The sequence below is a fragment of the Lissotriton vulgaris genome, chromosome 8 (genome assembly GCF_964263255.1).
Source record: "Lissotriton vulgaris chromosome 8, aLisVul1.2, whole genome shotgun sequence".
NCBI lineage: Eukaryota > Metazoa > Chordata > Amphibia > Caudata > Salamandridae > Lissotriton > Lissotriton vulgaris.
Genome location: NC_141696.1, coordinates 182,514,005 through 182,586,093, shown reverse-complemented (window position 1 = coordinate 182,586,093; position 72,089 = coordinate 182,514,005).

Genomic DNA, 72,089 nt, shown 5'->3' with positions numbered 1-72,089 from the left:
TCTTGTAAAGTATTTTCAACCACGCTCTCAGTAACCCAGTGGTACCACTACAAATGGACCCCATATGAGTTTCATGAAAAAAAACAATTATATGCTTATAAAAAAAGTCTTACGATGAGACCACACGATACAAATACAACATATGTGTATTTGTAATATTTCACCTTGCCGGTTATTAGGCCAGCAAGCCCTTGATCCAATGCAGTCCTGATGCAATGCTATGCAGTTCGTAATGCAAGAATCAGGCACTTTGTGATGTAAAAATAATGCAGTTCATAATGCAACAATCAGGCAGTTCTTAATGCCAAAATAATGCAATTCGTAATGCAACAATCTGACAGTTTATACTGCAAAAATAATGCAATACATAATGCAACAATCGGGCAGTTTGTAATGCAAAAATAATGCAATTCATAATGCAACAATCAGGCAGTTCGTAATGCAAAAATAATGCAATTTGTAATGCAACAATCAGGCCGTTTGTAATGCCAAAAGAATGTACTCCTGCACCGATCGCTGTGCTCTGGACGGCCTCTATGCCACTCTTACTGAATCCCGGTCAGCTACTGCCAAAATATGCCCCCAACACTGTTATGATGGAAAACAAATTGCAGCTCCACATTCTGGCCCCGGTACTGCCACTCCTCGGTAAGAGAGCGTTTCTCTCATAGCCCGCACTCCGTCCTAGGTGGCGACATACGCATGCTCGCTGAGCGTTACCTGAGGGGTACAATCTCACTCTCCTCTCCTTGGGGCTAGGGCCTCTGATGCGACTTTGTTGATCTTGGGCAGTGGAACTCGGACCCCTGAGGGTGATGGTTTGAGGTCTCTCTTTGGCAAAGGCAGGCTTGGGCCGGCGGCAGTGAATTCCCACAGCTCCTCTGGGGATGCGGGACCCGGGCCAATGGCAATGACAATCGTAGTACTTCTGGACACGCTGTTGATCGAAGCAGAGAACAAGACTGCTCCGGGACACACAGTCATGCGGTAAATTCTCACAAAGTTCTCAGGCTGCACGAAGCGCACGCATATAGCATCTTTGAGACTCACTTGGACTCTGCATGCACACAATCACGGGGCAGTTCTTACAAAGGACTGAGACACACTTGTAAACTTTTATGTTCCTGTGTTTCCACAACAGGGAGCAAGCTCTCCTCAGGCCCTTGAAGACACGTTACTTTGGGACACAGCACACAGAAAAGTCCTTTCAAGCAGGGGGACACAACACGCAGCAAAGTCCCTTAGCCTCTCCTTAGTTAAATCAGAAAACTGCAGGCCAGCCCCAGAATACACAGCAAGGGTCAGTTCTTCTCTACAGTCTCTTCAGCTGTTCTTCCTTTGGCAGAGGTTCCTCTTGACTGCAAAGTAGTTTCAATCCTTTTCAGTCTTGATCAGTCTAAAGTCCAGGGGTTTCAGCTCTCTTAGTTATACCCCTAAATGTCTTTGAAGTCTGTGTGTTCAGGAGGGGCACTGAGCCCTGTGCAAACCAGTTCTGGGTGTCTCCCTGCCAGTGACACTTTCTTCCTTTGATAGTGGGGGTCAGGATCCTCCATCACTCAGCAGGAGTTAGAGCCATTGTTTTCTGGCAGCAGCCCAGGCCTCTTTACCTCCAGGGGCTACTCTTCCCACTACACTCCAGCACACCAGATGCAGGTCAGCCCGTTGCTGTCTCACCTCCTCCCCTGGGTCAAGACATTTCTCAGATCCTATCACATATAAATCAAGACAGTTAATCCACAACCAGGCAGAGACACACAGAATTGTTAGAACAAAGAAACCATCCACTTCTAAAAGCGTGGTTTCTAAACACACAATTCAAAAACCACCTTTTCAAAAAGATGTGTTATTAAATTGTGAGTTCAGGCACACTAACCTTCACCTCTCCATCTTAAGCCTATGGGAAGATAGGCTGGAAGAATATTACACAGTCACCCCCATTCTGTCTTATGGGGGAGATGGCCTTGCAACAGTGAAAAACAAATTTGGCAGTTTTTCACTGTCAGGACATTGTACACACCTTAGTACATGTCCTACCTTTCACATACACTGCACCCTGCCCAGGGGGCTACCTTGGGCCTACCATAGGGTTGCCTGATGTGCATAGAAAGGGAAGGGTAAGGACTAGCATTGGCAGGCCTGAGTTCTCTCATTAGGGCTACTTGTGTGGGTGGCACAATTAGTGCTGCAGGACCACTAGTAGCATTTGCATTACGAGCCCTGGCACACATTGTGCACTTTACTGGGGACTTTACTAGTAAGGCAAACACACCAATCATGGACAACCAATTACCATTACACATTACACAGGGAGCCCTTGCACTTTGACACTGATCAGCAGTGGCAAAGTGTCCAAAGCATCTAAGTTGGCAACACCATGTGAGAAAAAATGTCTAGGGGGAAGGCAAAAAAGTTTAGGGAACTGTAGTCAAAAAGGGCCATGTCCAACACTCTTCAATTGAACCTATCGTGATTTCTGATCATGCCACAGTTGTTGCTGATTTTAATCTGCTCCGATCACAACCCAGGTCTCCTTGATGGAGGTTTAATAATTCTCTCTTGCAGGATCCGTTTTGTTCTTCCTCTTTCATCTCCTTTGCAGAGGAATTTTTTCCTAAAATGCTGATCCGAGTGCTTTCCTTACATTGATAAGGGATGCGTTTAAGGCTATTGCCCGCAGTTTTATTATAGATTTTGTTTCTAATAAAAGAAGCAGTCTCTTAATCAACATAAAATTCTATTGGCCAACATTAAACGTCTAGACCATCAATTTTATGCTTCATCATCTGACTCTACTTTACAGGAGCTTGTTCGAACAAAGCTAGATTTTAACAAGTGAGCATGTGTTGATAGATTTTATGCAGTCAAAGAAAGGAAATCTTTTTAAAGATCAAGACATCTTAGATAAGTTTGTGAAATTTTATAAAAACTTTCTATACTCCCTAATCCCTTGCATCTGTCTCTCTTATTGATACCTATCTTTTTCACATTTCACCTCAGTTTCTATTGATGCGGAGAAAGCATTTGACAGATGGGATTCGTCCCTCATATTTAAAGTACCTTCATTGACTTGGTTTTGGTCCTAGATTTATTTCCATTATCTCATTGCTTTATACTGCCCTTAGAGCTTCTGTCTTTAATAACAGACTTAGCTCTCAATTGTTTCCATGACAGCGTGATTTCTGTCAAGGTTATCTCTATCTCCTCTTTTATTTATTTTATCTCTTGAACCCTTTTTGTCTCATATCTGCTATAAAACCTCTATCTCTGGATTTCTTTATGGTGATCAACATTTGAAGTTGTCCTCATATGCGGATGTTATTTTACTTTTCATATCAAACCCTAAAACTTCCTTTATTGGAAGAAATCTTAGATTTTTCTTTATTTTCTGGTTATAAAATCAATTCTGATAAGACAGAAATTCTTCCAATCACCAAATTTAGTTTCAAGCAACATTTTGATTCGACTAGACTCTGATGGAATAGTTTGAAAATTAAATATTTAGGCATTTGCTTTAATAACTTTATATTGGGTTTGTTTCAAAATTTTTATGAAGGAAGGGCTTTATCATATTTCTAAACTCCCCTCCTCCTGGAACCCTCTTTTTCTCTCATGGGGCATCTTGATTCTATTAAAATGATGATCACTCCTATTTTGTTGTATATTCTTTCAATGATTCCCATTCACATTCCGTCCATTTACTTTAAAAAATGTGACCCACTTCTTTCCAAATTTTTAAGGAATAATAAGAAGCTAGATTTTCCCTGTCACATCTTAGGAACCAAAATCGAATGGAGCAGTAAATGTTCATGACTTTTGACTTTATCATAAGGCCTTTTGTCTTAGATGAGCATCTAAAATGGTTCTTACAGACCTCTCCCCTTTCACCAACTTTATGGGTTACCATTGAATGGTCTTTACTTGCTCCTTTTCTGTAAAAGAAATTCTTGTCTTTGCTGCAAAAGCAAATATCACTTCTCTACTGCTGTTTATTCATACATGCTCATTATTAAAGCATCCTTGTCGGTCAAAGATCATCTCTAGGGATTCTTTACTACTATCTCCTCTTTGGAACAACCGTCTCATTACCATTAACAATTGACCTCTTTTTTGGAAATCCTGGAGATTTTGGGGAATAGTTTGGGTCCAAGATATATTTGATGGTATGACTCCTTGTTCATTTCCTCAGTTTCAGGCTACCTATAGGTGTCCTAGCTCATTTTGGCACACATTCTCAACCCTTATGGAAATAATTCTAGACTTTTTATATTCCTTTCCTTCAGATGAATCTACATCCACAGAAGATTTGCTTCTCAAAATAGTGACATTACTTCCAAAAGCATCCCTGATTTATAAACATATTTTAACCCCAGGTTCTGACCATTCTAAAACTAAATTGGAGTTAACCTGGGAAGGGGAGTTGGGTCATGTTTGGAGCATCGATGTCTGGAACAAGATCTGGCATACATCGTTACAAATTTCTAGGTACGCATCCACCACTCAAACTATGTTTTATCTATTTCACAGATTATATTTTACTCCTCTGTTCATAGCTATATTCTCGCACACTAATAATAAAACTTGTTGGTCATGTGATTTTTCTTTAGCTGATTTGATGCACCTCTTGTTTTCCTGCCCTGTTGTAGTTTCATTCTGGGTGAAGATATGGTCTTGTATATCTATTTTTTTAAATTAGAATATTCCTTTATCTAATGTTTTTCTTTTCACGGGAAGTTTATCATTGTCATTGAGGTTATCTTCACATGGAAAGGGATTATTGGATCTTTTTTTGGCTTTAGCCTTTCAGCAAATACACTAAATTGGAAATGTTTTCAGTTACGTTTTGGTGTAATAATGTTCGCCATTACCACAGATTGGATGTTGCTTTTGCCTCCTCTTACAAACCATTTGTAAATAGAGATTTATATTGGTCACCATTAACTTATTATTTAAATAAGGTTGCAACAATGCATGTATCCCATAAATGTTCTGAAACTTTTCAAACTCCGTAAATTGTTACCTCCTCTGCTTATTTCTCTTCATTATTTTTTTCATCATTGAATTGTTTTTCAGGTATTGTAATTGTTTTTTTATTCTCTATTAGTTTGTAATAATATTCGATCTTCAGTTATAGATTTATATTCTGTTCTTTTTTCCCCCCTCCCTCCCTATGATATTGTCAAAATGTAAATAGCTTTCTACTCTGTTTTATTGCTTGTCCTCTTTCTTTTTGCTATATTATAGCCTCTGACAGCAAAGGAACATCAGTGTACTGTGTTGTGGTTCAGTTCAGGTGGGCAACGAGGGTTGGGGGTCCTGTGGGCACTCCATGGCTTGTAGAGGGGAGCCACGCCCCCCTACCCAACGAAAAATGAGTCAGTCCACAGGGAATGGGATCCCCAGAGCTGAAATCAGCTTGGGGAGGGCTGCCCATGCTCCCCTCCCCAACTGAAAATGCATTAGCTGCTGGGGCATGAGGTCCCTGAGGCTGAAATCAGCTTGAGGAGGGGGCCCACGCATGCCCCCTCCATTCCTTTTTTAATCCAGGGAATCCCAGGTCCTGGCTCACCCTGCCTTTTTAAATGTTTTCCCACAAATCTGTGGATCCTCTGCGAATTCGTGGTAGTTATATAAAGAGAATTCAACTCAGCGGGTTTCATGGTCGACTCATTGGCAGATTCAATACACAACCTGTTGGAGTTGAAAACAAATTCCCTCACTTGTTCTTGTAAATTGCAGTTTATTACCATTGTAACAAGTCCGTGACATAGAAAAATGCTATTTGCTTCCTCTCACATTGCATTTTACAAATATTTTACATCTGTAAAATACTCTGCTAAAGATCACAAGGCATTTTCAATACAGTTGTATCTTGCTGCACAAATGTAACCTCTTGAATCTGGGTTCTATTTTTAAAACAAACATCAAATAATGCTATGGCGTAGGCCGCATATGCAGAGACACAGAATGTGTATATTTATTACCATTGCTGAGGGAGGGGAGAAGCACCATGGCACTCTCAAAGTACTGTGGCCCCTCCCCAAATGTATATTCACTGAAATATAAGCGTTAAAGTGACATCATGGGAGCTTTAGTAATAAGAGTTTAGCTGAAAAAACAACAGAAATTCACTGAAAAAAGTTAATCTAACTTTATAGTTAGATGTTGAAATCAGACAAAAATGTATGTTTAAGAAACACATAACATCTGAAACTCACTGGCTATAGTTTAGAGAGCTAACTTTAACGTGTACCTCACCAGGCACTGTCTATAACCTCACATATTACCTCACTGATGAAAGGTAAAGGACATTACTATTTTTTTAAAGGGATGTGTTCCGCAGCACTTTACAAAGCTCGCCCACCACACGCATCCAGTGCTCCCGAATGGCAGTGCAGCTCCAAAGTGTATGCATAAATATACTCTGAGTAGTCCCACATCTAATACAGTCCGGGGACACAGTCATCCCTGTACGGTGTAGTCAGTCCCTATCATAATAGATTCAAAGTAGAATCATGAATTGAATCAAGCACAGTTGGGACTTTATGGCCACCACCGTAGGGTGCATCAGGGCTGCCTCCCAATCAATGTCCCCAAGGTCCCTCTATAGGTCTTCTCCTCCGTGGGACTACAGCCTGACCAGCATGTCAGGTATGCTGCTATTGGTGGTTTTATAAGTAAAAGAGTTTGCCTTCAAGTGAAGCTCCTGTGTGAGCAGTCTCCTCTCGAGAGGGACATATTCAGGAAGGTCTAAGTCTCCCAGTCCCTCTGCTTACCAAGCAGGGGTAGTTAGGCCTATTTAAAGTACTGACTAATCCTCATATAGTAATCTCTTTAAAGGGAGGAGCAGGGCATCATACCACTGTCCTCCAGGAGGTCACACACCTGGGAAGGTGTACAACGCTTCCTCTATCAAATTGCCTGATTGTGACTACTGCCAATAGCCCCGTGTGAGACTACGATACCCACGGAAGCCTGCCCACACCACTTCTCCTGTCCTGAGGAAGACCTTCCTGTAAGGGCCCACTTGTACCTACCCTGTCGTGGGGTCGAAACGTCAACAACTGATCCATTTGCCAGCCTCTATCCCAAGCTTGAATTTTAATGCTATTTTTAGAAGCATGGTTACCCGGAATTTATGGTCATGTACTGTATATGCTTCTTGCTCCTGGCTGAAGCCAGGTTTTTAGAAAGTTTTTGACTAAGCACGCTTGACCTGTATTGTACCACATACCTTACCCTGCACTACTTCCTACCACTATCACCTCCCTTCCCCCAACCCTTTGGGCACTACCATTTGCTACTATGTGAACTTGTGCTGTGTGCACAATATTTTGTGCGTTAGTACTTTGCGATTAAATAACAATGTACATTCAAGTTGATCATATGTGTTCTTAATCTTCATACTAAGCTAATTCTATTGCGCACTCACACTGTTCTGGGACCCTTTCCCTTTGTACCATCCCAGAGTTGAGTCGCTTGCGTAACCCTCCCTGCCCACTCAATAAACCTACTGGCCTTTTTCCAGGCCTCTACTGCCACTGAGTTGAATACAGCAAACCTGGGGTGCCTTTACCACTGTAGGGGTAATGGGTGTAGTGCCAAACAGTGAACTGAGCTTGTTCCAGCCTTTAAGTCGAATGGTCTTGGGGTTCAAAAGACTAATTGTTGACAGTCACCAGATCAGATGCCCAGTAGTAGGCTTGTGCATATGGGAGAGCAATGCCTCGTGTTAGACTTGTCATCCTTAGGGTGGTCTTACCCCAAACGTTTTGTGTGCTTACTTTTTGCTGTATCTTGTTGTTGGCCTTAGGACTCTGAGCACTTTACCACTGCTCACATATGCTAAAGTGTATGTGCTTCTCCCCTAAACATGGTGACACTGATGTATACATAATTGGCATATTTAATTTACTCATAAGTCCCTTGTAAAGTGGTATACCATATAACCAAGGCCTATAACCCAAATAGTACTAGTGGGCTTCTAGCACTGACTGTGCTACCCACACAAGTATCCTTTCAATCCTGTCAGCCTGCCATTGCAGGGCCTGTGTTTGAAGTTTGCTGCCACTGCCACTAAACTTCCATTTTATTACACATGTCACAAGGTAGGCCCTAAGTAGTGTTAAGGGCAGGGTGCTGTGTAAATAAAAGTTAGGACGTGTCCTTTTAAGTTTTACATATTCTGGTAGTGACAAACAGCTAAATAAAATTGTCACTACTTGACCCGTGAATAACTCTGCCTGGATCAAAGATACAAGGATTGCCCCTCTGCTTGACTGCTGCTCTGGAAGAACTGTTTTTCTTCTTTGCTGTGCTGCCCTGCTGCCCTCTGATCCCTGCTCTGCTGAGGACAAGGTCTGGACCCATCTCATTTGAACCCGGAGTGACTCCAAGGGCTTTCTGGCTTGCCCCCTGTTCTGAAATCTCAGGGCCATCAAAACAGCCCTTCAACGCTGCAACAGCACCTGGGCTCCGCCTTCTGTGAGCCCTTACTTTCCAAGTGGTGTCATTTAAGTCTTGGGTCCTTGAAAGGGGACTTCTCCTGTCCAAAACTATCAAAAGTAATGCAGTGATGACTTTGCGCCAATTGGTGCCGACGCATTGCCCTTCGACGCTGACTCCAGTGATGCCATAAATGAAAAAAATAAAGCTCTGTTAACAATCTTCGTCCCTGCATGGCAGGGGTTGTGCACCCACATGGTGCACAGGGTCAGACTGATTTGCATATAGCCATGTCTGAACTGTGGTGGCAGAGTGGGCTAAAGAACGGTGATGGATTAAACCCAGATCTTTTGACTGGGTGTGAGTGTTTGATTGATTCAGATGCTCCGTCAATCACCACCCCCTTTTGTACCGCTTTTGGCCGCCATAAGTGTGGCAGGGTATGCTCAGACGTGAGTCCCTTGCTCACTTTGCCACTGGATTCAAGCAAGCGGGGCTGAAGACGGCTGGAATGCCAGAAACCGGTCCTCGGAAGCTTGTTGCCGGTCCAGGGCAGACATGGGCCTAGATGTATCAAGCATTTTGCGATTCGTTAAGGCCAAAATTCGCAGAATTTCGGCCTTAACGAATCGCAAACAGACATTTTGCATCTTTTGGGATGTATGTGAAATTAGCAAAATAAAGAATCGCAAAAAATTGCGATTCCTTATTTTGCTTAAGCATTTAAGGAATCGCAATTTTGCGATTCCTTAAATGCCATGTATGAAGCTTTTTTAATTTGCGAATTCAGGTTAAGGAATCGCAAATTAACACCAACTTGAGGTTCGTGTTAATTTGCGAAATCCTTTCAAAAACCAAAATTTGGCAATTTTGAGGGTGGCATGTGACACACATACATGCCAATAGGGCATGTATGTGCACCATATGCACACACATGTAAGTTTCAGGGGTGCAGCAGGGTGTCCATGAGACACCCCTGCACCCTTGCAATAATTCTCAAATTGCGAATAGCAAATTGCGAATTCGCAATTTGAGAATTAATTCGCAATCATTCCTATGGGCCTCCTGGCCCATAGGAATGAATGGGAAATTATTCCTTATTTGCAAATTCGCAACTTGCGAATTCGCAAATTAGGAATAATAAGGAATCGCAAAAAAATTGCGATTTAAAACATACATCCCATTTTGCGATTTCTTAATAGCTCTTCGGTAAAAATCGCTATTAAGAAATCGCAAATAGGAACGATGATACATCTAGGCCATGGCTTGGCAGTTTGGGCTGGACTGTTCCCATGAGGCACAGGGTCAGAATGATTTGCATATAGCGATGTCTGAACTGGGGTGGCAGAGTGGGCTAAAGAACGGTGATGGATTAAACGAAGATCTTTTGACTGGGTGTGAGTGTTTGATTGATTCAGATGCTCCGTCCATCACCACCCCCTTTTGTACCGCTTTTGGCCGCCATAAGTGTGGCAGGGTATGCTCAGACGTGAGTCCCTTGCTCACTTTGCCACTGGATTCAAGCAAGCCGGGCTGAAGACGGCTGGAATGCCAGAAACCGGTCCTCAGAAGCTTGTTTCCGGTCCAGGGAAGACATGGCTTGGCAGTTCGGGCTGGACTGTTCCCATAAAGCACAGGGTCAGACTGATTTGCATATAGCCATGTCTGAACTGGGGTGGCAGAGTGGGCTAAAGAATGGTGATGGATTAAACCTAGATCTTTTGGCTGGGTGTGAGTGTTTGATTGATTCAGATGCTCCGTCCATCACCACCCCCTTTTGTACTGCTTTTGGCCGCCATAAGTGTGGCAGGGTATGCTCAGACGTGAGTCCCTTGCTCACTCTGCCACTGGATTCAAGCAAGCCGGGCTGAAGACGGCTGGAATGCCTGAAACCGGTCCTCAGAAGCTTATTTCCGGTCCAGGGAAGACATGGCTTGGCAGTTCGGGCTGGACTGTTCCCATGAGGCACAGGGTCAGAATGATTTGCATATAGCCATGTCTGAACTGGGGTGGCAGAGTGGGCTAAAGAACGGTGATGGATTAAACCCAGATCTTTTGACTAGGTGTGAGTGTTTGATGGATTCAGGTGCTCCGTCCATCACCACCCCCTTTTGTACCTCTTTTGGCCGCCATAAGTGTGGCAGGGTATGCTCAGACGTGAGTCCCTTGCTCACTTTGCCACTGGATTCAAGCAAGCCGGGCTGAAGACGGCTGGAATGCCAGAAACCGGTCCTCGGAAGCTTGTTTCCGGTCCAGGGAAGACATGGCTTGGCAGTTCGGGCTGGACTGTTCCCATGAGGCACAGGGTCAGACTGATTTGCATATAGCCATGTCTGAACTCGGGTGGCAGAGTGGGCTAAAGAACGGTGATAGATTAAACCCAGATCTTTTGACTGGGTGTGAGTGTTTGATTGATTCAGATTATCCGTCCATCACTACCCCCTTTTGTACTGCTTTTGGCCGCCATAAGTGTGGCAGGGTATGCTCAGACGTGAGTCCCTTGCTCACTTTGCCACTGGATTCAAGCAAGCCGGGCTGACGACAGCTGGAATTCCCGAAACCGGTTCTTGGAAGCTTGTTTCCGGTCCAGGGAAGACATGGCGGCTTGGCAGTTCAGGCTGGACTGTTCCCATGAGGCACAGGGTCAGACTGATTTGCATATAGCCATGTCTGAACTGGGGTGGCAGAGTGGGCTAAAGAACGGTGATGGATTAAACCCAGATCTTTTGACTGGGTGTGAGTGTTTGATTGATTCAGATGCTCCGTCCATCACCACCCCTTTTTGTACCGCTTTTGGCCGCTATAAGTGTGGCAAGGTATGCTCAGACGTAAGTCCCTTGCTCACTTTGCCACTGGATTCAAGCAAGCCGGGCGGAAGAGGGCTGGAATGCCTGAAACCGGTCCTCAGAAGCTTGTTTCCGGTCCAGGGAAGACATGGCTTGGCAGTTCGGGCTGGACTGTTCCCATGAGGCACAGGGTCAGACTGATTTGCATATAGCCATGTCTGAACTGGGGTTGCAGAGTGGGCTAAAGAACGGTGATGGATTAAACCCAGATCTTTTGACTAGGTGTGAGTGTTTGATGGATTCAGATGCTCCGTCCATCACCACCCCCTTTTGTACCTCTTTTGGCCACCATAAGTGTGGCAGGGTATGCTCAGACGTGAGTCCCTTGCTCACTTTGCCACTGGATTCAAGCAAGCGGGGCTGAAGACGGCTGGAATGCCTAAAACCAGTCCTCGGAAGCTTGTTTCCGGTCCAGGGAAGACATGGCTTGGCAGTTCGGGCTGGACTGTTCCCATGAGGCACAGGGTCAGACTGATTTGCATATAGCCATGTCTGAACTGGGGTGGCAGAGTGGGCTAAAGAACGGTGATGGATTAAACCCAAATCTTTGACTGGGTGTGAGTGTTTGTTTGATTCAGATGCTCCGTCCATCACCACCCCCTTCTGTACCGCTTTTGGCCGCCATAAGTGTGGCAGGGTATGCTCAGACGTGAGTCCCTTGCTCACTTTGCCACTGGATTCAAGCAAGCCGGGCTGAAGACGGCTGGAATGCCAGAAACCGGTCCTCGGAAGCTTGTTTCCTGTCCAGGGAAGACATGGCTTAGCAGTTCGGGCTGGACTGTTCCCATGAGGCACAGGGTGAGACTGATTTGCATATAGCCATGTCTGAACTGGGATGGCAGAGTGGGCTAAAGAACGGTGATGGATTAAACCCAGATCTTTTGACTGGGTGTGAGTGTTTGATTGATTCAGTTGCTCTGTCCATCACCACCCCCTTTTGTACCGCCCACATGCTGTTGGGCACAAAGCCGGATAACTTGCTCCTCCACCATGCACTGCTTGTGACCTCACATATTACATCAGTTAATTTACATCATTGACGACATTACTTTTGTGATCTGTAGAATAGGGATCAATGGTCATATCATGGACAAGGTGCACAGTTGTAGAACAGAGTTGTTAATCTCTTGAAAACTAAATAGGTTGTCCATAGGCACATGCACTTTCTTGGTAACTCTTTGGCCCAGCTTTGCACCAGTGCAAAGCAACACAAAGAAACAAAAAAATGTAAAGTCCTGCACATGCATTTACTATCAAGTGTCTTTTACAGAGCAGCACCCCCTTTGAGCTGTATGCATAATTTTGTGTTGAGGAGACATTACTGGAGCACAACAGGGGCAGATCAGAGCAAATACCAATAGGGTTTGATGAAAACTCCATTCTACTACGATAGCCATGCTGGGCTTTGACTCAAAAACAAATTCTTCCCTGAAGCAGGCATTAACAAGGGAAAAAAAGTAGTTATTTTCTCAAAACAACTCACACAATGCATGCATATGTGCTACAGTGCACAGCAAACTTCCAATGTAAATTATGTTGTTAAGTTTGTCTAGGCATATGAATGTATACTGGATGGGTTGCTTCCCCTACAAAATCCTATGCTATGAAGTGCACATTCGCCTCTCCACCTTGGTGTGAGGTTGTGCCTTGCACAATGTGCCTTGCTTGAGAGCCAGCATAGGGATTGACACCAGAGTTGCACAAGGTTGGACTGAGGCATGCTGTATGATTATTTTGCAATGAGATTGCATATATTTTTGTTAACTGCAGGCAATATTTGTTGTAAAATTAGGGAATTCAACAGACAAACAGTGGTTTGTTAATTCTATTTAAATTATACTGACTAATGTCTGCCTCACAAGCCACTCTTGTAGCTTTGAGGGCCTGCAACAGTCTGAATTGTCACACTTGTAGGAGTGTGATGGTTAGTAGTTGGGCTGTTGCTGTCATTGCCAGCACATGGCAGGGGCAGTGGATGGTGCAAGCTGGAATGGCCTCCTGACGAGGGCCCTGGCACTTCATGTTTTACAAATTAAGCACTGGTGCATATACCTTTATTATATGGCCTCTAATTATAAATATTCCTGGACACAGGTCCCAATTTATTATCCTAACCTGAATTTAGAAGGATAGTCTGACATTCAACACGTCCTGCATGGCCTCGTGCCAGCCTGGCGCCTGGGAATGTTAATGGATCAGACACGTACTTGGCTGTATACTATTCATATTCCACCATGACCCATCTCCGGGGATTGCCCTTCACCCTTGTGGGTCAAGAAGAAACTTTTCTTCTATGGACTTTAGAAGGCTCATTCAGAGAATTATGAATGTAACCCGTGGACCAAACCTGGGATTTAAGGATGTGAATGCACAACCTGCAAGTCACAGGAGGGGTCAGCCGCGAGCGCTTAACTAACTATCCGCATTGCCACTGAAAGTTTGTGCGGTGTCAGTTATTCTGCTTAAACGCACCAAATATTAAATGGGTTTCGTTTTTGGATCCGTCCTAAACATTAGGGTCATTTCACTGAAAATGACTGTGTGTGCTACGTTAGCCATGTATAAAATCAATGAATAAATCATGTCCTATGATTAGGTCTAACCTGTTCCCTGTTAGAGGGTACACTGTGAGAACATCGTTCTGCAGTAGGAATAATACGATATTTTTGGCGACGAGAATTTACATTTCAATTAGTGCAATTTCCTGTAGGAAAGTAATATGAATTGCCTACATTACTTTCTTACATGCTCTGCAGTTTTTGCAGACTCCAAGCATTTGCAATCGTCTCAGCTCTTGATCATGAAATTCCACTCCCAACGCTGCCTACGGTATAATTGTATTTTTATTAAAGGCTATAAAAGAAACACCAACAGCAGACAAATTGCTGTTGAACTGGGTGGTGCTGCTTTACAGAGATATTCTTACTGCTTTCAATTAGTAATTACTCTCAGATTGCTTATCTTTATCACATATTAACAGGTAATGATATCCAGTTTGTTAATGCTGATACAGGCACCATGGAGACAAAGAGATATTTCAACAGCAGCCTGCTACAAAAATTCAGACATGCTTTGCAATTTCTCGTCATTTCAAATCACATAATAATCTATGCGCGCCACAAATTCCCTTAGTTAAATACAGCCTTCAACCACATCTACCTGGACTGATAGATCAGTACATGGAGACTGACATACAAGGAAGGGGGGCTTGGGGGAGGGCAGCCGACCCCTGGGAGGTCTCCTCCCCCGGGCTGTTTGGGAGATTTGGTGGGGGTGCTTTTTCTAGCAGTTTCCATTTGGGCTTCTTTTGGGCTTCTTTTTGGTTGTTTTTGGAGCCCAGCTTATAAATGGGCGGGGCTCCTCCTCCCGGGCACCATTTTGGGCTTAGGTGACCTGGTGGCCGGTTGTTTATTCAGCTAGTTTTTGTCAGTGTTATTCGTAGGTCTTTTTCAGTCTCGATTTTTGTAGTGATTATCTATTCAGGTTCGTGATGGCTGGTGAAGATTATCGAGTGCTTGAGGCGATTCGTCTGCTTAGTGAGGCGGGCCGTTTGGATCTGGTTATAGGAGAGCGAGAGCAGGCCGAGCCCCCACGTCCCCAGCGTGTGGCATCGGCAAGGGTTTCGGCTGCCGTGGCGGCATGTTTTTCCACTAAACGTCGGCGGCAGGAGGCGGTAAGTGAAAGGGGCCGCTCCAGAACTAGGAGAGCGGGCGCGAGTGCGCGCCGTGGGAGTGGTTCAGGGTCTTCTGAACCGGCGGGTGGTTTGGGTCTTTCTGTTGGTGGATCTGGGTTGGTGGGTGAGTTTCAGACGGTGCCGGTTGAGGTATCAGCGGTAGCTGTACGCGACAGGGCTGCCTCAGCTCCTGTTTTGCGAGGTCGTCGTGCCTCTAGACAGCATGGTTGCACGCGCCGCTCTGCCTCAGCCTCTGCAGTGGCGGTTACTGACGTCATTAGCGGGGGAGGGGCGGAGGCCATTTTGGTGCGCGAGGCAGTGGCGTCGCGACCGTTACAGGGCGGTCAGGTTCATACTGTGTCTCAAGTGTTCGCTCTTCAGAGTGGTCTCAGGCAGGCTGATTTTTCGGCGCCTTCGCTCACGCAACACATATCTTTACCTGCTGGTCCTGCAATTTCTGATTTGTCTGGTTATGTTGGGAGTGGTGCTGCGGACATGGGTCAAGTTAGCCCCTTATTGTTTTCTCCTGCTGTTTCTATTAGGGGTGAAGTAGTTTCTGTTTGCAGTGGTTCGTTGGGTGAGGGTGAGTGGGCGCAGATGGGGGGTTTTGAGGGTGTTGGGCGTGGGGAAGGGTCTTTTCCTGTGGGCGATTCCTTTAGTGAGGGTCACTCTGTAGCTAGGTTTAGGTCTTTGGGAGGTTCAGATGTATTACCTTCTTGGGGGGAGGGGCGTGGGGACGCCGCTTTTCGGCAGAGGAGTGGGAGCATTGGAGTTATGCCTGCTGTGTCTGGTGAGTTACAGTTTCCAGGTTTGCATGTGGGTAGGAGGGATAGGGTCTTGGGTGCCTTGGGGGAGCCAGGGGTTCAGGGTCCCCTAGTTCAGGGCCCTGCTTCGGAGTTTATTCAGGCTCTGTTAGATGTTAGTTCTGATGAGGAGGTATGTGCTCCTTCCCCTTCTCCCCCTAGGCTGATCGCTGCTTTAAAAAGGAAAGGCACGGTTGGTTCTGTTGTTTTTCGGGAGAGTGGTCAGGGTTTCGGTAGAGCGGTAGGTGATTTGTCTTCGGTTCCTGGTGTTTTATGTAGAAAGGGACCCGGCACATCAGTCCGGCCTTTTTCTTCGCAGGTTAGAGATCGGCCAGGAGCAGCTGACTTGGCAGGGCGGCAGGCAGCCCAGTCACGCCAAGGTGAAGTGCGGGTGGAGCCTTGCGCGGCACGTCCCATACCATCGAGGGATCCCGTCGTGGCCAACGCAAGCAGGTTCAGCGCGACCTCGATGGCCACAACGAGGGAAGTCAACACAGGCGGTTTAAGCAGGTCAAGCGCGACTTTACTAGCCTCATCGAGGGATTCCAGCGCTGTTCATGAGAGCAGGTCATGCACGACTTCTCTTGTGCCACAAGTTCTTCGAGATTCTACTTTGTTTTTACCGGTTGGTCAAGCGGTTGTAAGTGGTAATAGTGGAGGAGGGTACCGGCGCGTACAGTCGGCCTCCCCGCCAAGGTCACAGTTGAGGGCTGGTAAGGCCCCTGGTCGTTCTCAAACGGTTGCAAATGTTCAAAGTAATGTGGTTTTGCCTTCTCCTCCCCAGTTAGAGGAGTCGTTAATTTTGGACTATGATGAAGAAAGCCCTGAGGAGGGCGAAGTGCGGGAAGTTGTGTCTGGGGGGGGGGGATTCTCATGTCTCTCATAGTGTGTTACAGGCACCGGTGGTGCGGAGTCATGCGGAGTCGTCCAGGCCACGAGTGCTCGGCCCCTCGGTGAGGGCTCCTCGGAGGGCGGATGACGGTTCACGTACGGCATGGAGGATGGAGCCAAGTCAGCCTCCTTTATTGCGCCCAGGTGAGAATGTGGAACATTCTGTGCAACCTAAAATGGTGTCTGTTGGGATTGGGGTGGACTTGGTTTCTGGTGAAGCTGACGGTAAATTGTATAAAGGTCGCATGGTAAAGGACCAAAGTGTGGGTACAGCTGATGAGGATAAAGGAGTAAGTACAAAAGTGGATAGTGGTACTTCCACAGTTGGTTTGGACACGCTTAAAAACGTTTTGCATAGTAAAGAGTTGAAAATTAAAAAATTGCCCTATATGGGTGTTACTAAGCCCTTGGGGGCTCATCTAATGCTCAGCACTAAGGAACGGATATGGAATGGTGAGTATGTGGAACTGTTGAAATTATTGCACAGGGAGGTCCGGGCCAAAGAAGGCTCTAAGGAAGAGGAATACGAGTTGGCCAAGCGCCCTAAAGTTCCGTTGAATATTGAAAATTGGACGGCGGCCTTTTTAATCTATGCCAGCGTCTATTGTGAAAAGTTCCCTGAGCACTGTGTTTCCTTGTTTAAATATATGGATGTTATTCGGAAAGCGCAGAAAACCAGAAATGATTTTGCATGGGCGCAGTATGATGAAGAGTTTAGGGCGCGCATGGCTTGGGACCCAGAGGCAAAATGGGGGGAGTTGGACACGGATCTTTGGCAGCATACCATGGGTTCATCTGCTAGTAGTAGGACTATTTTTACTGCTAGTGGTTTGCCTTTAGTTTATCGCCCCTTTCAGGCGCGGCCCACCCGGGGAGGGGTGGGAGCCAGTTCGCCAGCACAGTCCAGTTCAGGCACATGTTGGGATTTCAATAAAGGGGCGTGTAATAGAGAATATTGCAAGTTCCGGCATGAATGTTCCCAATGTGGCAGAAAAAATCACCCTTTGTCGAGATGTTGGGGTCCTAGGCCTTCCGGTGGTCCCCAGGGTACACAGCAGGGGTCAGACTCTTATGTTGCACCACAGCCATCTCCAGCTCCCAGGGGAGGGAAATCGTCAACTGGCTCTGGGCCCAAAGGCTCGTACGCCGGTTAATGTTCTTCATCTGGCCGCCGCTTTACAGGACTAAGAGCCTGCGGAGCTGCGGTCGTTTTTGTTATCAGGTTTTCAGAATGGTTTTCATTTGGGTTACGAGGGTCCTCGTTTGAGACGTTGGTCTAAAAACTTGAAGTCAGCAAGTGAACATTCTGCTGTGGTGCAAGAGAAGTTGAATAAGGAAGTGTGTGAGGGCAGGATGGCAGGTCCTTTTGATGATTGGCCTTTGGAGAATCTGATTGTTTCCCCTATTGGAGTGGTCCCCAAGAAGGAGCCTGGGCAGTTTTGGCTCATCCAACATTTGTCCTGGCCAGAGGGTGGGTCGGTGAATGATTTTATTGACAATGAAGCTGCCTCTGTGTCTTACTCTTCTGTTGACGTGGCTATGACATTGGTGGTAACTGCAGGCCCTTCTGCTTTAATGGCAAAATGCGATATTAAATCAGCATTTAGACTGCTTCCAGTCCATCCTGAGGACTGGAGTCTTCTGGGTATCCATTTCCCTGGTAAATGGTACGTGGACAAGGCATTGCCAATGGGTTGCTCTATGTCATGTGCATTGTTTGAATCCTTCAGTACGTTTCTACAATGGTTCTTTACTCAACAAAGTGGACATACGTTGGTCACGCATTATTTGGATGACTTCTTTTTTGTGGGTGCGGCAGATTCGTTGGACTGCCAAAATGCTCTGACAACGTTTCAGACGCTGATGACTCATTTGGGTGTACCACTGGCTCCTGAAAAGACCATGGGTCCTTGCGCGACCATGTCTTTTTTGGGAATTGAACTTTATTCACAGTTAATGCAGGCACGTCTACCACTGGACAAGAAACAGAAAATGCTGGAATTGGTGGGTGCGATGTTGTGTAAGGAGAAGGTTTTGGTGCGGGAGGTTCAAGTTTTGCTGGGTCACGTTAATTTTGCATGTAGGGTGGTCAGGGTGGGCAGGACTTTCTGTAGGAGGTTGGGAAGAGCTCTCTCTGGTCATTACTTGCCACATCACCGAGTGCGTCTGTCGGCAGGGGTCAAGGAAGATTTGCGTATGTGGGTCACTTTCTTACATACTTTCAATGGTGTACCTTTATGTCGGGAGGTGGACTGGTTGTGGGATGTGCACATTTTTTCTGACGCAGCTGGCAGTGAGGGTTTTGGCTTGTACTGGCAGGGGAAATGGTGCGCACAACAATGGCCGGAGAGTTGGAAGAATGTAGGCAGGAGCATTGCATTTTTGGAATTGTTCCCAGTTGTGGTGGCTGTTACTTTGTGGGGCCGGCATTTGGCCCACAAAAAGGTGCTTTTTAGAATTGATAATATGGCTGTGGTGCAAGTGATCAATAAACAGTCTGCTAAGGACACACAGATCCTTAAACTCCTCAGAGTCTTTGTGCTAGGCTGTCTTAAATTTGACATTTGCTTTCGGGCCCTGCATGTTCCTGGAGTGGACAATGACATTGCGGATGCTTTGTCTCGTTCACAGTGGGAGAGATTCCGTGGGCTTGCTTTGGAGGCAGACGAGGAGCCGACTCCCATGCCGGAGCATCTGTGGACGGTAGGCAACACAGGGTTGTTCAATTGGTTTTAAGTTCTCTGGCCCCTTCTACTAAGTTGGCTTATGGGTTGGCCTGGAATGAGTTTTTGGCATCGGGAGCTTGTAGGAGGGAGATCCTTTGGCAGAGGTCTGAAGATGTGGTTCAGTTCATTTTGCGGTTAATGGATAAGGGTTTATCCAGAGTTACAATTGCTGGTAAATTAGCAGGTGTTTCTTTCATGGGAAAGTTGTTATGGGGCTATGCTCCGTCGGCTGGGGAGTTGGGTAGGAGAATGTTGGAGGGGTGGTCCCGGGAGCGGGGCTGTGTTCGTTCTCTTAGGTCCCCTTTGTCCTGGCAGAAGTTGTTCAATATTATTGCTGTGTTGCCTGTGGTGTGTACAGATCGGGTGGAAGCTTGTCTTTTTGCCACATTGATGGTGTGGATGTTTTTTGGTGCGTTTCGGGTGTCTGAGCTGTTGGGCAACAAAGTTTCGAGAGGTCTTTTGTGGGGGGAAGTTCAGTTGTCGGTTAGGGGAGTCCATATTTGGCTCTCCCATTCTAAGACGGATCAGAGGAGTTCAGGCAAGGGTATTTGGCTGGAGGCGGTTTCCCCTCCGGAGACGTGCCCTTTACGGTGGGCTCATTGCTGGAGGGAGCTGTCGGGTGGGGTTTTGGAGCATCAGGTTTTTCGACATTTGGATGGTTCCTTGGTGACCAATTATCAATTGCGCATGGTACTGCGAAAAGCGCTGCGTCATCTTGGCCTCGATGAGACTTTATATGGTACACACTCTTTTAGGATTGGAGCGGCAACCGAGGCCTTTAACAGGGGTTGGTCGAGGGAAGACATTATGGGCTTGGGGCGCTGGACTTCAAACTGCTTTCAGCGCTATGTCAGAAGGGAATCTAGTGGAGCGCTTGCGTCTGCTTCTGTTTTGCCTCTCTGATACTTTTTTCTTTTTCAGGTTCCGTGGCTGGTCCTCGCGCTGAGTTCTTAACTGTGTGGATCGTGGGCCATTCGTTCATAAAACGGGCGCAACTTCAAGCTCGCCTGAGTTATTTTGGCGCAATGTTGGGATTTAATGATCGTTTATTTAATATTGTTTGGAAGGGAAAGGGGGGTATGTTGTGGAAAGACTTGATGCCAGCCCTTAATTCTTGGTTGATAGGGGGGGTTTGTCCAGATGTTTTAGTTATCCATCTAGGAGAGAACGATTTGGGTTTGGTGAAGGGTGTGGTTCTCCTTCGTACGATGAAGAAGGATCTTTCTTTGTTACACCAGCATTGGTCAGGATGCCATGTTCTGTGGACCGAGTTGATTCCTAGGAGGGTTTGGAGGAATGCTGTGAAGCCATAGGCCATTGATAAATCCCGTAGGAAATTTAACCTTGAAGTTTCAAGGTTTTGTAGGGATCTAGGTTTCGGGCATATTGTGCATAGTGATATTCGGTACGATACAGTGGAATTTTTTAAAGGCGATGGTGTCCATTTGTCCAGGATGGGGATGGATTTATACCTCCTTGTGTTGCGAGAAGTCTTGTCTCGTTGTTTGACGATTCAGAATTTTTTGGGTGAATAGAATACTCTGTTGGTGTTTCTGCTTCTTGGCTATTCTTTCTTCCCCCTCCCCCCCCCCGTGTTTTTCCCCAGTGCTATGGTTTCTTGTTGGGGGGCAGAAAGGTGGGGGTCTTTCCCCTTCGGTCTTTTCCCCCACTGCTTTCTGGGTGGCGGATTATTTTGGATTGTCAGTTTTTGGGCCATGATTGGACCCGTTAGTTTTGAAGTTGGATTTTGTTGGGGGAATTTGGTACAGGGTGAGTTGGTGTTCGGAGATATGGGTTGGGGGATCTGGATCGGTTTGGTTCGTAATTGGGGTTTGGAGTTATGTTTTGGGTAATGTTGATGTTATAATGTTGTTGTGGGATTTTGGTATGGTTTATTATGTGATTGGGTATGTATGGGTGGGGGCGGGTTTGGTGGAGGGTGAGGGGCGGGGGTGGGGTTTGAGGATTTGAAAATATACAAACAAATTTGGTATGGTTTTAGATTGTTAGACTGTTGCCGAGGTTATGTTTTTGTAAATGTGCACCTGTTCCATTAAAGCGGCCTTTTTCACACTCTTTTTGGTTTCATGGTCTGCTCACTCTCCCCCACCCCTCCCTCCCAAGGGGGGCTTGGGGGAGGGCAGCCGACCCCTGGGAGGTCTCCTCCCCCGGGCTGTTTGGGAGGTTTGGTGGGGGTGCTTTTTCTAGCAGTTTCCATTTGGGCTTCTTTTGGGCTTCTTTTTGGTTGTTTTTGGAGCCCAGCTTATAAATGGGCGGGGCTCCTCCTCCCGGGCACCATTTTGGGCTTAGGTGACCTGGTGGCCGGTTGTTTATTCAGCTAGTTTTTGTCCCTCCCTCCCTCCCTGTTTTTTCTGTGGGTTTTTCTTTCTTCTTCCTTTCTCTTGCATTTATTATTTATTTGGCGGCTGGTTGCAACAGGTGGACATGGGTTTTTTTTGCTGTGTTGTTCTTTTTGTCGCTTGGGACAGGTGCGTGGCGGATTATTTTGGATTGTCAGTTTTTGGGCCATGATTGGACCCGTTAGTTTTGAAGTTGGATTTTGTTGGGGGAATTTGGTACAGGGTGAGTTGGTGTTCGGAGATATGGGTTGGGGGATCTGGATCGGTTTGGTTTGTAATTGGGGTTTGGAGTTATGTTTTGGGTAATGTTGATGTTATAATGTTGTTGTGGGATTTTGGTATGGTTTATTATGTGATTGGGTATGTACGAGTGGGGGCGGGTTTGATGGAGGGTGAGGGGCGGGGGCGGGGTTTGAGGATTTGAAAATATACAAACAAATTTGGTATGGTTTTAGATTGTTAGGCTGTTGCCGAGGTTATGTTTTTGTAAATGTGCACCTGTTCCATTAAAGCGGCCTTTTTCACACTCTTTTTGGTTTCATGGTCTGCTCACTCTCCCCCACCCCTCCCTCCCAATCAACCTATGTTTGAATGGCTTCGGATTTCCTCAGCTTTGCAATGTGTAACGAGGATGTAAACAGGACACTCACACCAGTGGGAATATTGTGGTAAAATATCCAGTGTTTGATACTGTAAGTCAAAAAGAAGAAGCCTGGGCCCAGACGTACCAAGCATTTTAATGGTCCCTAACGCTCTCATTTGGCACTTCCAATATTTAAAATGCTTTTCTATGTGTAGTAATTGCGACCAGTTTTTTTCTCACCAGTAATTAGTACATCTGAGGCTAGAAGTAGAAAGGGTTTTGTAGTTCGCAAAGCCTTTGATTTGGTAATTCAAAGGGTTTGCAACGCTAAATACTTTTTTAAATGTGCTGAGCCCCTAAATGGGTTTAGGAAACTATACTCAATCTGTATTTGGATGGGGGGTGTTTAGGCATCCATTCCATATATTGATTCCTTATGCTATAAATTAATGGTTTGCGCACAAGATCTGGTTGCAAACCATTATTATGTTACCAACACCTCAAATGAAGTGGCAACCAATTCACAAATAGCAATTAGTCATTCAGAATGGGTCCCTTTGTCAATAGTGAAAACATATTTTTGGGGAGTAGGCAGTTGTCCCCAGGATAAGCTCACCAGTATTAAGAGTCAAGACAGGGAGCCTGCACTGTTGAACTGCTGCAATGAGAGTCACTAAGAAGCTGTTGATTCTTTGGAAGGTGGATTCACACCATGAGGTGAAAATGTGGGTTCTCTTGGGCCCTCATGTTCTTTTTTAAGTTCAAATTACTTTATTCAGAAGAATGTGAAGTGACTTACAGATAACATGCAGTATAAATTATACATCTTTACATTCCAAGCTCATTACATACAGAATAAAGGAATCAGACGAATAAAGTGAGAGTAAGATAGAATAATGCGTAATAGATGAAATATACATAGCAAATAGGTAAAAAATTAAAACTTATGGAACCATTAGGGAATCTAGGGAGGTTTAGGAACCTTCTGTTGAGAGGGTTGTGGCAATGAACAATGTTTAGCACTTGTATAAATAAAGATTGTGACAGGTGACCATAAGTCAGCACGTTTGACTGCCATACGAGTAGGATATACAAAAGCTGTGTCTAACCTGTGATTATAGCAAACAGTGTACCACCAAGCCCTAAAAGAAATCTTTGATGAATCTTTCCAATTGACAGTGATCTGTTGAAAGGCAACCGTAATAACAGATCGATAATCTTGACATTGAGAAGAGTGTCCTTCCAAATGGGTGAAAGTTAATTTGGGACCATGCTTGTGTCCAGAAGTGGAGTACCTGTGAGCAGTTGAATAACATGTGATATAGATCAGCATTAGGGGTCGAGCATGTCCAACATGTATCTGGGGTAGTTGAGAAGTGCTTAGATAGAGTGACTGGTGTGAATAATAGCCTATTGTAGACAAAGAATAATGTTTGGGTAATATTTGCTGCTCTTGAGGCCTTGCGTAATTTGGATCATATGCCTTTCCACATTGATAATGGGCAACATGTAGTGAGATCATGTTCCCAAGCTTCTTTCGTTTTTGTCTTCAGTCTATTGGTATCATTACCTTGTAGCTATTTGTAAATAATAGAGGCCTTGGGTGTGGTCAGTAACAAGGCCTTAAGAGTAATAGAGGGTTCTGATTAAGTATGGGCGAAATGCGTGAATTTGCGTTTCGCATAATCTGTGAAGTTGTGCGAATTTGCAGATTTTTTTTGCGTGTTCGCGGGGCTTTTTGCGTGTTCGCGGGCCGCTAGCAGTGCACCGACCGCGAAGTTACCCATGCGGTCATACATGGGTGTGGCCATCTTGTCCGCGTTGCGTATTTCCGTTTCCGGGCGCTATTTGCAAGCTCCCATTGTGCGCGGGGCGCGATTTCGGGTTCGCATGCGTTTTTGCGTTCTCGCGGGGGAAATATCGCTTACCCACGCGGTCCTCAATGGGCGCGGCTATCTTGTTTTTCATTCATTGCTATGGTTCTGGGCATGCTTTTGCAATCCTCCCCTAATCTTTGCAATTCTTTGTTTCTTTGAACTTTTTTTGGATCTTTTTTACTCATTATCTATCCTTCTCTTTTTATACATCTATATTTTGTGTTTTTTTTCTACTTTTGGTTACTTTAAAGCTACTTTTTTTAACTCTTTTCTTTTCTTTACTTTTTCCCTATTCTTTCCTATTTTTTTTTCCAGCTGTTCAGGACCATGGCAAAGGGAGCCGGGAAGAGCAAGGGGAAGGGTCCCGCACCCCGTACCCGGCTCCCTTGCGGGCGATTGAGGGGGGAGGATGTGGTGGCCAGGGAGGTTTTCAACGCGGTGGAGGTGGCTGCACTTATATTTTATGTTCTGCGCCACCTCCCGAAGACCGTGGCAGCAGGGGGCAGGCCCGGTCAAGGGTATGGCCTCCGGGAGCGTCCCCAGCTGTGGGATAAGGTGTGCCGGGCCATGCGTAGGGAGTCGGGGGTCCGGAGTACCTATGACCAAGCGACACACCGGTGGGCTGACATCCTCGACCGGGAGCAGGACCTGCTCGACCTGCTAGGCGTGGAGATCCCTGGCCTTGGTGAGTAGCTATTTAATAACTACTTTGTTTTCTTCTGCTTTGTGTTATATTGCTAATATAAGTTTTTCCCGAAGAGCAAGAATGCTGCAGATTCGATTACATTGCAGGTAAAATAATGTTTAAATAGCTTCTGCGATTGCAGGTGCTCGCCTCCTCAGTGGCGTTGCTACTATGCTTACTTGTTTGCAACTTTGTGCTCATTTGGCCTGAATATGTATGAGTGTAGTACTTTACAGAACTGCGTAATGCTAGAGAGACTAGAGACTCAAGTCTAGTCCTTCCTTTGTACTCCTGCTGCCACCAAGAAGAAGAGATAGTGGTGGATTGATAGGTTGAGTATATTATGACTTGTTATTAGTAGTAGGACATTTTTTAGTGGTCTGCAATCATGATGACGGACTGTGTCTGTCACGTCGTGTGCTGCTGAGTGCTGGCAGTTGTAGTAGAACCTTTTTGTTGTTGGTTTAGTTAGTGATTTACATAACTTTCCAAGTAGACGGTCTGCGAACCCAGCAATACTGTACTAGAATCCTCCTAGTTGACCAGATCAGGTAGGTCAATACATGTAGTGCAATTGTTGATAATTTGTTTCCCCGAGATCTTCTTGTAGACTGTTTCAACATTCTTATCCTGCCTCTCTACCATCACTCTCTGTGCTACTACTATTTACTATTATTATGAGTCGGTCTGTGTAGGTAGCTAAGCTTGCCCAGTCGGCAAATGGTGTTAAGCAAAACTCTGATCCAGCAATAGCTCTAGAGGCAATGAGTGCAGTCCTCTGGGTTGCCCTTGCTGTGTATTCCAGTCTTCTTAATGTTAGTGCTTTGACAATTTCCAACAACAAAATGTCAATGTCAACCAAGAATAAGCTAGTAGTTGGCTTTTTGAATTGATAGTAGCACATACCATACCGCTAGTGTTTCAGGGACTATTCTGCACATACAGAAGTATGGACAAGAGAAATAGGACATTGTTGATGATAGGTGCAGTTTGACTTTCCACATACCTCAGTAAGAAGTAGCTGTGCGGGACTCCCGAGCCCTCACCTTGTTGGAACTTCAAGTCCTCCTGGTGGTGATGAGTATTTGGTTCTGTCTGTAATTAGAACAATATTGCACGTTAAAAAGCAAGCATTCATCAGTTGTGCCAAGAAGTGTTGCATGTTATGGCTAAGCATATAAGTTAACACCCTCCCCAAAACCGTGACTTTTCTTCAGTCCCAATAATTAAAAATTGTATATGTATTAACATTTTCTCTTCCATTAGAGTAGGGGGTGGTGTATGGCATCTAAAAATATGACATGTTTTTTCTAGTCGTCACAACATAGGACGCGGCACTACCCACCACCAGTGCCGGGGCCAGCAGCGTGGAGGGGTCCACTCCAGGGGCGGATGCGATAGCACCACAAGTGCCAACAGGAGGAGCTGAGGGGGATGGCTCAGCAGTGGCGGACGGTGGTAAGTTATTATACTCCTTACTTATTGACATTTTAGAGTAGGCTCGCAAAGGAGTGTGTGGTGTACTGTACAGTAGACAGTACATTAGTACAAGTACACTGTACTGTTAAGAACAGTTACCAATTTAGAACTACATTTTTGCCAATCACGGAGAAGACAGTCAACCTTGACTTAGTAATAGCATTAGCGGCGGTAGTTCTCGGGTAAGCAATGGGCCCCTCTATTTGACTTCAACTCAGCTGGGAAACTTTTATCGTGAAGGCAAGTCATATCAGATGATCTTGAGGGATGTGAAGAACGAAAAGGGAAAGAAGGGTCAAAAGGAAGGACGAGCGAGTCGTAACATTTATGACTGTAAAGAATGATACGTGTTTTTGAATGCAGGCAGAGGTGGCTGATAGGAAGGAATCAGATGCATGGCTGCTTGAAGGAAGGATGGTTGGAGGAGAAAGAAAAGATGACTGCCTGTGTGGGTGAATCAGAAAATGCATGTGTGGTGTGCATTGCAATCTATCATTTGGGTCAACCTCAAATGCAAGTCAAGACGGTGGTTTACCAAATAAAATGAAAAGGGTGTTAGTTGGTTGTTGGAAAAAAGTAAACTTGGTATACGTTGAGACATTAAGAAGAATGATAGACGTTTACTTTGGAAGCCTGGATGGTATCTTCTTCTTCCGCATAGGTAGCAGAGGTGTATGTAGTAGAGCAGACGCTCAGCGGATAAACAGTGTTACTTTGAACAGCATGTCCGTGCCAGAGTAGCAAAGCTGAGGAAATCCAAATACTAGAAGTTGTGATTGTTCATAAAATTTAAATACTGCCTTGACTAACAGTACAGTTGTTTACTTTGCAAGCACAGCATATATTGTGTATGTATTGTATAGTTGACATTATATCAAGTCAAGTCCCTTCCTCCAGAAATTATGGGTACCACACTCATTCCCTATGTTAATAATTTTCTTTCAGCTGTGTCATGGGTGGACTATTACTGTTGTTCACTCAATCTATCAAAACAAAGCACCTAAAGTCATCCATCATATAAGCAAAGATCATGTGATCGTCAGGATATATGATCAGAAATGATTAATCTTCATTTTCCTTTTGTAGTAGTCAAGGCCTGGGGGGGCAGTGCGAAATATAAATTACATTGAGCAGTAGCCCTTGATGTAACCGAGTATGGCCAGTGCCACCCCTATAGAAAAGTAAGAGCTTCCTATCCCCACCTGCATATACTGCTTAAAGTAATGCGAGTCTGCGTCATCATGGCTTGTGTCTGTTTTTCTTGGTTGTAAGGACTACGCATAGTCCTTACAACCAAGTCGCATAGACTACGGAATTGTGGCTCTCAGCCGGCTCCCCCTGACAACAACGGCTCCCCTGAGAGCCTCCCTGAACGCGGCCGCGAGACTCATCACTGGCTCAAGAAAACACTCGCATATATCCCCTGACTTAAAAGCCCTGAACTGGCTGCCTATTGAAGCCAGAATTCAGTTGAAAATTGCCTGTATGACACACTCGGCCGTACACCACAAGGCACCCAACTACCTCTCTCATAAGCTGACCATATCAGGAGGCTCAAGATCCAACAGAAGCACAAACACTCTCCTCCTGAAACCACGGAGATTCCGGAAGGAAAAAACATACAAACGCTCCTTCTCTGGAATGGCACCTAGGATCTGGAATGCACTCCCGCCAGAAACCAGGCTTATCCCGTCCACTATACTCTTCAAGAAAGAGGTGAAGGCCATCCTTATGGCTAAATACACCTGAACACTATTGATACTGGAACAATGACAGTATTTGGCTCCCACATTATCGGCTGTCTGAATACTTATCTATGTCAGTCCATTTTTTTGTCTGCTTCTGGATCTAATTCATTGCACGGATGCTATACTATTGATTTCCAACTTGTTTATTGGGTTGTACACTAGGACTTGAGTGCCTCAATAACCTGCAACACACCCACTACTGACTACTACTTTGCGTTCAACATTGTGTTTACTCACCCTCTGGGGTGCTATAATCTTATCCGTTTAGACATTGTACTGCTTCCATATTATTGTTTCTTGATTGTTATTACTCTGTATACTCTTGTATGATTGATACTCTATTTTTGCAACTCACTGTCTACGGAATCTCATATTGATTTAAGAGTCTTGTTTATCCTACCTACTGTCTCTGTAAAGCGCTCTGATATCTGCAAAGATCTTGTCCGCGCTATATAAAACTTTAAAATAAGCTGACTGAGCTGGCATTATGCTGGCTACCACAAGTCCACGTATAAGTAATTTCTTTTGCAAAACAAGAGAAAAAAAAAAGAAGAAGACTGATGTAGTCTCTGACTCTCTGACTATGTAGTAGTGAGTCCATAGTGCTGCTAGTAGAATTCCTGAAACTCCCACTAATGTCACAGGCCTACGAAGACTGCGGAAAGATACATGCCAAAATGGTATACTGTGCTTGCAAGTTGCTAGTGCTACTGTGAGACAACTTTCTGTTGAATTATTTTGACTTAATGATAAAGACTATTGGCTACAGTATTTTTCTTTCTTTCTTCATATAGATGCTCCAAAAAAGCTCACCCGCAAGGAGATGGCTGTCCGGGCCAGGGCACGTAAGCTGGAGGCCATTTGCGTTGAATATCGGCGGCTGTGGGCTCGGAAGCAGGAGGAGACGGCAACTACTGCATCCTCCTCCAGTGCCCCCGGGTCCACCAGCCAGCAGCCTCCAGCAAAACGGCGCCATGGCCCGACAGCCTCCCGCCGCACAGCAGCAAGAACAACAGCTGCCCCCCCCAGAGCCTGGATGGCACGTCTGCACCACCTCCGAAAGCGAGTGGAATACCTGGAGCGATTGGCAGAAAAGCAACAGCGCCAGCTCCGGGACATCCGCAAAGAGGTGCTGGACCTGTCCAAAGGAGGACACCGCCGGAGGAAGTGGCTTTCTCTTGCCCCTTTTTTAAAGACTGTCGGGGGTGGGAATTGGGCGTTAGGGAAAGGGAGTTGAAGGACATTTGCACATTGGTTGTGGTTAGGGAGGGGGGTGAGTTGGGTTAGTTTATTTTTGTTAGGGGAAATATATTCATTTATTTTACATACTTAAACATAGTATACGCGTTCATATTATTTTGTGTGGTTGTGTGGTGGTGGGCGGGGGTTACTGTACGTTTGCTTTCTTAAAACTTACCAGAATGAATTATCTAAACATCCAAACATGTAAAAAAGTGCCCCTAACAGAGTTAGTGAATTCAATTGTCCTACTAGTACTTTACTAGTACTACTGTGACACTGTCAGTCTCTCCTCTCCTCCGAGTCCTAGCCCATTATTCTACCTCCCCAAAATGCTTATCTTACCTGTGATTCGTGTTTGAGAATAGGGCTAGGCACAGGGCTAGCTGCATGGCAAATGGCGAGCTGACTTGAATCATGGATTGTTGAAATATCATAGTTGTGCTGGTAGTAGTAGTGGTACACACTTGCAGTAGCAGCATATGGAAAAAAAGGAAATGAAACATTGAGTGGCCTGAGCGTAGCATTAGAAACAGTACGATCGATAGTACGGTAGAGAACAGTGCCATAAATTGTAGCCTAAGCCGTGCTAAAGTATTCAAAAGATAACTAAGTACTAGTTGCGTGGAGTATGGCTACTATAAGAAATAGTATTAAGGCAAAGGACAAAGCAACGTAAGCATTAAGCATTCGATTTGTCACGTGGAGGAGGAGGATGTTGTTGATGATCAATCCACGATGGCGCACATGAAATTCTGATTAGAATGATTTTTCTGTTGCTTTGACCTTATCCTGCCCAGCAAGTGTGTGGAATTTATTGTTATGTTATGTTATGTTACTATAGTTTTATATAGCGCAAATCACACTGGTCTCTAAGCGCTTTTAAAGAAAAAGGAACACAACAAATAGCCCCCAGTAGACCGCACGCGACCACACAGACTATTTAAAGTATAGATGTTATCTTTTTAAACAGGTGGGTCTTTAACTCCTTTCTGAAGGACAATAGCACTGGCTCCCCTTGCAAGGTTGCCGGTAACTCGTTCCAGATTTGCGGAAGGAGGACCGACAGAGCTCTACCACCCTTTGATTCAAGGTTAAATCTCAGTGGAGTTAGTTTACAGGCTTTGGAGGAGCCCAAGGCTCTGCCCGGGATGTACTTTCTAAGACGGTCTTTAAATATTTAGGGGCTTCTCCATAAATGGCTTTATGAGCTATACAGAGACACTTGAACTGCACTCGATGTTCGATGGGCAACCAGTGAAGCTTCTGTGGAAGGGGCGTCGCTCGTGTTCTCCTCGGTAGGGAAAATATCAGCCTGGCCGCATCATTCTGAACCACCTGCAGTTTCCTAAGGAGCTTCCGCGGAAGACCCAAATAGAGAGCGTTACCATAGTCCAGCCGCGAGATGACTGTGGCGGACACAATGGATTGCAGTGTCGAAACAGAAAGAATATGTACAAGTTTCCGGAGTTGCCTAAGTAGGCCTATACAAGAGCCCACCACCACGGAAACCTGAGTGGCCATGGACAGATCTGCATCAATTTTTAGTCACACTTCAATGAAAAACCACACCGCCCGGGGGAAGAGGGTTAGGGTTTGAAAATTGGATGGGTATGGGGGTATTTGGGAAAGTTTTGTGAAGAGAGGAAAAAAAAACACAGCATGTACAAACAACAAATGAAGAAAAACAAATCTTTGGATTCGAAGATATCCATAAATCTTTTAAGGGACATAAAGGAAGTGCACTATTGCATGCATGAAGTTGTTTGCTAAATGGATGGTTAGGTTACTGAAAAGTAGTACTTACTACAACTTACTAGTAACTATGAAGAAATAATTTGACAGGACAGGGCTGCAGTAATAATTATAATTACGCAATTTCACTTGCCTCTCTGCCCTCAGAGAGAATAAACACTTATAGTACATTAAATTAGTTTTAAAAATAGCAAAGAAACTCGTCAAATAGCTGGAGGGATGAATTTGAAGCAGAGAGCAAACAAACGCACAGAGTCACACTCGTAGTAGTTCAAGTTCACAACAATAGCATTTAAAAGATAAGGAGAAGTTAAGAGGATACTGTAACTGTATGTTGTAGTTGTCCTGTTGAATTTGTGAAGTTGCATGCATCCAGCCATTCCTCCTATTCGCGGTATTGTTCCATTCCATCTGACGCTCCGTCGATCAATCATGGTGACCAGACACACTGTCCACTGCCTGCCTGATGTGGAATTGCGGATTGTTTGTTCCATGGCACAGGGTAAAAGCCGACCTGTAATTGTTGATGGAAAAACAGGAAGTGATATTAAAATACCACGGCGAAAAAAATATAAGGTACGCTGTGTACTGCAAAAATAACACTTTCAGTTTCAGAGGTGACAGTATTACATATAATCATCATTTCGAAAGTGCGTACAAGGATAGTAATTAGTAACTATGGGCGATTTTTGCGGATCGTGCCAAAACGCTGTCTGCAACTAGGCCCAAACCCCCCTTTCACACCATGGATTTTCTTCAAACCACTTGCAATAAAAATTAGACCTTCCCAGCAGTGCTCCCAGACCCCTCAACCCACCCCCAAAATCTAGAACACCCCCAAACAGCCCCCAAAAACATGCAATACTGTGTCCCCACAACATGGGAAATCGCGCCTTGACAAAAAAGTGCTGTTTTCAGCACTTCCGCTACTTCGATCCTCTTGAAACTTACCAGGACACTTGTTCCAGTGATTCCCAATAATCTCAGCACGGCAGAACAAAATCAATCCACTGGAAGGTGTACGACTAGTTCACCCCAACACACGCACCTGCAAAACACCAAAAAAGGCCAAAATTCGGCCAATTCTGAAAAAACGCCAAACCCTCCTAAAACCTTGCCAACATCATTATGAACAAGCCTGCATCGGGCCCTGAGCCCTAGACTCCGGGAACCCAACCAAATTAAACCCAAAAACCCTAGTAAACCAAACTGAACCCTAAACCCTAGATATGCTTTGTCTGTCTGTGTCAAAGAGCCTAGGTATGCTACACCAGGTTGCTTCACTCAGTGGTGCCTGCCTTGACCGTCTGCATGGCCCTGCCGCAAGCATGGGCCAACAATCCGTTCCTCTCGTGAAATTTGCTGTTTTTCGGTGACAAATTCACAATCCGCGAATCTCGTGAAATTGCCGAAAATTCGGAAACTCTTGAGCGTAACAGATTTTTGGCCCATGCTTGCGGCAGGGCCATGCAGACGGTCAAGGCAGGCACCACTGAGTGAAGCAACCTGATGTAGCATACCTAGGCTCTTTGACACAGACAGACAAAGCATATCTAATTTTATGCAGCAAGCCACATAGCCCCAATTTTACATGAACTGCTGTACTCTGTAATCTGCCTGGCATAACAACACTACACTGCCTCGACCACTCCATACCACGACTAGACAGACACTTCTGCTGTAGTAGTTGTTGTAGACTGGTTTACCTGTTTGCCACTCACAAATTGGCCATAGTTCTTCCGTAAACCGACGCTGATGATCCATCCATCCCAGTGAGTGGCTGTAAAGAAAAAAGATATATTATTTAATCAATCAGCATGGTATATTGGCAAACAGTAAGTCCAAGGACATTTTGCATATTGGAAAATGCAACCTAGTGGCCCCTGCAGTTGAAGTACAATTTGAATTAAACAAGGTAAAAAAAAAGCAGAGTAGACTTGAGTTACATTTAGTGTGTAAAAGATTAAATAATAACAGAAGACATATGATTCCTTTCATGCACAACAAACAAACAGCAATTGCTTTCATCAGAGCCAGACAGCCATTGCTGTCCACTGCATGCAATCTTCTTCTCATTATTCATTACCTGTTCCACTTATTGTCCGCATCTTCTTCTGAAAGTGCGGGACCACAGGGCAGCCTCTCCTGACAATTTCAGAAGTAACTGTTAGCAATCAGCAAGCATGTAGTCAGTAATTTCAGTCCCACTTGAGGGGACTCGTCTACGAAGACAAAGTTTCTTTATTCTGCGTAATTCAGCCATCTGCCTTGAGGGAAATGGATAGGGGGAGTCTGGATGAGGAGGATAGAGGAGCATGATTGAGTTGTGAACTTGTGAACCTGAGGAATGCAGACTGCGGCACCTTCAAATCAATAAGGAAATAAGATGAAGACAGTGCTGCGGATGGACTTGTTGTGATTAGGTGATTAGAGTTTTGTTGTGGTAAAAGTTGCAAAACAAAGAAAGACACACAGGAATAAAAGTGAATAAGGACGAAAAAAAAGGAAGTCATTTTCAGGCCTCGGTGTCATGAAAGTATAGCTCGTCCTCAAACTTTATGAATTGAGACGGGAGTAGGTCAGGTAACAGAGAAGACCTTCCTTCACCTAAGTCGGTGTCCTCTTCTTCCTGTGTGCATTCATGTATTTTGTAATCTGGTGGTATTAAGTGCTGATTCATCTTGATCAATGTTAACCTCTCCATATGTATGGGCGAGAGGCGGGTCCTTTTTGAAGTTACAATGGCACCAGCAGCACTGAAAACACATTCAGAAGACACGCTTGCGAGTGGGCAAGACAAATAATTTAGAGCCTGGTGGGTGACCAGTGGCCATAGAGCCCTTTTCCTATACCAACACAGCAATGGGTTCTAATTAACGAAGACCTCTGTTGTGTCATCCAGATAGGCCTGCACCATCGACTGAAGGTTCTCCAGGGTTGCTCCACTTTGTGTACCATCTGTGGCCTTTGCATCACTGGAATGAGCAAACCCTTGATGAGGTAGCCAATCCGCTTCTGACAATATTATGGCTGGGCCTGGTGCAGGTGAAGATGATGATACAGTTGCTGGTGTTGTTAACGGCTGTGAGGGAAAGTGACTCCCTTCGGCCACAGATTCAGAAGTGGAACTTGACACCGGATGGCCTGCTGATTCAGTTGTACTTCTGCCGGCTCCTTCAATTTTCTGCCGCTCTTTTTCGAACCGAGTGGCTGACACAGCTAGCCAATGTTTGTACTTTGAAACATCTGCTTCATCAAAAGGAATGAATGCTTTGCTGGCCAGTGCCTTTTTGTACCGTGGATCCAGAATAGTGGCACAAATGTAATGTTGTTCTGTATGTATTTTTTTAAGCCTTTCCTTGTTAACTAGGCGGCTTAATAACCTCTCCGCTAACTGATATGCGTCTTGTTTTTCAGCATCATCTCGGAAAGTTGAAGACACTGCCTTCAGTTGGTGCTCTAGCATGCGCAACAATGGGATAGCTTTGCCCAAAGAACAGTCCTCCCTGCTGACTTCACGCGTGAAGACCTCAAAAGGACGAAGCATGTCTGTCAGGCTTGCAACTAGCTTCCATTCCTCCAACTCTAGCCTCATATCTTTCATAGTTGAACCCAGTGCATAGACATACTCATTGATTACCCCCCACTGCTCAGACAGACGCTCAAGCATGTAAAAGGTTGAGTTCCAACGTGTTGTCACCTCCTGGATGAGTCCTTTGACTGGCAGTCTACGTTCATGTTGAATGCTCCTCAGCTTCTTCCGGGCCTTAAAAGAATTGCTGAAATGTGTGCAGATTCTTCGGCAGGTGCTCAGTAACTTGTTGACTGGGGTTTATTTTTCCAAGAAATCTTGCACAACAATGTTAATACTGTGCGCCAAACATGGCACTCTGAAATAGTCACCTAGATGCATGGCCTTAACTATATTACTGCCCTTATCCGTGGAAACATAACCAATCATGCGATTTCTTGGATGCAGTCATTCATATAGACCTTCCTATCAAACACCTCCAAAAGGTTAGGTGCAGTATGAGTTTTCTCCATGGCAAACATGGCTACTGTTGCATGTTTCTGAGTAGCTTGAAAAACTGTGTCCGTGTCAAAACCTGCTTTTAACTTGTCTATAACCCCTGCAAAAGAGACCCAGTGTGCAGTGATGCACATGTAATCAAGGGCTTGGCAACTGGTCCACCTGTCTGTTGTCTGTTGGACAGTGTGAACAGCACTCTTCTGAATAGCTGCGCCAATCACCTCCAGCACATCTTGATGTAGTGCTGGAACAGCAACTCTGGCAAAATAGGACCGGCTAGGGACCTTCCATTTAGGGCAGACTGTTGCCACAAATTCTAGAAAACCCACCGGTTCCACGAAAGAAAAAGGGAGAAGTTCCAGTGCTAGCATTTTAGCCAGCTTTGTGTTATACAGACGTGCCGTTGGGTGGTTGCGTTCAAATGGCGCATCCGACCAAAACATTCTGCTAATGGTGGTCTGGACCGTTTTACGTGATGATGATGATGCAGACTTCTTCAAACCAGTTAGGCTCATTGATGTACTTTTTCGCATTGGTGTCTCTCCCAGACTCTTAGTGTGCCTCATTCATGTTGCAGGAATAGAGGGTGTGGGCGCTACCACTGCAGTGCTGCTGCCAGGGGTACTGGGTGTACCAGAAAAAATGTTTGTTGCTTCTTCATTTCCCCCCTGCACAATCAGTCCCTCGTCATCATCAGATGCAATATCAATGGATACATTTGGATTTGTTTTTCTTTTGGCTTCCTGGATCTTACTTAGGTGCGCCTCCCACTGGATAGTGTGGTGTTTTTTGAGATGACCTCTCTGGCCTCCGGTACCATAGTTGGTACCAAGCTTACCTCGACTAACTGATATTTTACAAATTGAACAAACAACCATGTTTTCCGCCTTTTGGCTAACAGTAAAGAAGTCCCAAATTGAGGACTGGAGTTGTCTGCTGGTGGTGGAGGTGCTACTTTCAGTTTCAATGCCAGATGAAGTGGAGGATGGGTGTGGCTGAATTCAACTCTGTTGTTCACTTACGGCACCACTACTTGAGGTAATGGAGGTCGAGCTTGATGGAGGTCCCTGCTGGCCCTTCTGACGAGAAAATATAGAGGCTGTAGGTCGTGTTGGTGTTGTAGTTACCTGCGTTGGTGGTGATACCAGTGCCACGCCACCCACATCCCGCTCAGCAGACATTCGGAATAGGGTCAAAATGTCTGTCTGCTGCATGCCCGCTGGGGCTGGAGGGACGACTGTGATGACTGGGTCGTCGTCTGACTGTTCATCAGCAGCAGAAGACACCACTTCTTGTTCGTCGTCATCACCCATAAGTGGAAGCCTTGCGGGAACCTTCCTTTTTGGCTTAGCTACCTATGTCGGCTCATGGCATCCCCCCCCTCAGACTGCATTTGTGGGTTCCAATCAAGATCAAGATCATCAGAAGGAGGGGTGCTTGAAGAAGAACTTGTAGTAGCCCTCCTTGACCTTTTTCTTGCAATGGATCATCCTCAGGAGGAGTGGCTTCCTCGGATGATACCTCTGCTTGAATCTCGATTTCCTGGTGTGCCCCTACTTCTGGAGGAACAAGCATTGTGGGCAGTTGTGCCGCTCCATGCGCCTCTAGTTGCGCCTCTCCATGCGCCCCTCCATTCGCCTCTCCTTGCGCCTCTCCTTGCGCCTATACTTGCGCCTGTCCTTGCGCATGTACTTGCACCTCTCCTTGTGCATGTACTTGCGCCTTTCCTTGCTCATGTACTTGCAATTGTACTAGTTGCACCTGTGGTTGTCGTTGCGGCTGTGGTTGTTGAACACTCGTCAGCTGAGTTACACACTGCGTTGATTGTATGCTTCTTTCTTGCAATGAGCCAACATCACTGGTCGATGGTGATTGAACAATTAAAGTGGCTGCCTCTGCAGCACTCATGGCCTTGGACCTAACTTGGTGTGGTGGCACTGAACCCAATGAAGCGGAGGTGCTGCTCCCAGCTTGGTCCCCGGCGGACCCTGCTGCTGTAGGCGTTGTTTTTTTTTCTCGAAAAAATTGTCTGTGGGCACACCAGTCTCCTTGGTAAGTGGCACCACTTGCTTCTTCTGCTCCTTCTTACTGGCAGTGGCAACATTCTTTGTAAAGGAGCTACGGCCACCTTTCTTTGGGCCCATCTTCTTCAGATGTCAGAACAGCAGGCCGCAGTTGCACGAGTTGCAGAGTTGTCTGTGGCCACACATTACGTCACGTGACGTTGTGCTGCACACACCTCTGCAGGACTTCTTCCTGGCACTGGTGGTTCTCTTGTGCACCTAAAATCAAAGGAAGCCAGAGGAACATCAGTTAAACACCCCAAAAAGTCGAAAACCACACAAAATCACCACAATCCAATGCCATACATGCCCTCAATGATGTTTAAATTCAAGAGGCCGCACACAAAGACTTGGTCCATGCACCACTCACTACCCCTGGGCATAATGGGTGAAAGCAAGGCAGGCTGGGTGCAGGCCTATGGCTCAAACACACTGCCTGGCTTCAAAATGTCCCCTTGTCCCCCAGCCACATGGCCAGGCCCTGCCTGGACCAGGCCTTAAAATGGCCCCCACCCACATGGCCAGGCCCCAACAACACCCCAAAAAGTCGAAAAACACAAAAAAATCACCACAATCCAATGCAATCCATGCCCTCAATGATGTTTAAATTCAAGAGGCCCCACACAAAGCCTTGGTCCATGCACCACTCACTACCCCTGGGCATAATGGGTGAAAGCAGAGTAGGCTGGGTGCAGGCCTATGGCTCAAAGCACACTGCCTGGCTTCAAAATGGCCCCTTGTCCCCCAGCCACATGGCCAGGCCCTGCCTGGACCAGGCCTCAAAATGGCCCACACCCACATGGCCAGGCCCCAACAACACCCCAAAAAGTTGAAAAACACACAAAAATCACCACCATCCAAGGCCATCCATGCCATCAATGATGTTTAAATTCAAGAGGCCATGCACCACTCACTACCCCTGGGCCTACTGGCTAGTGAGGCTTTACAGGCACCCCAAAATTAAAAAAAATCCACATATAACAGTGAGCTAAAATTCCATGACATAAATGAGATTTAAGTTAAAAAAAACTCACAGAAACAAGTTGTATCATGCACCCATGACTAACCCTGGGTATACTGGATACTGTGGTTACCCACAATATATTGTTTTTAAAGTTGTGAAAAAGTTTTAAAATTTTAGTTGCAGCAACTGCAATGCCCCAAACAAACAACACCAACTTACTTGTAAAATCTCAAATCCAAAAGTGATCCAAACTCCAAAGTCCAAAAAGTCCTCAAATACAAAAAACCAGCAGCAGCCACAAAAAGTAATCCTACCAGCTCCAGGTCCAAATCAAAAGTGACCAGGACATGGACAAAGCACTGGGAGGAGCCTGTTGGACATGAAAAGGAAGTTGGAGACTCTGGGCACTTCCTTCCCCCCCTTCCCAAAAATGGACTCCTTGCACAAAAAAGTGCAGCCAAATGTCAATCTGAGGATTTATTCTGACCAAAATCATGATTTTCAGAAGGTTTATGCTGCCTGCAGTGGATTTCTTGTGCAGAATTGCAATTTTTGCAAGTTCGGGATCGCGGGCTGTTCAAATCTCCCGCCGGAAGTCAACTGCACGCCGCATCTATGACGATGCGTGATCGCGGGCCCTTATGACGTACTCGCGTTCACAAACTCTTGCTGTGCAAGATGGCGGGCCGCGGTGACATAATCACGGTCGAAAAACTCTTGCGCGATCACGCAGCAAGATCCAAAATAGCGCAGCACACGCAAACCGGGAGAAAAACAACTCGGCGAACACAGAATCACGGTAAGTCAATGCTGCGCGCGCGATATTGTATTTTTCAAGCGCAACCAAGCAGAAAAATTCCCCAGCTTGCGAATTTGCAGATTTTTGGGCAAATTCGCGCGATTCGCGGACCGCGAATTTACCAAAAATCCCCAAATTCCGCAAACGGAACGGATTTTGCGCCCACGCTTAGTTCCGATTTGTCAAAAGTGTGTAGTGTAATGGGAAGGTGGGAGAGAAAGTCCAGCACAGTTGTTTGAAGTAAAATATATTTATGGAGAAAGGAGTTAGGTAGATTAAATAACTGTTTAAGTGTATCAAAAGGTATAAATTGGGAATCTGAAAATAGTTGATAAATCCATATTAAGCCTCTATGCCTCCAAGTCTTCCAGTAAAAGGGTTTATTATGCCAAATCGTTGATTTTTAGAAGGATTGCCTAGAATACTGAGTTGTGTGTGAAGGTATCTTGAATATTTTGGAAGTGTGCTTTATTATGGGAGTTGGGATGGATTGTGGTTTACGAGAAAAGGAAAGATATTCACAAAATGAATAAGGAGTTAGAAAGAGGCGTTCTACTGACATCCATAGAGGGCAGTCATCCGTAGATTCAAGCAACCATAGAGAGGCCTGATGCAATAGGAAAGCTTTCTGGTATGCATGAAAGTCTGGAAAATGAACTCCTCCTTCTGATTTAGGGCGGATTATTTGAGCAAGGATATTCTAGGTTTTTTTGTGACCCCAAAGAAAAGAGGATAAAATGGAATTGAATTTTTAAAATAATTTATTGGTAATTGGAACTGGGATGTTGGAGATGGTGTATAGAACTATAGGTGATAGCATCATCTTTATGGTGTCCAAGCGACCCCACCAAGACAGATAGAGAGGATGCCACTTAGCAGTCAGATCTGAAATCTTTTGAATATACTTATTCATACATAAGGTTACTGTTTCTGGGATGGAAGATGTAAAGTGTAGAGCTAGATATTTAATATTATTATTCAGACTCCATTTAAAGTGGGAGGTTTGGAAATCTGAGCTAAAAGTGTATTTTGTTAGAGGCAGTATTTTGCATTTGTCATTATTCAATTTGTATCCAAAAATAGAAGAGTAAGCTTCTACCTCTGCCAAAAAAGTCGGAATTGAAACTTCTGATTTGGATATGAAAAGCAAAATGTCATCAGCATAAGCTGCAAGTTTGATGTGAACATTCGGTTTTTGAAACCCAAAAATATTGGGATTTTGGCGTAGTTTGGATAAAAACAGCTCAAGGTCTAAATTAAAAAGGAAAGGCGATAGAGGACATCCTTGACGCACTCCTCTACCTCAATCGAAAAAAGGGGATATTAAACCGTTTGCACATACTGCCGCGCGAGGATTAGAATGAGGAGAGATACTACGTTTATAAAGTTTGGGCCAAATCCAAACCATTTTAGAGCATAAAATGAATATTTACATTCAACCCTATCAAACGCCTTTTCAGCATCTAGCGCTATTGCCGCTAAAGAGTGATCAAGAGAGGGCAATTTGGATAGAATGTCGAAAAAGAGTCACGTATTATCAGTAATGACTCAGCCCTTAACAAAGCCAGATTGTTCTTTCCCTAGTAAATTCGGTAGAAAGGAATCTAGACATATGGCTAAGGCTTTAGAAAAAATCTTATAATCGATATTAACAAGTGAGATCGGTCTATAATTTTTGCAATACTTGGAGTCCTTACCTTCTTTAGAAATAAGACAGATGTGGGCCTCCGAGAAAGTACCGGAGGAATTATTAGATGAGGAAAAAACTTAGAAGTGAGTGTAGTTTGGGGAGTAAAAGTTTAGAGAAATGAGAATAAAACTCAACAGTGAAACCATCCGGACCGGGTGCTTTGTCCTTTTTAAGGTTATGGAGAGCATTGGATAACTCCTGTTGAGAGAGACCACATTCTAATTTAGATAAGTCCTGAGGTGTCTGCAAAGGCTTCTGGATATCAGAAAAAAATTGCGCTAATGAATGATCCGCAGGTTGAGTTTCTGAGGAATATAAGGATTTATAGAAAAGAAAAAAATCCTGTAATATGTCAGTGTCTTTAAATTTTAAGACTGAGTGTTCATCAAAGATAGAATCAATATTTAATTTGTTTTGGCGGATCTTCAAGTAGTTAGCTAAATTTTTCCCGCTTTATTTTTACCCCCATAGAATTTTGCACTGGATTTTAACAAGTAAAGCGAAGCGTCTTCAGTTGACTTTTTATTATATTCCAATTTAGCTTTAATAAGGGACTTTAAGCAATCCTCCGAATGAGTGTTCGAGTGCTTTAATATCCTGGAGGAGATCTGATGTAATCTTGGGTGCAGTTTTCTGTTTCCTTGCTACGGAATTTATAATGAAGTTTCTTGCTGATGCCTTTTCCCAAATAGTGGCAGGTGATAGAGATTCTGTATGATTTCTCTCAAAGTAAATAATAAAAAAAGAAGTGAATGACGCTGAAAATGTGGAGTCTAAAAGGAGAGGATTGTTAAAACGCCATCTTCTAGGGGCAGTGTTCCTAGGCAATATATCAAAACCAATGGAAATGGGAGCATGATCTGATAATAGAATGGGACCAATGTCTGCAAATGTGAGGGATTGTGAGATGTTATGGGAAACAAATATATAGGCAATTCTTGACTGGGTATGATGTGGTTGGATTACAAAGGCGCCAGGCACAAAGTAATTTGTGTTGAGAAATAGTATGTGTGAACGATTTGTGTATCTTATTGGGGACAAAAGGCACTTTTGAATTCCTGTCTACAAAGGGATCTAACACTTGATTACAGTCTCCAGCCATAATAAATTATTCCTCAATGGAATTGGATATGCCTGCAGCTAAAGTAGGCCAAAAGAAGGTGTCCCCATCTGTAGGTGCATGGATATTAAGGAGGGATATTGGAACACCTTTTAGCGATAATTTAATGATAAGCCATCTTCCTTCAACATCTTTTTCTTGCTACAAAAATGTAACTGGGAGAGATTAACGACATAAAATTACATCTCCATTTTGTATACCATCCCCAGGACAGAAAGAAGCCTCCCCCACCCAACCCCTTTTCAATTTCATGGATTCAATTTCTGTAAGATGTGTTTCTAGTAAGAAGACAATATCAGCATTCAACTTAGCTCAATGCGTTAAAACTATCTGCCTCTTAATAGGAGAATTGAATCCCCAAATTTTCCACAAAACCAACTTAAGTGACATAACAAATAAAGTAAAAATGCAGCTAATGATTTGAAACCACAGTCCAATTCAGTACAATAGAGTAAATATAAAAAAAGAGACCGAGCTTGTAAAGCTGAAATTCAAATCCGTGAAAAAAAACATTGTAAAATATGAAAAGGAAAAAGAGAAAATAGGAAGAATAAAGTGAGCTTAGAATAATACATGGTATAGATGATGTATAGACATAACCAAGAAAATAGAGAAAGAGAAGTCACAAAAGAAAATGATTGTGTACAAGTTAGGCAGTTAAGAAAAGAGATAGAGGAGAGTATTACAAAATATGAAACAAAGAACAGGTAGAAAACATAACAACAGAGAACATACTTACAAAAAGGGAGACTCAGGGAAATACGTGAGGGGGGATGGAGTCACATGGAGTAGGCATCATGTCTAAGGTCGACTGACCGGGGGAACCAGAGGAAACTACGCTAAAAGGAGAAGAAATCTGCAGGGGCGTCGAATAATAACGGTTAGAGTAAATACTGAAAACACAATCAGAATAGTTGTTGAGATAATCAAAAACAGAAAAGTCAACAGTATTCTCATAAACCGGGCTGAATGAACCATCAACATATAATCTGTGAAAACAAAGGACAACAATTAAAGGAGAGGACAGTAAAGTGTAAAATGAACAGGATGGCAAGAGTGCAAAGAGAACAAAGCCAACCAAAAAAAGCGACTAAAGTTCTAGTCACGGAGAAAAAAAGGGAAACAAAGCCTAGGTAGACTGAGAAAGGAAGATAGGTGTACAACTTCATATAGAAAAGATTGAAACCTGAGTAATATGAAGGTGAAATATATAAAACAAAACAATGAATAAATCCAAACAATGAATAAATATTGAAACGCAAGCTAAATGTAACACTTAAACCATGGGGGTTTAGGGTCTATATAACTCCAAGAAGTAAACAAATTCAGGGATTATCCAATGAAGAGGATTTTTGAGTATCCATAGCAGTCGGGTTGCATGAATTAATAAAACTTTGTAGCCGTTCTGGATCTTCATAAGTTATTGTTCTATTGTTATACGTAACCTTAAACAGGCAAGGGTGGAAAAGGCCATAGTGGGCACCCAATGATCGAAGGGATGGTCTCAGATGGAGGAAAGCTTTTCATCTGTTAGCAGTAGCCTTAGCATAGTCCTGTGCGAAAAACAAAGTGGAACCAGACCAGGTAATGCGTTGAGCTGACTTGACCGCAGATAGCACCAGCAGCAGATCTGTGTATTCTTGGTCTTTGTGAGGACGCCATTTTAGAGGAGGGACAACCTAGGCTATGTGCTCTTGGATACTGAGTAATGTGCCTTCTGCCAGATGCAGCACCTTGGGAAGAAAATAAGTAAAGAAGGTAAGGGGGTCTGACCCCTCAACTCCCTCCGCCAGACCATAAATATGAAGATTATTTCTCCTACTTCTATTTTTAAGGTCCTCGATCTGCTTGTGGAGCATCGATACTTGAGATTGAAACTGGGAGACATTATCACATGTACCACTGAAGGTGGACATACTTTGTTCAATAACAGAGACTCTTGTGTCAAGTTGAGACCAGTTATCCATACGGATTTGTAGCTTAGAATTGATTTCCTCCATAAAGGGCCTGAGGGCTCTTATCTCGTCCAACAGCATCTTCATAGAGACCGGAGAGGCTGATTTAGGAGGAGAGGGAGGGTTATGTTTTAGACGCTTGGTGAGTGTCTTTCCTGAAGGTGTAGGTAAGGGATCCAAGACAGTCTCCAGGGAACTTGGTGTGAACCGCTGAGAATCCTCCAACCTTGAGTATGCAGTGAAAATCTTAGAGTTTTTAATAAAAACTTGCTTTTGTTGCGTTTTTGTGGATAAAGCACCTTTCGTTCTTCCCATAGAGACACCAGCTCAGCCGTCAGACAGAAAAAGGCGCAAACAGTTACTGCTGCAATGTTAATTTTAAGCTGGGGAAAAACGCTGCGTGTAGAGTTTCCAATTATGCATAGTTGTCCTTCAACTTAAGTTTAAAACGTCCCATGAGCCACAGGTTAAGTAGCCAAAAATCTCTAAGGGAAGGTCATATGCATAAAGAATCAAATTAATGTAGCTCAAACACTGGGTAAAGGTGCACCACATGAATCATATGTAAGTCAAAAAGTGTCATTTCTCTGAGGTGAATGCACCAAGTAGAAACAAGGAGAAAATGGCCGCCATAAACATCTTCCAGTCAGAAATACTAAGTAAACAGCCCAGTTATGCCAAAGATGCTTCAATTCTGCTGCCAACGGGTAATTGCAGAATAAATATGCTCAAAGAAAAAAGAAAAAAGGAAAAAAATAAACATTTGGAAAGTTGTAGGCAGTATGGAGAGAACAACGCGGTCATTTTAATAACATTTGCCGGTACGACCATCTTAAAATGGCGGCCGTTACTTCATGCAGACGCTCTGGGGAACTCACTCGTAGAGAAAAAGCATTTCCGCCGTGTATGTAGGAGCGCTGAGAAGCTCACGGCATTCAGCGTGTGTTCTGGTTCATTATACCGCTCCTGTCGTCGCCTGCAAATGCTTTTGTACGCGGTAACCTGCAGGTCCGCCGGTGCGCCTCACTCAGACGCTGCCATTCACCATGGACACCAAGCCACGCCCCCGGGCGCTCATGTTCTGACAGATCTCTAAAGCTGTTATGTTCAAGTAAGGGTCCCTGCAGTAGCATACGCAAGCAGAGCCTTTGACATGGGTCACCTCTAATTTGCTTTCTTGGGAATCAGTCTTGCCTACTATTTCAGACTAATTAGCCACTGTTTTCATAAATTTTGGGAATGCTCTATGAGAAGTTGGCCTGATATGTGATGTCCACTATTCTAGTGGGTACCCTGTATCAGTCCAAACAACCCTTATGGTGATGGTTGTAGTCAACCTTATAGACCAGCTATCCTATTTGTAGCATGGACAAAGCAGTCTTAGGCTAATACTTCAGAGAGCATGTGAAGCCAATTGTTTTACCAATTATAATCCATTGAATACCAAATGAAAGGACACCACACAAGGTATATATCAAATATATATGTATTTATTACTAACACAACCCCTCTGCACTCTTTTTGAGGTCAGAGTTCGAGATACAGCACAAGTTACTCAATAAGCATACTATAGGTTGCACAAATACAATTCTGCCCTAGGGGCCTCACAAACCATATACTAAGTAAGTGGTACAAGAACCAATTCAGGAAAGGTGAATAGGCCTAGGGCCTAGAGAATCGCTGGGGCTACACTGAACAACCAAAGGCTAGGAAGTAGGAGTCCCACAGGATGCGTGTGCAGTGTCTAAACACACACGCGAGTTGCCATAGACTTTCAATGGAAACGTAAAAGTTACAAAGTAGTAGATTTCGGACACTTCCAGGTGGACTACGGGAAAACCCAGTTAAACTAGGACACTTGGATAGTTATTACCCACGGGAGCACTGGAGTACTCGAGTTACCTCACCCAGGGAAGCCGGGTGCATAGGTGTTCTTTTGTGTCTGGTTTCGTCGATCAATCCTATGGAGAGCTGCAAGAAAATGCTGCAAGCGACCAGAAGGAAAGTGTCCGGATGGATCCAAGAGTGGATCGGAGCAGTGAAGAACCTGAAAGCAGAGGGGACAGAGTCTGGATCACTAGCCAGTGACCAGGAAGGAACCAGGAAGGAACCAGGCGATGTTGAGATGCAATCAGGTGAGGAGATTAAGCTTTTCTCTGCAGCCACGTAGACCAGGAGGCGTTGACAACAACCAGGAGCTGGATACGGACTGTCCCATGAAGGATCTAGCTGTTGGCGATGTTGGTATCCAGGTTGGACCCAATAAGCCTTGGCAAAAGCAATCCACACAGGAAGGGAAGATTGCCTCCTGTTCAGACCAGCAAGGTCTGGGGAGCTTCCCCTTTACAGGAAAGCAGGAGCAAGCCCGGAGCAACCAGGCAAGCGGTGTTGTTTTAAAAGGATGTCTTCAGGTGGGCCACTAGCCAATGGGCTAGCAACCGTGAAGACGCGTCAAGGAGAAATGCAGGCGCAGGCCCCACGCGGCACTCGTGGAGTGGGAGGGCTGAGCTTCGGTGCACTTACTGCTCGGGGTTGGGGCTTCTTAATCCCAAATGCACAACTTCGAGGACGCCTCAGAAGCTGCACAGTTAGCAAAAAGCAAGTACTGCAGGAGGTCCAGTCCCACATCTCTTGTGTCCGCCACGGGTCTCAGCTTTGCTGTGGATGCCGGTCAAAGGCAGAGAAGTCTGGAAGTCCAGAGGCTGCATCACTAAGTTGTCGAGTTCCGGCAGGAGCATCGTCAAAGCAAACTTGCAAGTTACTGTTGGTGCCTGTTTGCACAGGGTGGTCACTCCTTGACCACAAGGGAGATGTGTTCAGTCTTCGGGTCGAAATGGAACGTCGAAGGTCCAAGAGTTCATTTCAGAGTTTCTTCCAGGAAAATCTAATGTCTCTAGACACAGCTCCTAACTTTATACTAATCTAAGGGGCTGGATTACCTGCTAGGTCCCTCCTATGGGTGGAACCTGAGAAGGGGGTGGTTACACCCCTTTCTCTTTGTCCTGTTTCGCACCAGAGCTGGGGCTGGAGTGCCCCAGCAACTGGTTTGAACCGGGCTATACATGGAGCACCTTGTATGCCCCAGGCAGTGTCTGGAAACAGCAGTTTCCATTTAACCCACCCTGCCCCAATCCACTACAGGCTGTCTGGGGAGGTCTCAGCGCCTCCCTTGATAGGAAACCTATTGTCCAGGCCTCCCCTGCCAGAGTTTCGTCCAGCAGCAGGAGGTCAGACTCGTGTCTGTGGCAGCAGCATCCATTTTGTGATGCTGAGGCTCTGTTTAACTTTAACCGGGTAAAGCAGTAACTACATGTCTTCTCGCTCTAGAAGGGTGGAATGCTACCTCCGCTGCCAGGACTGGCAGGGGGTAGTATTCCAAAGTGTTTGACACCTTACACGACATGTTTTAATAAAGCCAAACCAAAGTTAGCATTAACCGCGAGGATTATAATGCACTTAAGAGTATATGGTATGGCTATAACAGCTATAAGGACATGGTTCTGAAAGCTGCAGACAGGATCAACTCATGCTAGAGCACCATCTCACATAAAACCAAGCGCTCTGCCTTCAGGATTGTCAAGGCCTGCCATAGGAGTGACATATAGGTATATATGTGTCTATATATAAGGGTAGATATAGGAATACTATATCTAAGCAAGGGGTGATTACACCACCTTGCCCAAGCTGAGTGATCAGCCTGTGGTGTCAGATTGGATGGCCAGCCAGGGGTGGCATAATACATGCTGCAGCCCCAGGTAGGCCTTAGATGCACCTATGCCCTGGGTACCTATGGTACACTATACAGGGGCTCACAAAGGTGACCCAATACCCAATTAGGTATGTACCTAAAGTACATGGTATGAATTTAGAGAGAGAACAGCTGGGCTGTGGGTCTGATTCACAGGCCCACAGCCACACTAAAGTTGAAAAACCAGAGTATCACAGTAAAAAGTGGGGTGACCATAGGAAGCAGACCCTACTCTCCTACATGCTCCACCAATGACCTGCAAGCAGGAGGACAGGGCTGATTTATTGGCAAGAGGACAGAGTGAGCTTATCACTAATGTAAGATAAGGTCATTAGGAAAAGTTCTAACTCATTTGAATCAATCATTGTGGCAGTGATGAGGCAACTTTAATCAACAAAAACTTTATAGGAATGATGGAGGGCAGGAGCTCTGCTTACACACTTTCATGTCCGTGTAATTAGATGATTTGCAAGAGATCAACAGCTTGTAAAATTCGAAGTGATTTGTTTTTGCTCTCAATACATGCATACCAATAAAACCTGACCTATTGACAAACATGACATGTTCAGCGGAGTTACTAGCAAACATGCCATTCTTCTTTTGTCTAGGAAAGCACATTTTCAACTCTACCAAATGGGAAAAAGTATAGAGTTATATCTCATGTCTGTATAAGAGAGTATCTGCCATTTAGGTTTGCCTTACTTGTCACATTTACCAACCTTTTTCAAACTTGTTTTATTATGTTCCAAAAAACACTGGCCCAAATCACAAAAGTAATCTGAGACAAAATCCTAAATTTACCATTTTCGGTATTCACAAAGGGCATTTGGGAATGGTAAAGTTAGATTTTTGTCTCAGTAAAACTTAAGTTTTACTTAAGTTAAACTTAAGAGCAAAACTTAAGTTTAACTCAGACAAAATCCTAACTTTACTACTCCTAAATGCCCTTTGTGAAAACCGAAAGTTGCAAAGTTAGGATTTTGGCTCAGATTACTTTTGTGAATCAGGCCCACTGTGTTTAATTTGAGTGAGGTCGTCTAGCTCTTTAGGTGATAGAGGATGGTTCTCCCCCGCCCTTTCCTCAAATGTTCTTTTTCTTTAAACCTTTAGAACAACAGATATTCAATGGTCTATCTCCAAACCTCTTATGATATAAGCTGATTGCCCCATTAAAACTTGAACTTTACTATCTTCACTCCAATGAACAGCCTTTACATACATATTTGACCATGTGAGAAAGTGTCCTTTTTGCTGTGATTATCACCATTTTATTGGACATATGCAGCTGTTTTTTTTACTCATGGTGCGGAAGGCACTGCTATCCAGGCTCCTGTGCTCTATCCCCTAAAACATGTGGAAAATAGCTAATTTTTGATTGGCATATTTAACAATCTTATGATACCATAGTATATAGTGTACAGACTACAGCTATGGCACTGCAAGTTAAATGTCACCTATGGACTGCAGCACCTATGGTGTCATCCACTAGAGTAACACAGCATAACAACTTCAGGTAAACCTTTGTAGCCTGATTGCTGCAGTTTTTATCTGAAGCCTGACCTGTCAAAATAACTCTTCTGAGAGGCAAAAAGAATCTTCCTTTTAAATACTAAAACATCTACCCTATGAAGGTCTTGTAGCCTTCAATTTAGGGTGCAAGGTGTTTAAATGTGGAATATGTACAAATGTAATGATACCATGACCCTCAGTTGACAAAGCCCAATTCCTCTTTTCGCTTTTGAGTGCTGCTCTGCCCTATGAGAAAAAAACTAGAGTACAGTTTAACATATTAACTCTGCTATTATAAGTGTGACTAGTGCTAAAGAAACAAGTTTCATTCTCATTGAGCTTCTTCACCACAGCAAATGCATGCTAGTGGGCACTCAGCTAGAAGGCATCCAGCCTTGTTAAACTCATTGGCGAATACAGTCTGCAGCCTTGTCTTGCTGAGCACAGAAAAAAGACTAGATCTAAAGATAGAAATCATCACCGGCAAAGAAATGAGAAGTATCCAGCCAATGAGAGGACGTTCCTGGGCATGAAAAGTGAACCTTTGCTGCTCTGATTTTCCCATCAAAACAAAAAGCTTCATTGGCCTTCGTCTAATGACTATCCAACTTAGAGAGGACTAATACAGCCTACAACTTTGCATCGCTGGATGACTTTGACTTCCATAAACTAACTCCTAAGGTAAAATCTTTGAACATAACAAATCTGCTTGATGTTTCCAACCTGCTTTCCAACACAGTCAGCCTAAAGTCTTACCGATGGTCCCAGTCAAACACAAACAGTACGTTCTGTTTGTGTTTTACCTTTAACTGGTACTTTTTTTCTTAAATCTTTAACCCTTTCCATGCGGCCGCGATTCCCCTGGTGTGCTGTAAACAGCATGAACAGGGGCAGGCCGTGACGAACCCCAGCCGTCATCAGCACACGAGCACAGTAGTGCATGACGGCTGGGGTTCGTCATCAGCATGGAAGGGGTTAAAAATCCAAATCTTTTTTTCGATGCATTGGATTTTAGTCATTTGGTGGCATATTTTTCACAAAGCTTTGCTCTATTTTGATAAATTTGAGTATGATTTTTATTTTGTTGTGTTTTTGACTTTTTAAGTGGTTTGGAATGTCTAAATGCTTTACATATTTTCTCTAAGTTAATATTGCCTGCCTCTCAACCAGGGATTAAGTTCAGGCTTAAATTACTGAAGCCTTAACCTGGACCTTCAGAATAGAAGATATGCATAATGTTTGACTTGGCATCCAGGTATTAAGTACTTTATGTACACTGGTGATCAAACCATGTATTATGGTTTGTAAGTTTAAATTGAATGCATTTTATTTACAGAATACAGAATTCTATGGGCAAAGACCACATACATAAAAGCATAAAAGAAACATACCTCCCAATCACACACAACACCCAATTCAAAGCATGCAGCCCACTATAAAGTACTCCTTCTTGTGTTCAATGGCACTCAAGATGTAGCTCCTACTTTTTTATCCCTATTATGGCAAAGCCTAATGCTAGGTGGACAGTAAGCTTGACCATACTGTAGACCCCTTTATGTTTCAGATTATTTCTGTTGATAATGCTCTTTTTGGATTGCGCTGCAAAGATCAATGAGAGACACCCGCATCCTCAATAAATTCAAATTTCAAAATTAAAAGTACTCTTTTACAGCTTCAAAACTCTATCTCCAAAATTTGTGGTAACCTCCCAGTGGCTAAATTTGCCACCTCTATGGCGCCTGATAGTTCTTGATGTAACCCCTTACAATAGTGACTATACAATAGTTTTGTATTGTGAATAAAGTTAAATGTGGTTGTAAAGCAAACTCTTTGTACAAATGCCTAAATTCCACCTCCCAACTAATGGTTTTGTTGACAATAATGCAACACATTGTCACTATGTACAGCGTTTCTCTGCATACATCTCCTCAAATGCTCAATGTAAATTAATACAAAATCCTTAACTATCATATTTTGCTAGGGTGGGAAATTCAGGAGGGTTGTGTGGTGTGCTCTTTTATTTTCTTTGAGTTTTTTCTGTTTACTGTTCATTCAGTTGAGTAGCTTGCCACATCTAGATTATTAGAAACAGAAAAGTAATCACTTCATCTTAGATTCAGCTTTCCCATGTCCAAGAGGTATTGCAATCGCACTCTCAAGTTCCCTATTATACAAAGAGCTTCCAGTTGTTACAGGGCAAAAGGTGAAAGTACCATTGGGGAAGCTAATTTGGTCACACAAATTGCAGGTTCCTCTATTTGTTTTTGTTTTATTGTATCTGCTGAAATGCTACTGCAAGAAGTAAATCCAATATACAAATTCTAGTATGGTGAGAGGACCAGTCTTCTGAGAGGCTACCTAAAAATATATTTTTAAATATTAAAGGGACTCGTGTGTTAAAAATAGTATTTATCTGCTTCCAGCCTCTCAACTAAAAATTATATGTAGTGGTGCATTGAGGTCAGCGAGAGAGACACTTTAAGACCAATAGGAGGGGGAAGATGTGTGACTTATCTTTTGTAAAGTGGTAGGTGTAATCGATAGCCTATTATAAATATTAAATAAAGTTATAATAGTATTTGCTGCTCTTGAAGATTCCCTCAATTTGAGCCAAATCTTATTCCATAAGGGAATTGAGAAAGAGGTGCCCAAATCGTGCTTCAATTGTAATTTCACATCTGTTTTACTCTGTTTTCTGTATGAGCGATGAGCTTATTGTAAATTTGTGACACTGAGGGAAAGAATAAAAAAGAATTTGCTAATTGGGGAAAATGAAGAGTAGAAACAGTATCATCTGGTAACTGACCACAGGCTGAATGAATGGCAAATAATAATTAAATGTATTTGGTTGAATACAAATAAGGGAAGGAAAAGCATTGTTGGGCTAGGGCAAAAGAAAAACAAGAATCCTTTTCAAGAAGTTGATTAATCCATTTTAGACCTTTTATGTGCCAGGCTTTCCAAAACCAGGGTTATTATTGATTTTAACATATTTATTATGCCAGACTGGAGAATGAAAAAAGTTGGTACCTAAAAACATTATGGAGGATAACAATGGAGAGTAAAAGTTTACATGCATTTTTTAAAATAGGAAAAGACAGGGAAAGAGGTTTCTGAGGAAAGAATAAACATTCACGAAGAGGGAAGGGATGATTGAAAATGTTTTTAATATCAACCCGAAGGGGGACTGGATAGACTTGTCCTTGTTTAGTGAGAAAGCAGCTTGTTTAAGAAAGAAAGTAAAAGACACACAAATAATGGATGGTAGATGGAACATATCAAACATTCATTCCCTGTCATGGGATCTGGGCTACATCCATTGCTCCCTTGCTCACCATGCCACCCCAGTGTAGACCCAGCTATATGCAAATCAGTCTAAACTTGCTCATCATGGGAACAGTCCAGCCCAAACTGCCAAGGCAGGTCATCCCTGGACTGGAAACAAGCATCCTGGGATGTGTTTCGGGGTATTACCCCTCATCAGCAAGGTTAGCTTGAATCCAGTGGCATAGCAAGCCCAGGACCCATGTCTGGGCATACCCGATGCACCAAGGGTGAGAAAGGAAAAGACATACAAATGATGGACAGAATGCAGAGCAAATCAAGCATTCACCCCCAGTCAAGAGATCTGGGTTAAATCCAGCCTTCTTTTGCTCACCATGCTAACCCAGTTTAGACCCAGCATCTGGAAATTATTTTTGCCCCTGCTACTCATGGGAACAGTATAGCCTGAACTGCTAAGCCAGGTTCTCACTGTGCCACTGGATTCTAGCCTGGCTGATGAGGGATGATACCCACAGAACCTGTCCCAGGATGCTTGTTCCTGTTCCAGGGAGGACTAATGCAATAGCTGCCAAAGATTGTTTATATGATTTGGATTTACTTAAGACATTAAAAAACAGCCTAGTGTTTTCCTTTAATAAAGACTGATTGTTTCCTACCTATTATCTGATGAAATAAAGGTTCAAGATGGAGGGCAAGAATTTTAGTAAACATTTTATAAACTAGATTAACAAGGGAAATGGGTCAATAATGTTTGCACATCTCTAGATCTTTATTTTCTTTGGGAATAAGACATATTAAAGTATTAGACCTTGCTTTTCCAGTGGGTTATCCCCAGACTTTTTGTTTTTTTGGCCTCCTTTTTTGGACCCTGTTTTTGTTGGTTTTATGACTCTGTGCATTTTACCACTGCTGATTGGTGCTAAAGTGCATATGCTGTCCTTGTAAATTGTTATGAGGGGTTGGTAATTCCATGAGTGGCATATTTGATTTACTGGTCAGTCCCTAGTACAGTGCGCTGCTTGTGCCCAGGGCCTGTAAATAAAATGCTGCTAGTGGGCCTGCAGCACTGATTCTGCTACCCACATGTGCAGCTTTTAAATGTAACTCAGACCTGCCACCGCAGTTTCTGTGCGCAGTTTTTTACTGCCATGTCGACCTGGAAAGGGCACCCACTTGCCAGGCCCTAACCTTGTTTTTTTTACATGTGAGTCACCCCTAAGGTAGGCCCAAGGTACCCCTGTGGGCAGGGTGCAGTGTATGTGAAAGGTGAAAGGTAGAACATGCCCTGATGTGTGTGGCATATCCTGATAGTGAAATACTGCCAATTAGAGTAGGGGGAGGAGATGTCCTTCAAACCTGAATGGGCCTGGTCGGCCTTGGACAATACTGTCTCCACCTCCTGCAGGGCAGCTGCACCAGAGAGCACAGAACTGGTTTTGGCTGGGCAAAGAGCTTCTCTGCCACCAGAGAACAAAGTAAATTGTGCTATAAAAAGTGTGGCCCAGACCCCTGAACTTTAGATTACTGCTGAACTAAGGAACCTCCCAGAAGAAGAACCGGGAAAGCTGGAGGAGGAGTACTTCCCCTGTGCTGTATGCTGGTGGGGTTGACTTGCCGTGGTTGCTTCTGTCTTGGGCAGGGAAAGGACTGGCCTGTGCTTTAATTATCCTGCTGTTAGAGTTTTCTCCAAGGACCTGAAGTAGAGTTTGCCTCCTGTTGGAAGTCTCAGGGGTAGAAAAGACTTCAAAGGTCACTTCTGGTAATCAAGAGGAACCTTTGCCAAGGAGAAGAGCTGGAAAAACTGAGGAGGAATACTGCTCCTGTGCTCTTTGCTGTCTGGGGTTGGCCTGCAGTGGCTACTTTCTGCCAAGGAAAAGGACTTTGCTGTTTGCTGTGTCCCCTGCTTGAGGAAGATCTCCAAGGGCTTGAAGAAGAGCTTGCCTCCTGTTCTGAGGTCTCAGGGACACAAAGACTTCTCCCCCAGCTTCCCTGAACCTCCTTGCTGGGAGTTCTGACCTGCCAAGAGGTGCCTGTAGCTGTTCTGGGCCTCTGGAGGTTGTTCTGGCTTGGGAGCTGGAAAAGGAATGCAGTGCTACACCGAGAAGCGCAACGCATTCATACATGATTCCAATGCATCTTTGAAGTAACCAATGCAGTGCCTGCCCCCAGCTCGAGAAATCACTGCATGCCACATCAATTACACCAGTCTCCAAAGTCCGAGATCACAGCACTTATTCCGATGCAAGCCCGGCTGTGCGGCTGCAAGGAACCACGCATCGTTCCGGATCATCACATTGAGGTGACAGGTCTGACACATTGTTGGGGAATGCAGTAAGAAACGGACGCATCACCTCTCCAAGCTTTATCACCTCCTGTCCAGTAAGGAGCTGATGCATCAGCTCCCCTGCGCAGCAGTAAGGAACTAACGCATCACCTCCCCCGGAGCAAGGAACCAATGCATCACCTTCCCTGAGTGTAAGGAACCAACGCATCACCTTCCCTGTGACCTTTGTTGTCTGTGTGTGCGACGCAACGAAGTTACTTTGTGTGAAAAGTGTTGCATCTGCAATTTGCTTTGACCTGAATTATTTCTACCATTCAAAAGTCATATTTGTATTACTGTAGTGTGGATTATTGTCGTTTTGGTCTTGTTTGATTTAGATAAAGATTACTTCTTTTTTAACTAGTATGGTGTCCATTTGTGGTGTTTTCACTGTATTACTGTATGTTTTCACAAATGCTTTACACACTGCCTCTGAGATAAGGCTGTCTGCTCATGCCAAGCTACCAAGGAGGTAAGCAGGGGTTATTTTAGAAGTGTATACCCCTTACCATGACTAGGAAGAAGTGTCACTACTTGGATAAAGGTACCTACCTCTACCAACTAGAGATCCCAATTTCTAACATAAAGCAACCTGGAAGGAACCCCCTGCAGGTTTAGAGGATATAAAATGAGGAAAAAAAGGATATAATTTGGGAGTTAAAATTTGGAATAGTGATAATAAAATTCTATAGTAAATCCAGCCGGTCCTGGTGCCTGTGCTTTTTTGAATGAATGCCTAGCAAACATGATATTTTGAATAAGAATGTCTTTATCCAGGGAGGAGAACTTTATATCAGAAGACTGGGGTGGTGTGATGGAAGCTAAATATTGGAGAACAATTTATTGAGCAGCCTGGGTTTCAGGAGAATATAGATTGCCAAAATAATTTGTAAATTCAGATAAAATGTCTTCGTTTTTATTAAAAGTGGAATTAGTCAAAGACAGAATAAATTCTATTTTGATACAAACAATTTAGTTTATTTTGTCCTCCATATTATTTAGTACTGGATTAAAGGAGTTATCAATTAGCAATTTCTGTTGAATTCCTATTAAAGGCAAATTTGGCTTGGATTAGTTCATCTAAACATGCTTTTGATTTAGATGTATAGTATATGTATTCCAATTGTTTAATATGATTCATAATTTAAAGTAATTTTTTAGAGGATGAGTTTTTCTTTTTTGGACCGCAAAGGAAATGACAATATCCCTACACACAGCTTCAAAAAGTATACCAAATAGTCTTAGGAGAAATATCAGGTGTTTAATTATCAATGAAAAAGTTAGTTGCAAACTTTTCAAAAAGGTCAGTAAATTCATCATTTAGGAGAAGTGAGGTATTGAAACCCCATCCCCTATTTTAAGGGATATGTGGAATGAGATCCAAACCCAATGCAACTGGGTCATGGTCAGAAATTAACATAGAGCAAACTTGGATTGTAAAATATGTTGTGCAAGAGTTTGTGAGTCAAATAAATAGTCAATTCCAGATTGAAAAAAATGAGCAGGAGAGAAAAGATATATTATTGCAGAGTAGGATTACAAACTCTCAAAGCATCAATAATTTTTTTGGGGTTGAAACTGAATTGTGAATGTTTAGATCATATAATGAACTTGGAGTTGGAACGACGATCAATAAAGGGATCCAGAACCCTGTTGCAATCACCTCCATAAAATCAAGTAATTATCGGTGAGAGACATTAACTTAGATAATATTGCAGGCCAAAAAGATCTATCTAACAATGTGGTAGCATAAACATTGAAAATTGTTACTATCATTTTTTGAGATAGTGATGGAAGCAGCAATTCATCTGCCATTAGAATCTGAGTCTTGGGATATGACCTGAATGTCCAGAGATTGATTACAGAGTGTTGCCACTCCATTACATTTGCCTGTACACGGGGAAGAGAAAATATGTCCAACCCACTGCTTTTTAACTTGATCAATTTCTGTTTCTACCACATGAGTTTCTTGTAACAAGACAATGTCACATTCTAATTTAGAGAGGTGTGTTAATACCCTTTAATGTTTTAAAGGAGAACCCAACCCTTTAATATCCCATGAAACAACTCTAAAAACCATTTAAAGTGTGGTAAATGCTCTATAATATGTTGTATACGATAATAATAGTCACAACTTATTAGCAATTTAGATTTAATTAGATAATTGCAAATGTTAGCAATGAATAATGAATATGAAAGGATATTATAAGAGAAGTTGTGAGTATTCAGAAGGATAGAGAGAAAGAAGGAGAGATTCAAGTAAAGAGGAAGGGAAAAAAGGAAGGAGAATAATAAGGATAACAAATAGAAAACAAAAAAATAACAAAATGAACATACCTATATAACAAATAAATAATTGAGGCTGATGAAACCACACAAGGGGGATGACACAGCTGAAACCTTGAAGCAGTCAACACAAAGGAAAGGATCAAACCACACAAAAAGATATCAATGAGATCTTCCAGAAACAGGGAACATGCCTAAAAGAAAGAAGACAAACATATTAATAGCAAATTAGAGAATATGTAATTTAAAACTATTATCTTGTTATGGAACTATCAGGTACTGGAAAATACAATTCAAAGTATAATGCATAGTTTATTAACTCAGAAAAGTCAGGTGATAGTAGAGTTGGAAATTTCCATTGTCACTCCTCCGCAGCTATCAATACATTTTTGAAGAAGAGAAGGATCCTCAGAAGTAGTAGACTTATTGATGTAAGTCAGTTTGAATGTGCACGGGTGGAGAAGTCCATTTCTGGTATTCAGGGAGCGAAGAGCTGGACGCATATCTAGAAACGTCTTCCTTCTGTCGGCTGTGGATTTGGCGAAGTCCTGCGCATAACACAAATTGGATCCAAAGCATGAAATGCACCCTTTGGCTGCTTTGATGACATAAGCAGATCTAGATATTGTTGCAGAGACATAAAAAGTTAAAGAAAGTTTGGAAGACAGTTTAGTGCAAGAGGAGGGTGTAATTTCAGACAAGTCAGAAGAAGATGCGGGTGAAGTCCTGGTTGGTACCTATAGTCTCTTCCATATTCTCTAGCACAGAGAATGAGTTAGTGGTATGAACTCTGGTAGTGGACTTGACAGCCGTTGCTATAAAGACATGAAGTTTGAGGTTCTTAGTCCATTCCATAAGAGGAGTTCTCAGCATAGATTAACAAAGTGGATACAACAGTAATGAACTGAACAGTAGCAAAAATATATGGAGACCAGCAGTTTATGCATTTTAACAAAGTACTTTTGACAAACCACCAAAACTGAATATGTTAATAAAAATATATTACATGAGATATTCAAGATGATATTATAATCCTTTCAATACGCAAGCATGAGTGACAATGTAATGAGGTGAAAAGGGTAAAAATAATTTTACTGATGTTAAAGTGAAAAGAATTTGGCAGCTTTGTGTTCCTATCAGCATGCCCTTCTAATCTCGCCAAACATGACCATGAAAAATAGTGGAGGACATAATGCATCCAGCTCTACAACCGCTTCATGAAGTTTTGTTTTTTTGAGGAGGTAAGATCATGTAGCAGGAGAAACGAGGAGAAGCAAGAGCACAGTCAACAATCAAAGAAATAAAAACAAAATGGCGGCCAAAATCTTCCCTTCAGGGTGCCCGCCGAATTTCACACAGAAAAGTTATTAATGAAGCAAGGTATTGCCCTTGCGATGCACTTTCATTGACAGCAGAAGTTCCAGGCAATAAACAACCAGTTTCTATGGAAATGCGACTGTGTGCAAGCATCAGGACATCTTCACGCCGTGACCTCACCGGAGCCTCATTAGAAAGGAGGACATCCAGCTTCAGCGTCAAGCCATGCACCTGTGGGTTTCTCTATGAAGAGATCTATTTTGTGAAAATAGTGGCTGCTGCTGGTCTTCCCTCTTTGCCACCCTCTTCACTCAGTTTTGCAATGACAATTAGTCCCCCAAATAATAGAATTCTCTCCCGACATGTAGAGTAGTCCTAAAGATTGGTTAGCATCAGTCTTCATAAGCACTCAAACAAATGTTATCTCATGTTGTGCAATGACACATAGCCAGCACTGTTCCCCCTCTCCACCTGTGAACTCCCCCCTTGCTTGACAATATCAGCTTAGCACGTATAGTCCATATTGCCTACAGCACTTGGAAACATGCGACTAACCTATCATATTTGGAAAATAAATTCAAATTGAGATACTAAGTGCTATAAATGTCATAAGTCTGATCTTTGATTATGTGTTTACATCAACATTTGTCATGTAGACTATTTTGAAAGGATTTTAAAATGTCCTTAGTCACTCTATAAAATTGACATATTTGGCAAATGTACTTTCTTGACCTGACTGCATGGTTCTCCGTCATATTTCAGTGTTCCTGGTGATTCCAAAGAGTAGCAGAAAATCCGATTTACCATTATAATGATTGACACATTAAACTGGGGACAATGCACAGGATCTTCTTCAGTGAAACAAGAAATCTCATTATTATTATTGTAGCGTTTCTCGTTTACATTAGATGTTTATGAGGTCGTCTACCTAGAGAATAAGTCAACAGAATATTGTTGGCATTCAGTGTGTTGTATAATTTCGAGCAGTATTTCATAAATCTCTAATTTCTACTGCTAGTAACTCATTAGGGTAATTACGGAGCACTAAAGGCACTGGTTCTGTGTAATTTGATAAGAAATTTGTAATAAGTATGTGATTCGCAATTTTTTCCCCATTTAGGATCTAGTCACAAAGATTTTCTGCAGATAATTCAACCCGTGGCGCTCAGTAGGGGTACTGAGGTGGTGCTGCCAGCACCCCCATTAACCCTTGATGAAGATCAAAAGGAGAATTATCATCGAAGAGGCCTTTAATTATTAGTCCTGAAAGATTTACTATGTGTTAAAGTACATACTCTTACAAGACAGGCATCTTCGTTTTACAAAGTACTACTAATTCTCTTTAAACATTGAGTGCTGTGTATATTAGTCCTTCCTCTTAATACATGATTATGGTATTTTGTAATTTTTACGAGTGACACTAGCTGAGGTACAGGTGAAAGTCCATGGTATAACAGACGTTTTCCAACACATGCATAAATTAAAATGAGCTTTCTTTAAATAGCAAAATACAAATATCTCAAAATATATATCATTAGTTTGCAAACTACAATGAAGGCGCATAAGTCAGATGATGACCAGGGCCAGCACCCCTCTTCAAAAATAGTTTCAGCCTCACTGTCAATATCTTAAGTTTAATTTAAACATCCAAATCTTCATGTGAGGCCTGTAGGGTCAGCCATGCTATAATCAACTGACATCTACTTGAAACTACACTTTGGGATCCTTTACTGTCATGTTTTGAGTAGCAGAGGGCAATTTAGAGCACAGCATGACACACTTCAAAGGACAAATGGTGGAAAAAAAACCTTTACTGAAGTTAACCTTGTGTTTATCCTGCAGGTTCATCTCAAGCTTTGTCCCTCTCCATCATAAAAAGGTTTATAGATTCCTTGATGGTGAAGATAAAACCCTGCGGTAGCCTATTGGTCTGTTGGTTACAAAACTGCCAGTTTTGTTGGAGGCTGGCTGAGGAGGAAACCCACACACAGAAGGGAGCAGTGTGAGATTTGCACAAATTATGGAAGCCAGTACCTTGATTCCTGAGAGCACTTGATCAGTGATCTTGCAGGAAGTAGATTATACCCGGCCATTGGGTAAGCTGGGCTGCCACTATAGATTATATCTGGTATCGTGGGTAAGCTGGGCTGCCACAATCAAAGAGCAATCCTTGACTGAGGGGCATCTAGGCAGCCACTTGTGAGTCTCATGTGTTTTTTAGCAACATGCAGCAGAGCTATCCCACTATTCCTGGACTTTGCAATAGTAGAGAGGGGATTTATTCACTGCACGTCTCCCGAAGCAAAAGTGCTGAGCATCCTATTTTGTATTTCACATCCCAAGCAAATCAAACATAGAAACTGGGGGGCTTATTTATGAGCCCTTGCGTCACTTTTGCGGTGCTGGTGCGTCACTTTTTGTGACACACCAGCGGCGTAAAAAATGCACTATGTTGCATCATATTTACATCTTGACGCATGTAGGTAGATGCGTCACTTTATAAACGCCTGAGCCACATTATACCTGTGCCAGGTATCATTTATGCAGGGTGGGTGTTCTGACGAAAGTAAGCCTTGTAGAAGTGACGCAGTGAAATCTATGAGATTTCACTGCGCCACTTCTAGGACACAAATACGTCAATATCTTATGCCAGCCTCACAGCAGGCATAAGACTGACGCAGGCACATTTGAAATGGGACTTACCCATGTGAAATGACCCATTGCTGGAGTGACGTCACTTTTGTGACACACTCCAGCAAAGCGCCATTTTTGAGGCTACAGATACGTCAGAAATACTGATGTATCTGTAACTCCTTGCGACATGATACGTCATACTATAAATATGACGCATCCAGCACGTCGCAATGAAAAGTGAAGCATCGCTGTTTTCACACAGGGATGCATCACTTTTCATAAATGAGGCCCAGAATAAATATGTTTGTGAGTCACTGAAACATAACAGTACATCCAAACAATTTTCATCACATATGAGCCAAAGTGACAAACTTGGCAATTAACCGAATGCAATCAGTAACAATTTGTACATCTCATAATGATGGATGGCGACGAGGCACTGGTGACATATTTGCTGAAAATATTTTTAACATTAATATAAGTTAAATATCACTGACGTGACAGCACACAAACGTGCTAATAATCCAAATGCTGGTGTCAGCATATCATTTTCTACCTTTGGCGATCCCACGGCTACATAATTAACATTTGTAAGATTCTACATGACTTACATGATGCAAAATGCATGTTGACAAGCGCCTGTATTTCACATGTAAAGAAAATCTATAGATTCTGTATATATTTGCAAGGAATATATTACTATGCAATTTAAATGCACTCTAAAAATAGCCTCTTCAGTTATTCTTATCGTGAAAACATCAAAAATGATGACAGCCCCGCTACCACTGAGAATTACACAGCTTGAGTCCCATTAGGTCCTATCATTTGTCATCGATGTATTCATTATTTCTGAAATGTTAACATTAACTCCAAGATAATGAATTTTGCTTAGCAAAAGTGAACTAGGCTAATTCAGTATGATGATAAAAGTCAATGCAGGCATGTATTACAATGTGAAGGAGAGCTTGTAAAATAAACTCAAAAAATATCATATCTCCATCCATAACAGATATCAGATATCACACCTAAAGCCACAGGAGATAAGGACTAAGAAAAATAAAGGACTCGTCGTCGAATTTAAAATTATGAATTTTTTAGCTTGCAGCCAGCATGACTGCTGTTCATGTGCCTTGGGTCACTCTACCCTGAAGCCTGCCATGCTCCAAAAACATACCGCATAGACAACTTGTTCTCTGTACTTAAAAGCTGGCCCATGAGAATAAATAATGCAGCTCATAACTAAGGGATACGACTAGTTACAGAATGGAAGAATACAGTATTACACAACATAATGCAATACTTCTTTCACCCATTCTCAGTGGAATTAGCCTTTAAGATTTGACCACAGATAGAGGTTAGAAATAATGTAGCACTTAATATCAATGGTTTTGTATTTCAATGCACTGTACATTCAAGAATTAGTCAGTACCCAATGCACTGTAAACACAAGGTTTTATGGGTACCCAATTATGCAGCTGGACAAGTCCAGAAGGATAAAAGGCTAAGTTGGCCTGATCAAGATCCAGACTTATGATCAGGTCCGGACTGCCAATTTATGGACTGACCGTCAGCCCAACTGACTTTTCGAGCATTCACAGGAACCCGTGTTGAGGTGGATCCTTTGAATGCATTTGAACTTTGCTGTATGGCTCCATCAAATATTGACTGAGTCCTACTGCAAAGTTTCTTTCAAAAATAAAACCCCAATGTGGGTTTTTGAAAATAAAAAAACAATGTCCCCATCGCCATGGGAGTCATTTCCCATGTTGAAGGGGGCATTTTTTTGTTTTTTACTGCCTCTTACCACTAGGGTTTTCCTGGTTGGGATGGGCAGTAAAAAACATGTATGTATCCCCCCATCCAATTATGGCATGCAAACTAAGGGCCCTATTATTAGTTATTAATTAGCGGCCTTGAAGTGGGCCACCACACCAGTGCCCCAAACCCATATTGTGACTACCCCCTGGATTCCAACTGGAATCTAGGTTGGGCAGTCCTTCGGCGGCTGGGCCACTGCAGTGCCGTGCTAAAGCTCATTTGTGAGCCTTAGCAAGGCACTGCAATGGGAACGCCATTGCATGTTCCTTCACAGCATGTCCTTGCCCTGCAGGATCTGGGGGTGCATGCATACAGGGGGCACACCATGTGCCCCCCTGCCTGCAACCCCTAGCGCAGAGGCAACAGAGGGCTGTGTAGGGCACCCTTAGTTTCCTCACTGCCACACTTTTCATGGCAGTTGCACTGCCATAAAAACTGTGACCGTAAGGAAACTAGTAATATGCTTTGCAGTGCCGCAGCGTGACCGCCAGCATATTACCAGCCTCACACCACTACAAGACTGCCAGGGATCGCAGATCCCTGGTGGTAGCAGTGGTACTGTGACTGTCCATCTGCCAAAGTCGAAATGTGGCAGGTGGACCGCCAGTCTGGCAGTCCCCGGACCCCCACGGCAGTTCAATTGACCACCGTAGTCATAATAAGGCCCTAAGCCAATCCTCCTCACTCCATTGGGCCATGGAGAAGTTTGGCCACGGCAGAGTAGTATTTGCAAGATACAACTGATTTTTTGCGATCAGTTTGGGATTTTGCAAAGCGACCTATGTACTTACACCATACCCCAGACTAATGGTAGCTTGCAAGGGTCCGCAGACTACCATGCCTGTTATTGAATTTAAATGAACATAAGTTTTAACAAAAATGATGAGAAGGGTAATCTTCTGGTTAAGTTGATATTCAGGAAGTTTTGGAGGGCAGTCAGATTGCAAGGGTGCTGTTTCTCCATTTGACTCTCTTTGCAGCAGTACAGTCTCCATCTCTGTGAGGTGCAGTACAAGAGTGGTGAATTGTTTATAGCTTTTTGGGGTTAACAGTGAAAAGGCATGTCACTAGTGAAGGAGTAATATCACTTGTTATTAAAAAAGTTTAGGACAGGGAACTGGTTTTAGGATGGAGTTTAAATGGGGAATGGGATTGATTACTTAAGGAGTAGGTTTTTAACTTGTAAATTATTGAGCATGCTTTTACTATCAAAGAGTATACTTCTAAGCAGTATTTTATTTTTCTTTCCTTCATTCAGCACCTCTGAAAAAGAAGGAGTGAAACTCCAAGGCTGACAATGCTGCAGACCCTGCACTTCATTCAAAGGCATTCACCATGTTTGTATATACGTAATCTTATTGGATTTAACAGGATCTTACGTAGGATAACATGATTCATGTCCTTCTCTATTTTTCCTAACTTCCCCATCTTTAGTCTCCAATAACCCTTTACTCCGCCTTGAATTTCCTTCTGTTACTGCTGTCTTCTTCATACTGTCTTAGAGTATTCTTTGTATTTCCTTTCTGCCACCTCTTTTTTTTTAACTATTGCATACATTTCTCCTTTAACCCTTTTTAACATTTCTCATCTCCATTCCCTTTTTCTTTAATCATGGTTTTCCTGATCCTCCCCTGGTCATTCCCCCATGATTAAAACTCAGTTTTTTTGTACCAGTGAAGTTTAGTTTTGACCATTGTTTTTTTTATGTTCAAATATCTTTATTGTTATTTAAAAGATAAAATACACTTAGAATATATTGCAATACAACATAGCCATAATAAATATATATTAAGTTAAAGTCAGAAATTATAAAATTAAAAATAGATTTCATAATTAGGAGTTAATGAACTGAAGTTAAAAGAAGTGTGAACACATCATCATTCAGACCAGAAAAACAAAAACAAAAAAACATATAAATGATACATTTTATGTGTTATAAATCTAATCAAATAACATTGCAACCCCCTGGAAGATGGATTAGACAAGTTCAACAACCTAAAACACACTGAGGTCAGGAACCAGTCGTATTGCTTAAGAGATTAAAAAATGTGTAACAGAAAGAAAGAAAACAGAGGGGAAGAAGAAAAGACAGAAAAAAGAGAAGATAGGGAAAAGAAGAGAGGAAGAAAAGACAAGTAGAGAAGAAGAGTTTAAGACATCTGCTTAAATGAAGAAAATAACTTAAAAAGCAGTGTAAAAAGGATATTGAGCCACCAACCCCTGAGAGAACAAATTCATATAATTGTCCAGTGACCGCCAAACATTGCTAGAAATGGAAGGCAAGTAATGCTTCTCCTCAACACAAGTATGAGCTCCAAGGAGGTATGATACCCATGCCCACCGGGTATGGTAAGACAAAAGATGAAAAGATTTCCATTCTGTTAGTATAACTTTAACAGCAATGGATATAAGTAGCTCCAACAACTCTATATCCGAATCATCAAGGGTAAAGGAATATCTGTAGCCCATGGGCCCAATAAAATCATAGGTAACGAAAACTCTATCGTTATGTTCAAGATTAATGATAAATGCTTCCGTATCAAATCCCAAAAAGATTGCAATAACGTACATTCAAAAAACATATGTTGATGAGTACCTGGTTCCAAATTACAATTCCAACAAAGATCGCTATCGCGTAGTTTCCGCTTGTGTAAGCGAGCAGGGGTCCAGTGGAGGAGATTTAAAGTAAAGAATTTAGACTGAATAAGAGAAGGAGCAATCTTATTACGTAAGAATAACTTACCAATCAACTGCCAGGTCTCATGTGAAATTGTTTAAAAATATAATTTTCAAAATGATGAGACCATTTATCATATGTTGACTGTAGCCTGTGAAGGAGGTAGAGCAGATAAAAATTAATAAATTCTCGATGCAGTATGACCTGAGCATGACCACATAGAAAGAAGTGGAACAGTAACCGCATCTGTGGAAAATGATAATTTAGAAAGTAAACCTTTAAAATCCATGTTAGTAAGCTTATATTCCCTCGCTAAAAAAGAGAAGGGAAGAGGGTCGTTATTGGAATCATACGGATCTTTTACCTATCTAATACCACTAGCAGCCCACAAAAAGACCGTACCCAGATCAATATCAGGGACAATTTTTGGATTGTACCATAACGAGGACCACCTTGATTTATGGATAGGTTTAGATACTGTTTTGTTGAAACATTTCAGTGCATTAATCATGTCTAATATAATACAATGTGAATGACCAAGAGTTAGCTTAAAACCAGCGAGGAGGGAGAAAGTAGAAAAAGGAATACACAACTCTCTTTCAATATAAATCCAAGGGGGTGTATGTTGGGAATCTGGTAGGAACCAAAGAGCTCCCTGAGAGGTCAAGAAGGCGATTTGATACAAGTTCCAATTCGGAAGATTACAACCACCCAGGACAGAGGACTTTCTAAGGTATTTATAAGCAATTCTAGCTCTCTTATCACTCCACAAAAATGTAAGAGTGAATCAGTCTCATGGAAGAAGGAAGTAGAACGCTTAATAGGTAACATGGAAGATAAAAAGTTAATAATCTGGGTTATCATCATCTTGAGAGTTTGTAATCTTACCCTCCAGGAAATATATTTAGGACACCAGGAGGAAAAAAGATCTTTAAATTTAACTATGATATGGGATTCATTATAAGAAATAGCATCTGATAAGTCCTTACAAAACCAGATTCCTAAGTATTTAATACAAGTCGATTGCCATTTAAATCCTGAATCGCCCATGTGAAAAGGAAAACACACCGCATTGAGGAAGAACAGTTCTGTATTTTTTTTTTGTTCAGAGTATATCCAAATAAAATCAAAAACTCTCTAATGATGTTAAAAATAACAGGTATCGCAGCAGCAACACCCTCTACAAAATAAGGACGTCATCTGTATAGGCGGCTGTTTCAAGCGTATTCAAACCAAATTAAAAGCCTTTAATACTGTGGTTCAAGTTGAGTAGACAAAAGAGTGGGTCTAAAGACAATAGAAAAAGAAGGGGTGATAAAGGGCACCCTTGTCTAGTGCCCTGATGAAGATTAAAAAAGAAAGACGTAACCTTATTAACTCTAATGTTAGCTTTTGGCTGTGCACAAAGATACATTGGGTCAACAAAATGAGAGGGAGGACCAGGAGCTCGTTCAGGTCGAGAGTCCGTGCTCCACAAATGACTATTACATCACAAGGGACACTGTTGCATGTGGAGGGTGCAAGGTGTCACCCAGTCCAAAAAAGAAGAAAGCTGTAGAGTAGAAAAGATGAGAAGAGGAGGATGACAAAGAGAGAGGCAGAGGTTCATCCCCAGTATCAAGGATCCAATCCCAAAGGGGAGGGCCAAGTCTTGCCTCCTAGTTGCCCTCACTAACCCCGAAGGATGTCATGCTTCATCATTCGGCTCTTGCTCCCCGGCGCTACAATGCCCGACAGACCCTGAAGAGTCACTTTAACGGAGAGCTTTCAAGAGAAAAGCCGTTTGGTGAGTGCAGGCGTGTGGAGTGGATCAGGTGAAATAAGTGGTAAGGTGCATGCAGCGGTAAATAAAACTACCTAGGAGTATCCACTGGTGAACTTTTTAATAGTGTAAAAAACCCAGGAGGTTGGTTAGTTACTATGAGGCCCAAGGTGCCTGTGTAACTAAACAAAAGGTTGACATGTTTCACGCCTTGGGAGTCTGAATTATCAATGGTGTTTCTTTAGGACCTAACTGATGCAGTGAATGTGCACGTCTAAAAAGAAAGGGGTTCCAGAATAAATATGATAGCCCACATGGGTGAGAGGTGGCTTGGGATTGACCGCAGTGTTAATCACTCTATTATGTGGTCTACAATCTTGAATTGTAGATATGCCCAAGCGAGGAAGGTACCTAGAGGGGATGAAAAAAATGGAATAAAGAGGGAGAGAGAGAAAAGAATAATGGCTCATGCATCAGGCATCATGTGGCAAAAGTGTGTAAAAAACCCTTGGGCATACTGCAATTATGCGTCCAAGACAGCATACCCGGACCAATAGACAAAACACATGAATGGATAGCAGGACATGTTCACAGTTATTGCCTGATGGTGCCGGTGGGGGGACCCGGTGGTGTTGTGTCACGGTGAGGAGTCACAGATCGTGGGCACGGCTCCCCAGGTACACCGCCCGGCCACTTATCACCGTAGCTGTGTAAGTTATCCATGTAGGTAGAGAGTAGTCCAACGAGACAAATAAGGTGTGCTGCCTGGCGCGATTCATGCCAGTTAGGGTTGGAGTAATTGAACCACCTCCATAGGGATGCCACGCTCACAGTGCAGAGACATCCCTGAATCATGCAGTCACCCATAGTTACCAGATTGGATGGTAGCGGACACATAGAACAACACACATTCAAGAAAACATTGCAGGAATGAGTATGAGGGTGGAGCCCTGCTTACCCTCACAAGGTTAGTCACCGCTGGATGCCCGCACCCTATTGGCTAAATACAGGGGAGAGAATGCAAATGCGGGCGGAGTTGTAATGAATACCAGTTTCGGTGCCGCGGGGCAAGCACAATAAGTCTAGTGCCCGCTGCAAGGTTAATACATTTCCCCCATCAACACATTGGTTCTTACTCACGGTTGAGTCGGGTGCCAGCTCTTAAGCACCTACCCTCTCCCAGTGGTTGCCTGTTGTAAGTATGTGTGGCGCCTCCGCCTGGTATTCATTGCTTACGGGGCTTTGGAGGAAGGCGTCTCCCCCTTCCTGTCCGGTGTACGTGTCATGCCGAGTAACCGTCTGCTACCACTGCGCTTGCTCAGGGGAAAGTATTTCGCCATGAGTGTGCGCATGCTCAGTAAGTGTGCCGCTGCCGCGCATACGTGTGCATCGTAGAGGCCCCGGATGACGCCATCAGACTACGATAAGTGTTGATATTGATATATCCATGTGATGTTTTTGTTCACGCTTCATGGTTGTCCTGTGTGTTACGTTAGTGCATTGGTCCCCTTTGGGGTGGCATACGTATTGCGAAGTGATAAGAGTCCTGGGTGACCTAGTCATGAAAAGCTTGGTATGGGGAGTTTTCTGACCACTTGATCAACTAGTTTAAATAATGCACTTATGGCCCTGAAAGTATCACTCCTATCAGGGTTAATTCTGAGCCTAATAGGAAAATTAAGATTCCGACATCCTGCCCACCAAGGTCATTATGTGGTACTGTCATAATGTACAGGGGCCATGATGTGTGTCCCTGCCGAGGGTGAGTCAGTCCCTATATTCTGATCACATGTGAAACAGGGAAATAAAATGTAACCCAGGCACATGGGGGAGGGGCTTAGGATGGACTGAGCTGCAGCTGATCAAACGGCGGAGATTGTGGCAGATGTTAAATTGTCTGTGCAGGTGTCTCAAGCATACTGTGTCCAGGTTTATAGTTCTAACCAGGGTATATCATCATTCAGTCCATTGATCTGGGTCTGTAAGCGAAAGACCCAACGTCGTTCCTGACGTAGGAGGTCCTGTGTGTTCCAAGTGGGTGTTCATTCTAGGACTGTCCATGCCAGTTGATCACAGTTGTGACCCATCTCCAGATAATGGTTGGTCAGCTTGGTGGCTGTCCTTCCCTGCCATATGGTACTCTTTGCTTGCTTACTCGTATCCTGACTGGGCATGGTGTGATGCCGACGTGCCGCAGACCACAAGGGCTTGTGATGAGGTATACACAGTTCTTGGTGTTGCAATTGGAGTGCCCCTGTTGTTCCCACACAAAGTCGCCTAGGGTGAGTGTCTTCGTCTGCGTAGTGGTGGAGCAGGCGTTGCAGTTACCACATGGGAAGTGTCCTGAAACAGGTGGTAGGTTCCAGAGTGTCGCGTTCTGAGTGCTCTTCTTCTTGTGCAGTGGGCGAGTATTCACCAGGGTGTCCCATAGATTAGACGTCCTTTTAAACGCAAAGTGTGGTTTTTCAAGGTTCAGTGAGTCGGTATTCAAGGTTTTCCAATTCCGTCTGATAATGTTCTTTATTTTGTTGGACAGGGTTGTGAAGGTGGTAACACATGTGAGAATTTCGCTAGGTTCTTTCACTCTAGTTTCGAGTAGGGCCTGTCTGTTGTTATTTCTTGCTTGTTTTCTCGCCTTCTCGACCAGCCTCTTCGGGTAACACCTGTCCAGAAGATTCTCCTCAAGTTGGTTGGCCTCTGTTTCAAAATCCTGGGGGGTGGTGCAGTTACATCGTATCCATAGGAACTGGCCATATGGGAGATTCTCACGTAGGGCCTTGGGATGATGGCTGTAGAAGTCTAACACACTGTTGCAATCAGTGGTCTTCCTGTGCAATGTAGTCCTGAGTACTAGGATGATCTTCAGATCCAGGAGAGGGATGGTTGACTCGCTGATAGTACCGGTAAACCGAAGGTGTTGGTTGAGTCCATTGATCCAATCCAAGAAGGAGTCGCAGGTGGTCCTGGGTCTTCTCCATAGTATCAAGATGTCATCAATGTATCTCTTCCATGTAATGAGGTTGTCTTTGTACGGGTTGTTATCAGTGAATATGTTCCTGGCCTCAAAGGATGCTATGTCAAGGCCCGCTAGGGTCGGTGCAAAAGTGCTGCCCATGCTGGTACCTTGTATCTGGTGAAAGATCGTTGTCTTGTGCATAAAAAAGTTGTGTTTCAAGGCTATGGTGATCAGGTTGATGATGACATCCGCTGGGGTGTTGGACTGTAGATCTGATTCCTGGAGTAGGTGTACCACGACCTCGATGGTAGCCTCCTGGGGGATATTCGTGTAGAGTGATTCCACATCAAGGGTTAGGAAAAGGTCAATATGTTCGATATTCTACTCATTGATGACCTTTATCAAGTTAAGTACAACTTGTGTGTCCTTGAGGTATGCAGTGGTTGTGTGGACCACAGGGCGGAGAAAGTGGTCGCTAAATTGGCTCAGGGGTTCCAAACGGGAGTTGATCCCAGAGACTATCAATCGTCCTGGCGGTGGAGTCACTCCTTTGTGTATTTTCAGGAGGACGTAGAAGTACGGCATTCTCGGGTTGTCGCTCACCAGAAAAGCCGCCTCCTGAGGGGAAATCCAGCCTTCTGTGTTCGCTTCGTTCACCAAAATGCTGATCTGCGTCGAGAGTTGTTCCATTGGATCTTCGTTTAGTCTCTGACAGTATCAGGTATTGTTCAGTTATTTGTCACACTCAGCCTCATAGTCATCAATATCTAGGAGGACCGTAGCACCCCCTTTGTCCCCTGGTTTGATAATAATAGTATCATCATCCCTTAGTGAGTTCAGTGCCTGACGCAGTCTGTTCGGTAGATGTTAAATGTTGCGCCCTGTTCCAACTGGTTGGCCTCTCTCAGTACTGCTTTCTCAAATGTTATGACCTCTCTGGGGACCATTGCGGCAGTAGGTGTGAATTTAGATGGGTGTCTTAGTCCTGAAACCTGTTGTTCCGGTGTACGTCTTCCTTGGAAGAATGCTTGTAGGCATATCTTCCTGAATAGCTGGTGAAGTTCTTGGTTCATTCTGAACTTGTCCTCCTGAGGTTCCGTGAGAATCGTAATGACGTTTTGGGCTTGATCGGATATGGATGAGTTTGGTATCTACGAACCGCAAATGATGAGTTTAGTAGGTGTACGTGTTTTCGCTACACTACTTAGAAGGGTTCGTCTTATTTACGGGTTTCTTCATCTGAACCCTCGGGTTCCATTTTAGATACGGCATCCATTTTGTTTCTTGCCCTCACGTAGCCGGCGAACGTACAATGTCCGCCTGATGACCCTGGGATTCCCAAGCTCTTGCGGAAGATGTAAATTCCTTTGAGTGTGCCTTTATGACTAGGGGAATGACACGGCAAAGGCAGATGGCTCCGCTCGAGGCTCATCTTGCCGTGCCGGTCTATTGTTTCAGCCTTGCATGCGCTAGGCTCAAATCCTTTGATCCTGTGATCATGCTTCCGATATTGCCCCCACACTCTTTTCAATCTGTTGTCTGTCTTTGTTTTCCTTGCACGCACCTGTTCCTGTCCCTTCTCTTAGCTCGTTTACAACTAAAATGGAATGTGCCTAAATGGTGGGATAGCGTGCTTTTACAGTTGGAAACCGGCAATGTTTCTGTAATTATGTTCCGGGCTTCTGAAAACATGAAAGCGACCCTTTTTGAAGTTTACTGTGGGAACTGAGTTGTAACCTTTTGTTCGTTATGTTGTGCAATGACGAAAATGTGTATAAAAGGAGCGATCCACTTTTGCAATTCGAAGCAGACTCTCTGAACATACACTCTGTTGTACTTCTAGCGATTTCTGTGTCCCTGCAGTAAATAAACGCTGATCTTTGACGCCGAAGGAAGTGTCCCGTGTCTCTGTAATTTGTACGCCGGAACAGGTATCCCCACGAAGGTTTCAGGTGTTGTGCCCTGGCACCGCTGGGCCTTAATTTAGCCCAGTCCTTCAGTTGGTGCCCAACGTGGGGCGACATCATGCGGTACCGGTCCAAAGCC